Here is a 72,089-nt window from a genome sequence, read left to right as displayed (position 1 = left end):
CTCCACACATTGCAGGAAAGAGTTTTCCAAAACACGTAAATCTAATTAGGCCTTCCCATTTGTCCCCCTTCTCAGCGCAGGTGGACCATGGGGCAGCAGGGCACCTACCCCTTCCCTAAGCTTTGCTTCTTCTCACTCCTCAGAATGCTGCTTTGCTGGGGGATGCGGGAGCAGGTCCGTTCGTTGCTGGTTTCTAAGCCTCTCCATCTCTTTCAAACCATAAGCCTTGGCCTTTGCCGTTTCCTCTGTACTGGAATGTCTTTCTTGTCCTTGTTCAATAGATAAATCTCTACCCTTTCTTTCAGGCTCTGATGTAAGGTTTCCCATGGCAGAGTATGGGCCTTGTTTATCTGGTTCACCATAGGAGTGCTGAGGGCAGGACTGGTACCTCTTCTAGAGCAAAGACTAGAGGAAGATGAGTTGGATGAATGGAGAGGCACCTCTGCTGGAAGCCCCGCCTGCCACATGAGACCTCTTTGCTTCTGCTGCACTTTGTACAAACGCCGTTAGCACTTACCACCCACTACTGCCGTGGTCTGTTCACGGCTCTGCTCCCCATAGACTGAGAGTTATTAAAAGGAAGGAGTAGGGCTTCCCTGGTGGCGCAGTGGTTGAGAGTCCGCCTGCCGATGCAGGGGACACGGATTCGTGTCCCGGTCCGGGAAGATCCCACATGCCGCGGAGCGGCTGGGCCCGTGAGCCATGGCCGCTGAGCCTGCGCGTCCGGAGCCTGTGCTCCGCAACGGGAGCGGCCACAATAGTGAGAGGCCCGCGTACCGCAAATAAAACAAAAAAAAGTAAGGAAGGACCAGTAATATGTATCTATTTCCAGTGCCTGGCATCGACTTTGGCCCAGGATTGACTTCCAGTGATGAATGAATGCATGAAAAAATGAACTAACGCTTTTACCAAAGATGATTAGTAGATAAAACAGTGAGGACGGTTATAATTGATCTTTTTCAGCTTCCTTTGAGTAACTAGCTCCTTTGCCAATCATTTTTCCAAAAACTTGCTGTCTCCCCAACAGGGTTTCCTCTGCACTCTGGACTTCTCCTGATTCCTCTAGTTCACCTTTGTCAAAACTAAAATGATCTCAGATCTAGTCCTACTGCCTTATTTTACAGATGGGAAAACCAATACCAAGCAGAGGAAAGTGATCGACTCAGTTACACAGGGTAAATAAGAGGACCCATAGCAGACCCTAACTCCCCCACCCATAGCCTGGGCCCTTCTTCATCACCTTGCTTGTAGTCTTTGCTTTCCAGTAACTGAGGTCCTGCAGGGGTCAGACTCCCCAGATTGGTAAAATACCCAGAGGTACCTTTAGTTGAATATGCTCCATCTCCAAGGTAGCATCTTCATTTTAATAGGGACCTTCCATTTTTTTAACACACAGTTGCCTACCTGGTTTCCTGGTGTGTAGCAGATGGTCAATAAATGTTCTTTGAACATGAATAATGGCGGGCTAGAAGGTTGAGATTTGAAAAAGCCTGTGGGGGAAGATTTTGGTGAAGAAGCAACCACACTTGTCATTAAAGCAAAGACGAGATACACAAAATGTACAAGAGCAATTATATTTTGTAGTTTTGTGCATGAACTTTCCCAGGATCCCAGCCAAGTACGATGATCGGGAAGGAAGAATTCTGAGGCTTACAAATCACACACACACACGCGCACACGCACGCACACACACATTCACGACACGTAACAGCTAAGATAGTCCCTTAAAGTTGGGCTGTCCCTTCCTCTAAGTCTGAACTTGACAGGCCCCTCGTGCTTCAGGAGCAACTTCATCTTCCTAGTGGTTGGGAAATGACATCACACCTGCTAGGCTCACAAGCGAGTGAGAGAGACATCACGTCCATTTGCTGAGATAGTGAAGAACCAAAATTCAAACGTTCATTTTTGTCACTTTTAAGTTCATTAACTAAGATTCCACGAGCTTTTGGGTGGGCAGGACGAAAACCATCCTCTCTTGGGGAGAAGATTATGATTTTAAGGAAGTTGTGGAGACCTCCACCCTGAGCTCCAGACTCATGCACACACCTGTGCGCTGTTCATCTCGGCTGGAATGAGCCACGGGAATAGCGCGCTCCACGTGCACAGAATTAACCTCAGCATCTTTCTGGTCAAAGCTTCTTCAGGTTCTGTACTAATGATTCTGGAGACTGGTGCTACCATCTACCCAGCTGCTCTCTGCACTCTCCTTCCTTCTGAATGGTTCTGAGATTTTGGCAGTAATTCCTTTTCCTGCTGCCTCTGCACCATCCCTATTCCTCCTGCCCCGATTCAGGCAAACTTCTCATCAGTCGCCACCCTGCCAACTCTGCCCCTTGACATCTCTCCCATCCGTACCTTTCCCCTGTCCCCACTGGATCACTGAGGAAACTCACTCCTGGTCCACAGCTTGAGCTTGACTCCCTCTAATCCTGGCTCCCACTGAGGCCATAGTGAGCTCCCTGGTCTCTGTCAGAGCTCTTCAGGGACATCTCATTGCCCTCAGGGTCAAGTGCAGACTTGTTAATACAGCCCAGGCGGCCCTCAGGGATGGGGCTGCAGACTCCTGGTGGCATCAGCCTCTTTGCTCTGTCTTCAAGGTCTGGTCACTGAGATGACCCTCTTTGCCTTTTTCTGATCCCCTCTGGCCTGCACTAATTTTCACTTAACACCTACCTAATTATCTTCTAAAGACGTGGCTCAAACGAAACATCTCTTCCTCTCTGAACCTTTTGCTGACATCACCCCTTCATGTCCTGACTCTGCCAGGTCAGAATGAGATCATGCACAGAGAACAATACGCCACATTGATTTTTCACATCTTCCTCCTCCAGGGCACGAATCTTGTTTACATCCTCGTATCACTGCCTCACACAGGGTCTCCAGGGCACGAATCTTGTTTACATCCTCGTATCACTGCCTCACACAGGGCCTGGCGCAGAGTAGGTGCTCGACAATCTCTTACCGAATGAGTACAGCACAAGGAACTAGGGTATGAGGGGTGGCTGTAACGTTGGTAAGATAATCCCAGGGTAGAGTGCAGTTGGCAATCTAAGACCCACCTTTCAGAGAGGGCAGCCTGCATCCTGTTACTCTGTGGCTGGTTCTGAGGCACTGGAAGTGAGAGTAAGATCACAGAGACTGTGCCACCATCTCCCTTCCCAGAAGGAAAAGGCTGGAACTTGGGTGCAGAAAGCTATAAAATAGGGTCTCATTTGGAAACCTGGGCTGTGTTTGGCCCACATATCTGAGATGTTTGGAAGATGCTGTGACGGGTCACTGGGGAGGTAGGCTGTGGAGGTGGAAGGAAGAATCTGAGTCCCTTCACCTGGAGCATGAACTTTCAAGTTTAACACATGCCCTCCCTCTTCTACTTATGGAGCTGCCCATCTCCCCAGGTCATATGCGTTTTTGACTGATGACTACTTTTAATACATGTAGTGCTTTAGTGTCAAACAGCTTAGATAAATTGCAAAAGGGAATTCCTTTTCTGGGGTAACCACAGTGCTGCTGCAGGGCATGTGGCTGGAGGGGCAGAACGATGTCCGGGCCCCACTGTCCCCACTGCTTAAGCATGCATGGCATCCCAGCTTTGATGTTCAGTGTGGCAGGCAGACTCTAAGATGGCCCTTAATGATCTCCGCCTCCTGGTATTCACACGTTGTGAAATTCCCTCTCCTTGACTTGCTTCTAACTAGTAGAGTATGGCAAAGGTGATGGGGTGACACTTCTGTGACTAGGTTCGAGAAGGTGATAGCTTCCATCATGCTTGTAGACTCTCTCCCTTCTGGCTTGGAGGAAGCAACCTGCCATGTTGGTGAGGCCCACCTGGTGAGGAAATGAGGGTGGCACTCTGGCCAGCAGCCAGTAAGAAATTAAGGCCCTCAGTCCAAAAACCCTCAAGGAACTGAATCCTACCAACAGTCATGTGAGCAAGCTTGGCAGTAGATTCTTCCCCGGTCGAGCCTTCAGATAAGACCCCAGCCAGGGCCAACACTGTGATTGCAACCCCATGAGAAATTGTAAAGCAGAGGAGCCAGCTAAGTTATGCCCAATTTATGACCCACGGCAACTGTGAAATAATAAATGTGTGTTGTTTTAAGCTGGTAAGTCTGAGGTAGTTTGTTATGCAGCAATATATAACTAGTATATTCATTTTACATTTTCCGACCTTTTCTCTGTAGATCACCCAAGGGCCTTCTTGCCCTTGGTCCAGCCAGCACTTGACTTATTTCCAGTAGGAACATGAACGAGCACATGTGTTGTTTCTGGTTTCTAATATTATTCCTGGGGGACAAAGAAGGAAGGTGTTACAATCTGGCCCACCTTACGGACGGGGAGGTGAGAACAGGGCTGAGAACAGAACCGTAAACACTGTGCACGCGATGTACTGTCTGCTTTGCTGGGAAGAAAATAACCTCAGAATCCAAGACTGTGGGCTTGGCCATATCTGAAAACGTGAGGCATCTGTTAAGACAGCAAGGAAGAGCCAGTAAATCATCAGAAGGGCCTAGCAGCAAACCATCACACAGTGGTCCATTTGCTAGGCAAGCTCGCTGTGCCACGTTACGGTAGTTACAGTGAGAAAAGTCACTCTTTGGAGTTGATAAATACTATCCTTGCTGTGTGTAGTTTTTTTCTTTTTTTTTACTGAAAGCAATCGAGGCATGATATTTAGCCATGCTACAAAACAGACTGTCAACGGGATATAACTTAGATGCGATATGCTTTATCTTGGTACTGACGAGTGGCTCTCTGATATTTTTTAAAGGGGAAAAAAATCAAGAAAACAATGAAAATTTCCTGTCCAGCTGCAGTACAGTTATTTAAATGCCTTTAAAAATTAACTGAATGTTTTTGCCTTATAAGTTTTGAATCCTAGAGGGTATTTTCCCTATACTTTGCTTTCACAGAATGTTAGTGATGTAATAGGACTTAGAGATCCTCTGATGAAACTTCTCATTTTATAGATAAAGAACCAAGGTCAGAGAGGGGAGCCTGGCTTTTCTTCATATCATAAACGAGGTTAATTCAGGCTTGAAGTCAAGCATTTTGATTTCATCCTTATGACAACCTAAGGGGTACTATCATGATCCCCATTTTACTGATGAAAAGAGGCAAATCTCAGAGAGGTTAAGTAGCTGATGCCATGTCACATAGCTCATAAGAGAGGAACAGAGCCTAGATTCACATGCAACTCTTCCTGACCCCAGAGCCTCAGCCTTTAAACAATTCTAAAAGCCATACTACCTTCCTGCACAGAGCTCCTAACTTTTGTTAAATACGCCTTTCAAAAGACCCAGTTGATAGAAAGACAATAAATTTTTTTCCCACCAGAAACCTTTGTTAATAAGCTGGCTGTCTAGAAATATAGGAAGGAAGGAAATTAAATTCATCTTCTGCACCTGCTTTGTCACCTTTATTTCCACCCCCAGGGCCAGTCCTCTCATTCACTGGAAACTTCGGCTCTCATCTCTCTTTCCAGTCTGCATGTATCAGTTAGCTTTTGCTGCATAAAGAAATACCCCACAACTTCATGGCTTAAAACAAAGATCATTGACTAAGGAGTGTGTAAAGGGAAAGAATCCCAGAAGGCGGAGAGTGAAACTTCCCTGACCTTCCATCTCCAGTGTAACCCACAGACTTTTTATAATCCATCTCTTCAACTCAACATGCCCAAAGTGAACACATGATGAGCTCTTTAAAATATGCACCTTCTGAATCCTTTATCTCAGGGAAGTGTACCATCACCTATCCATTCTCCAAAATCAGAAATCCCAGAGGCATCTGGTCTCCTGTCTCAGCTTCATCTCTCTGTCCTTTCAGAAACAGGCTATGATGTAAAACCTAAAATTCAGACTCACTGTTATGTGGTGCCTTGAGTTCTGGTAAAATCAGGAGGACCTCGAATGGCTTAACCACAAGTTTCCCTCGCTATCCTGTTCTTGCAGAAAAGGTCCCCCAGTAAACAATGCTTCTTATCAAGGGACCGGCCACAGTTCCTGCTTATCCCTGAGTAGCAGGTTTTATCTCCTTGTTAGCCGGCACAATTAGTCAAACAAGCCAATCACGTTCTTTTTCAGGAATAGGGGGCAACTCACCCTATGGGTACTATAAAATCTGTCTCCCACAGCTCCTGCTGATGCGATCTGTTCCCAGTGGTAACCTCCTTAGTGTGTGGTTCCCTCCTCCCCTGGGTTGTGAACATATGTGACATAAAGTGCTGTCCAGCTCACTTGTCCAGTGTCTGGTGTTATGTGTTGGCTTATCCCTTATGACTCTAGGGCAGAAATCCGTCCTTCACTGATGGGGCGAGTAGGAGGTGATAAAACACAGGTCTTTGGAGGCTGTTTTTCCTAAATCCCTCTCATATGCCTGCCCTCTTCTCTGGCTTTCATCACTTTTCATTGAATCATTATAGTAGTTTTCCTAACTGGTCCCCTTTCCTCTGCCTGATGCTTTCACTCCACCATCTATACTGCTGCCAGGGTATCTTTCTAAAATACAAAAATGAACACATTATTTCTTTAAGTCCATTAGTGGCTTCCTACAGCTCTCAGGGTAGAAATAAAATCCCTTAGTTGAGCTTCCGTAGCTTTTCCTGGTCTGGTCTTGGCTTTCTCTCTGGCCTCATCTCTTAGCACTCCACAACCTTCATGCGTTACTTGTGTTTTCTTTCCTAATCTTTGGGCCTCTTGGATTTCAGGTCAAGGTTCTTTCCTTCTGTACCAGACTCTTATGAGTCCTTGATGACTCACCTCTTGACATGCTCCTCCAGGAAGCCTTCCTTGATCATCTCTCAGTGATTAACAGCATTCTGAACTCTAACCATACCCCATGCTTACCCCAACCACAGCACATACCTATATTCTACTTATCTCTTTGCTTGTCCTTCTTTCCCATTGATAAACTCAAAAGCTGATGGTAGCCTCTGGAATGTAGAAGGCATTCAATACATATCTGTAAATCAATGATAAATGAAAGTTTAAGAACTGCCAGTGCCAATGAGTAGTTTGTTTTCTTTCTCGTGACTGAGGTGCAGCCTCTTACAAATGGATTTTGTAAAAGGTTTAATCTCTTTTTTTCGTTTTTTTTGCCCCATCCATTCATGTTCATGTTAACCTGATTTCAGAAGAGACTGTTTAGCACAATTCTATTTTAAGAACATAAATTCATAGGGGCAGGAAATGAGAAATTGCTCATTGAAATGCTCTTGGGAAATTTTAGTCTATGCCTTGTGTTGTTTAAAATAAAACAGCTCCAAACCAGGATATAGAAGAGGAGGCGAAACGAAACCTTGGCCTAGGACTTCCCTGGTAGCACAGTGGTTAAGAACCCCCCTGCCAATGCAGGGCACATGGGTTCGAGCCCTGGTCCAGGAAGATCCCACATGCCACGGAACAACTAAGACAGTGTGCCACAACTACTGAGCCTGTGCTCTAGAGCCCACGAGCCACAACTACTGAGCCCACGTGCCTCAACTACTGAAGCCCGCGTGCCTAGAGCCTGTGCTGTGCAACAAGAGAAGCCACCACAATGAGAAGCCCACACACCGCAATGAAGAGTAGCCCCCGCTCGCCGCAACTAGAGAAAGCCCGTGCACAGCAATGAAGACCCAACGCAGCCCCAAAAATAAATAAATAAATAAAAATAAAATTTTTAAAAAAGAAAAAGAAAATCTTGGTCTATAACATTATCTCAGATAAAAATCCCCTTGTAACAAAGGAACACCATAGGAAATTGACTAAGGGATTTCTTTTTTTTAAAATAAATACAGGGTGAGAAATTTCATAAGTTACCTAGAGAAACATGGGCTGGCAGAGGATGGAGTCCCAGTTTCTGGGTCTAAAGATCTAAACTAGAAAAGCAAGAAGAGGGTTGCCATGCACATGTGTGCCCATCCTTTCTCTACCTTTCTGAGCCACTGGGTCATTTGACATGGGGATGACTTGACGGGGTGTTTTCTTTCTGTCTTTGTTCTGTTTTGTAGATGTGGATGTGGAATGCAGATTTCCCTGATGGGAGGTGTTAGTCCCTTTGAGGTCAGGTAATGATGGATTAAGAGTAAGCGTTATCCTTCCTATGATTAATTCTATTTACTAGTACAGTTTAAGTAAAGAAGAGATTTGAGTTAATTCTTGTTAAAATGGTTTGATAAGTAGCACTTATGGACAGGCCCCTTTCTAAAGACTTGAAATAACTGAGTCATTTAATTCACATGCCAACCCTATGTACTGGGTCCTATCATTTTCCCTATTTTGCAGATGGGTAAGTTGAGACTCAGAAAAGTTAAGTAACTTGTCTAAGACCACACAGCTAAGAAGCTGCCTAGCCAGGATTTGAGCCAGATTGTCTGGCTATGGAATTGGCATCTTTAAACACTACAACTAGGGAAGGAAACTTGATTGAATTCTTACTCGGTGCTAGCTATTGGGATTTAAATCATTTTCTTTAATCTTGACAACAAATAATGGATACTTTACTCTTATTTTATAAGAGAAATCAGGGGTCACAGATCATAAGAGAGAGCTGTCAGAGGCAGACCTGGGCTATGATTCCTGGGTAACACACTAACTTAAGACGCTTTTCATCCTGCTGCATGCTGTGTGGGTAAATTAGGAAGGAGTATTGGAATTCTTACCTTCTGATTGTTTACTATCCCCAATACAATTTTGAAGGCTCTTATAATTTTGAAATCCTGCCTTCTCAAATGGCAACAAACAGCCCCATTGAAGACAAATCCAATTAAATTGGCTTGAGAGCCGTAAATTAAAAAGTAGGGGGTAAAATCAGATGTTAAATCCTTGGGCAAAGATCCTAGCCACTATAAATCAGGTCTTGGATTCATTTTGACATCCCAATCATCCACTCCAAATGTCAGCCTCAAATCTTCCCAACTACAAAGCTCAAAATCAAATTAAATCTCGGTGCTGTTGTTCTGCTGTTTGGGCCAATTTCTCTGTCTCTCTGTCTCTCTCTGTCTCTCTCTGTCTCTCTCTCTCTCCCTCTCGTCTCTCAACCACCCCTTCGCTCTCCTGGGCTCAGAGTCAGAAAACCCAGGCTGAGACCTGCCGAGGGGTCTTTGTTCTGAGATGGCAAAACAGGGTTAGATGGAAGGAAACACACTATTCTTTGTGTTCTGGATTCAGAGGCAAGAAGGAAGCTAAGTGGATGCAAACTCCTCACTTTATGAAAGAGTTTGAAGCTCAGAGAAGATAAAGAGCAGCATGGTAGGACCAAAGCACAGGGGAGCTAGATTTGAATTATGGCTCATCTGTACCCAGTGGAGTAACTGAGCAATGGGTCCTCTTAGTACCTCGTTTTCACATTTATAAGGTAGAAATGAAAACAGATTTAAAGGAGATAGCATACCTCATTTTATATATATATAAAACTTTTTTTTTTTACTGTTCTAGGTCAGATAGTGAGATTGTGGCGGTCTTGGAACAGGGATTCTGAGCTACTCTCAGTCCTGTTCATTCTTTGCTACTTTTTGCCTTTGCCCACAGCCTATTTAAACAAGCCATTTTCTCTCGGAGAACAGATAAGCACCTATCATTTTTCCATTCTTTTTATGAACCTCAGGTGAAACCCAAGCTCTCACATGCAAATGCGCTAGAACTCTTCCCCTACGCTGACTGCCTGTGGCCACTGTAGTCTCCAGAGCAGCCAGGCCTAAGAAAAGCTCCCAGCATTGTTCTCAGGCAAACGTACCTGTTTTTAATTAGCAGGAACAAAAACACTCCTGCCAGCAACAGGCAAAGCCAGAGAGCCTTGATTTTGGAATAAGTTAACCCTTCTGTGTCTCGCTCCAAAAGGCTGGGAAGAAGCCAGTTCAGTGGGGCATCTCAACCACCTTCCTTCCCAGCACCTCCTCCCCTTACTCTGTGGGTAATCTCACCACCAGCCGCCCTCTGGAAAAGTGGAAACTTCCTTTATTCCCTCCAACTTAATCCCCTCCCTGGAACGTCATCACCACCATACGCCGGCCTGGTACATCATTTACAAGCATCCTTGGCAGCATTCTCTCATCTCTTCTCACCACTGCATGTAGGAAGACAGAACTATCCTGTTTCTTACAGCCAAGGAAACCCAGCTCACAAAGGTCATGGGATTCGGGTGGTGCAGAGAGCCAGGAAATGGCAGAGCCAGGATTTGAGCTGAGGAATGAATTCGAATTCCAAGTCCAGTCCCGGTCCACAGTCCTGCGCTCTGAGCCTCTGGTGCCACCTCCATCATTTTACAGCAGGGGTCAACGGTTGATATGCATAAAAATAAGTCGGTTTTGTTCCAGTGCTTTTTGAGGAACGCTCCTCCAGGCTCAGTGGTTCTCAGTTCTAGCTGTGCTTTAGAATCTTGGGGAACTTATAAAAATAGACGGGTCAGACCCCATCCGAGACCAATTATGTAGGAGTCTCTGGGAGTGGGCTCTGCCTCTCATACTTTCTAAAATTCCCTAGGTGGTCCTAATACATAGCCAGGGCTCAGATGAACTCTGATGACCCCTCCAACTCTGCAAAGCTCTGATTTTTGGGGGGAGGGACAGGGGTCCGGGGCTAATTTCGTCTTCAGAGCAGTTGGCAGCCTGGTTGTATAAATACTGTTCCCTTTTGGACTCTGCGTTGGCATATTGCCCTGGTCCCTGAGCTCGTGTTCATCTAATCAATCAGCGTGGAAATTAAGCAGGGTTTATGTTAATTGTCACATACTCTTCTTCTTTCTAGTAAGACTCATGACATTTTATATCAAGAAGGAACAGCAGGGCAAAGCTTATCTGGGGTGTCTGCCTCTTTTTAAGGTTGTGAAACCTTTGCGAATACAATGAAAGTTGAGCAAACGCTCTCTAGGAAAAGGACATACAAGTGTGTACACACACACAAACACACAATAGAGTTTGCACGTAGCTTAGGGTGAACTCAGGAGCTCTGAGGACAGTGGTTCTCCAGCTTCAGCAAGCGGGTATCAGACTCACCTGGAGGGTCAGAAAAACACAGATTGCCAGGCCCCGCCCCCAGACTTTCTGCCTCAGTAGGTGTAAGTGGAGCCTGAAGTTTTGCATTCCTAACAAGCTTGCAGGTGCCGCTGGTGCCGCTGGCTTGGGGAGGACACTTTGAGAACCGATGCCCTCAGACAAAAGCCTCTTTCTTAGACTTACTCCCCTGTATCGTAGGAATGTGCGTTTCTGTACTCAGAGGAGCCACCCAGCAAGCCCAGGGCAGAGCAGGTGATGTCAAGTTCCATCCATTTCAAGGCAACCCAATTCCATTCACCTCACATAAGCCAGGGGATTAAGACAAGCTCCCTGCCACTGACTTAAAGATCAGTGAATAATAATCAAGAAAGCCAGAATGTGATCATTGTCAAAAGAAATTATGAGGATCAAGGAAACATCTTCATAATTTGGGATCAGGTGGAAGCAGGCACTCAGGGAGGGCTGGGGGGAATGACTACATTTGAGTTATGTCTGGAAGGAAGCTGGGAAGGTGGGAAAAGAACAACTGGCCATCGAAGGTCAGTATGTCCGCACAGGGCTCACTGCTTCATGTGTTTTTTGCTGTTTATCCCTATCGACATCTCACAACAGCGGGATGATGTTATACCAAATTTACACAAGACGAAATGAGATACTGTGTTCTTTCTGGTATTGTACTGTGTATGGGGAAAATCCTTTATTACTTTGTTCTGGCTTTGTGTTTTTGTGAAAATGTGCCTCATTCATAGAGCCTGTGAAGGACTTTAGTAGGTGCGTTACCAGGGCTCTGATCTTCCAGACAGAAGGCACCGTTCATTAGGTACGCTGTGGGATGGGATGAACAAATCACGAGGGGACAGCGGGGGACGGACACTGCAACGGGCCGGTCCACCCGGAGACCCCTCCCTCTTGCTAGATGCCAGGAGAGGGAATAAATCCTCTCTACCCCACAGTAGCCAGGGCGCTAGAGGGCCAGAGACCGTAGAAAAGAGACAGAGGAAGCAAATGCCTTTGGCACACTGCTGAGATTTGAATCTCACCAAACAGGAAGTCGAGGCAGGCGTGGAAGCCCACCTCTCAGGAGGTGGAACAAGAAGCCTCTACCTGCGGGATTCCGGTCGACATCACTGGCAGTAGGTTTGGGGGAGGGAGAGGACAGAAAGCAGAATGGAAAAGGGGAACGAGGCCAAGCTCATGACATCTTCCTCTTATCATCAGGACTGAATAATGGGCTTCGTCATCTTGGCTTTGGCAGAAGGAAATGATTCTGTGCCTTTGCTTGGGTTTTTTCTCCTTGTGTCGAGGTCTGAGCCTGGCATCTCAACATAGGAAAAGTCGAGGAATAATAGAGAAAGCGCCTGAGCCCTGAGAGCCTGGACACCAGGCTGCTTGCTCTGTTCTGCCCCAGATTCGCCTAGTGACTTAGGCCCTGTCCCCTCCGGGGCTTCAGTCCCTTTGAGCTTATATCTGAGCTCCTAGTAACTCCCAAATGCCACGATTCTCTAGGGCAGAGCAAGGTGGCTGGTGTAGGAGTGACAGAGAGTAAAAGTGGGTCTCTAGGCACAGCGTGTGCTTTTGAACTCAGGCTAACCTTGCGGGGTGACTTCCAGTAGCTGAGTCAGTGGATTCACTCGATCAGAAAGAGAACAGACCCTGGTGTCAGTGAGATGTGAGTGTGAATCCTGGCTCTGCAAGTGATTTGATCTCACTTACCTTTTTTTTCTCAGCTGTAAGAGGAAAAGCTCGTAAAACTGAGAAAATCAGCACCTACTGTTTAGAGGTGCTTTTAGGATTAGGTGAACTCAGGAGACACCCGTTGTGCACAGAGCCTGACCGCGTGCCAGGGGCTCAATGAAGGTGGGTGACGGCGACCACTCTGCTTCAAATGAGGACGCTATTTCTGCTGCTCTTAAAACTCCTGCTTCTACGACTACTGGAGTGTCCAGTATGTTCTAGAAATCAACTTAGGGAGCACGAATAAAAGGATGAGTTACGGGCTTCCCTGGTGGCACAGTGGTTAAGCATCCGCCTGCCAATGCAGGGGACACGGGTTCGAGCCCTGGTCCAGGAAGATCCCATGTGCCGCGGAGCAACTAAGCCCGTGTGCCACAACTGCTGAGCCTGCGCTCTAGATCCTGTGAACCACAACTGCTGAGCCTGCGCGCCACAACTACTGAAGCCCACACGCCTAGAGCCCGTGCTCCGCAGCAAGAGAAGACACCGCAACGAGAAGCTGCGCACCGAAACGAAGAGTAGCCGCCGCTCGCCACAACTAGAGAAAGCCCGTGCACAGCAATGAAGACCCAACGCAGCCAAAAATAAATAAGTAAAAAAATAAATTTATTAAAAAAAAAAGGATGAGTTAGATATCCCCTGCCTGCAGGAAGCTCGCAATCTGCCATCACTGCGCACACACGCATACCTATCAGTGTATACGGGCAGCTGTGACAAAGGCTATAAATAGACCAAAAGGTGCCCTGGGAGTTTAGAGACAGAAGGTGCTTCTTACTGGAGCATCAGACAAGCTTCCTTGGGGACCTTGCCTTTGGGCCTATTGGATTTGGACTTGAGTGACAAAAGCATTCCCGGGAGGGGACTGAATTTCTCCTCATCCATCACCATCTATTCACACCCTCCTGAACACACCTGAGTTATGTGTAGTCTGCATTGCTTTCATTAGGGTGAATCTCATCGGAATCTTCCCGGATTTCAAACACTTCGGCCAGGTCACTTTTCCCACAGGGCATTCAATTCACGACACATAAAGGAAGCAGATAAATATGTGAGTGGCATCTATGGATCCTGTTTACTTCTTTTCTGTCTAGGCAATTTGGTGAGTTAATTATTCCCTGAGGAGGAGCCCGCAGAGAGCAAGGCAGGGTCACCCGGAGTTGGGTCTTTGGTCCAGCTCTCCTGAAGCCCCTCGGTGAGCCAGGTGCGTGCTGGGCAGCCTGGGAGCAACGTGTGTCTTCCTGGTTACAGATTTTCTACTCTGGTTGCTTTCGTTTCATAGTTACAGCTCTGCAGCCTTTGCCGATGTATTTTGGAGTCTTTGCTTAGTTCATCTGTCCATTGTCCATTCAACAATCATTTATTGAGAACTCACTAGAGTCATACCATTTAATGGGATGCAGCCCTTGACCTCACAAAGCTCACAGTCTAGAGGAAAAGGAGAAAAACACAAATAATTATAAAACAAGGTGAAAGCAGAGATTGAGCAGTGCCTACATTTCTCTGAGTGTCCAGAATGGGGTGCCTAACCTAGCCTAATGAGGCAGTGGATGCTGGGAGGTCCAGAGGAGGCTCCTGGCAGGTGATAACTTCACCTGGATCGCCTCTTGCCACTTTCCCTCTCACTGCTTTACTGGGCACCCCTGCTCCAGGCTCCTGAGTTAGGCTATACTATGTCTAGCATGCCCCCAGATGTGACTGTGTCATCGTGAGGCAGTCATACCTCTTCTCTGAACCTTGATTTTCTCAGCTGTAAAAAGTCAACAGTGAGCTCCACTGTTGACCACCCTCACCCTGATTTCTTTGAAACTATTTTGATCATTATTTTGATCTTATGAAAATAGCTGCATGATTTCTGTACAAATGTGGCATTTTTTTCCCCCTCAAAATGTCTCTTTTCCATCCCAGTGAGATACTGACCCAGGGGATGTTGATATCGACAGTGCAGTTATAGGATTCCTGCTCCCCCTATATTTTTTTCTCTTCTGGATTTCCACTAAATACCAATAATGTGTCCTCCTTCAAAGTAGTAAGAGTCACACCGGAGCAGCTTTTGCTAAAGTGGGAAAGGTTCATTTTCTTACCTGGGGCTTGTCTTCTGAACGCACTTGGCTCTTATCAACATTTTGGGAGAGTACTTTGTATGTATTTTTCATTTGTCTTTTCTTTACCGATTTCTGTCTTTTATTCCCAATATATTTTTATAAGACTCATTTCAGAAGTCAGAAAGGAGTCTGGCTGTAGGATTTTGAGATTCTGTGACATATTCTGAACATGCCTGTCATCTGCAGGTAGAATTGCTTGTACCGTCATCAAAAGGCTTGACCATCACTAGAAAAGGGCTCACAGAGTATTGTGATGGGCGCTTATCTTCTAGAACACCAAGGATGCCAAGGCACTTGGTTTATTCTCTTACTCATTTATTCATATGTTTACTCATTTATCGAGAGCCTTCTTGACACACACGGTTTCACTGGGATTGATCTTTGCCATTGGTTCAAACTGTGGCTTCCCTGCCTTTCTTCTTTTTGCACAGTTTTTTTTGCGGTACACGAGCCTCTCACTGTTGTGGCCTCTCCCGCCGTGGAGCACAGGCTCCAGACGCGCAGGCTTAGTGGCCATGGCTATTGGGCCCAGCCGTTCCGTGGCATGTGGGATCCTCCCGGACCGGGGCGTGAACCCGTGTCCCCTGCATCGGCAGACGGACTCTCAACCACTGCGCCACCAGGGAAGCCCTTGCCCAGCTTTTATCACAGTGTCTTGACCATGTGACTGCCTATTCCTTTGGTTCTCTGACATAACATCCCTACCTTACTTATTTCCTCCAGAAGAGCTAATTTGCTCCAATAAGAATTCTGTTTGTTGGTTTTGTTGGGCCTCCTTCCCCTCAGATTTGCTGCTTTGACATCATGCTTGTTTGATTAATTACCTACCAATTCCAACCTGGATTACCCTCCTTATAACCTTCTGGTTCCCTTTCTCCTATATTCCGCCCCTCTCCCCAATTTTCCAGAAGCCTCAGTTTTCTTGTGTTGGTGGTCGTCATTGTAGTTAGTGAGTCAGGGCTCACTGATGGGTGAGATAAAATTCTCAGGTTGACAGGCCAGTAAACAGTGCTTCAGGACATTTTCAAGGTTTGCATAGATATTATCCCACTAATGGGTCTACAGGTACATGGTTTCTCTCTCCCTCTCTCTCCTTCTCCTGCTACTCCCTCTTACAGAAGATACCACATAGAAAATGTGAGAGATGTGAGGGCTTGAAAAAAAAAAAAAGAAATTATTGCTGCGTCAATCAAGCACTCCCCATCTACAGCAGGAAGAAAAAAACCCTGAGATTCAGAAAGATTGGGGAAACAGCCTCACGGTTGAGAGTTTGAGTGAATCAAGAGCTTAGCAGTGCTCTTACTCCGGGGAGGGAGTCGTCATGAGAACACAGTCATCTCCCCACTCTGGTATTTCCCCCACATGCCCCTGCAGTTCCCAGCATCCCCTTTCCTTGGCAGTGTCCCAAGGGCCACAACCACATGTGGACCATCTTGCAGCACATTTAGTCTTCTAAGGGTCGATGTCTTCAGAAGACGTACTGAAGAAGGAGAGAACTCTGATCTGATTCTTGGTGGAAACACACCTTGTGAGGGCTCTGAGCTGTCTATTTTAAAATGATGAATTAACTTTAATGAGTATTTCCTCACTAGATTTCTATCCCTATTAAGTATTTTGCAAGATTTTTATTACTTGTTCAGGATCTAAGTTATTTCCTCTCATTTTTCTTGCAAAGGATGAGTTCAGTATTTCAGCTGTTCTCATTTATTGTTAATTCTCTTTTCCTACTCATTTATTAGAAGACCCATTCTTCTCTGTGGTTTATCTATTTCTTCCCTAAATTGTTTATAAAACCCTCTCTAGCTCTTCTACCACTTAAAATATTACCCATCCTTTTTTTTACTACCTGAATCTTTCTGGTTTGGCCTTTAGCTGAGGAATAATCAGAGTCTCCCTTTTATTCTGATACTTTTTCATTACTAAACTTCTTTAAACTCATAATTTTCCAGCTCTCTCTGCTAAAGCTGTAATGAGAGTTTCCGTTTTCACTCAGGCTGATTGGGATGGAGCTGCAATTCCATTTAATTCAATGGCGCAAACGTTTATTGAGTGCCTACTAACTAACGCATGCAAAGTGCCTGGCACAGTGTCAGGCACACAGAGAACTCTCAATATATGCCTGTATGGTTATTTTTATTTCCAGGCACTGTGCCTGTTGACCCTAGGTTACAAAGATGGACAAGAAATAATCAGTGTTTCTGCTTAAAACCTGTCAATGACTTTCTGTCACCTCCACGAGAAGTTCAAGTCCTTCAGATGGAACCCAAGGCTGTCACTACTTTGATCCCTATCTTTCTCTTGACCTTTAGCATCAGTTACAACCTCCATTGCCAAATGTAATGGCAAACTTGGCATGGAGATTCAGATCTTTAAGACTTTGCCAATGGTTAGTATGGAGTATGGAATGCCTTCTTTCCATATCCTCAGTCTTACACTACTTCCTCTCAAAGTGTTCTTCTGATATTTGCTTTTTCTCCAAAGTTCTTCTTTTCTTTTTCTGTGCTGCTTTCTAAACCTTATGTATACTTTTGTTATTATTATACTATATTGTGACTGTTTAAAACTTTCCCTATCTACTAGATTTCGTGCTCCTCGAGAATAGCACTTTACCTTATTCAGATCCATATCCCCCAGTTCCTAATTTACCATTCAGAAAATTTTGTCAGATTAATGATAATACTCGGCATAATTCGAGTTATTATTTTAGAAGTAATGATGAACCTAGAAGAGGAGGGATTATTTATAGATGCAGAGATTCGGGAAGATTTCCTGAAAGACATGGGATTTATAACCAAACTATGAAGTACAGATATAATTTCAGGGGTGAAACCTCATGGGATACAGCATACCAGATAGAGGGACCACCTGTACGAAAAAAGGCAAAAGTGGTAATTTTTTTGTGGGGAGGGGGGAAGGACCATAGTAAGCCTTTTGGTGTGACCAAATCAGACATGTTTAGTGGGAAAGGGATGGTATCATTCCCACCTTTATTCCTTCCACAAATATTTGTTGGGTCTCCTATGTATCTTGAAACAGAAGGGTGGAAAGGTAGGATGGATCATGCAGGGCCTCTTGAGTATTAGGCTGAAAAGTCCCAAGGACTGGGGAAGGAAGAAACTGAGAAAATGAGTGGGAGGTTGTCTTTTCTGAAGAATTGGCTGTGGGTCACTTTATAGAGTCAACATTTCCTTATTAACTCGAGCTTGAGGCAGGCTCAGCTTTTGGGGAAGAGGGGGAGGATATAACTGAAATATTGCCTCCAGACCCTCATTTCCATGCTCCGTCTCTACATTTTAGGGTGCCCTTTTATTCTGGTGTTATGTCTCCCTCCCCTTTTATAACCTGATCTCCTGGAACATGTAGCAGTAGTCACCGATATCTTGGTGAGGATTCTACCCACTCTCTCCTTTTAAACCAGATCCTTACTTTATAGGAGCAAACACTTTGCTCCCAGGAAGCAGTCAGCAGGTGAGAGAGACACAGATTTGTGGGGGTATCCCTTTTTCCAGGCTGCTCTAGGTGGCCTCTTTCCCAGAGCAACATTTACCTGATAGCTGGGGCTGCAAAAAACAAAACAAAACAAAACAAAAAACTGATGTGATCCTGCTTCTTAAAGGGTCTGGAAGAACGAGCAGAAGAATTTTGAAAACAGCAATCACACATACAATTCCAAGTTAAATTGGTTATGATCACATAAATGCATATTCACTTTTAAAATACTGGGTGGTAAAATCAGCAATATTTCCATTGGAAGCTCCTTAATGGACCATCAACTCAGTTGCTCATTAAAGGGGCGTGGAAAAGAGTCTACCTGAAGAGACTATGGGCGCTGAGCCTGACAACATTCTAAATAGCAGCGGCTGCAGGTATGCCAGCCACAAATGTAACTCTTCTGGATTTTATTTAATCAAGATCTGAGCCGTTAATCTGGACTAAGGAATTATGTATTTATTCAGTCAGTTGACATTTAATGAATCTGTTGTGTATGCATGACCCTGAGCTACTGTTAATCGGGGCCATCAGCCATCTAGACTTTGCAGAGGACCCAAGGCCGCTCTGGATAAATCTCTGGTTCCCACCTCTTGGATGTACGCTGTTGCCTGGGACTGGTTTACCACAGAATGTGGAGGAAATAACGTTCTCAGCCTTTGAGTCCAGGCATTAAGAAGGCCTGAAGAGCTCCTGTTTCCTCCCTCTTGGAATATATACTTTTTGGAAGCACTGAGCTGCCAGGTGAGAAGTCCACCTACCCTGCTGGAGAGACCACATGGGCAGGAGAGGCACCAAGACCACCTGAACAGGGAGAGAGGCCCACTTGTCCCAGTTTCCCAGGTAACTCCCATTAGCCACCATGTGGCTGAAGGCACGTGACACCCATAGGACTTCCAAGATGAGTTCAAACTACAGAACCATGAGATAAACAATACAGTCGATGCTCTCAATTGCTAACTTTTACAGTGGTTTATTATGCAGTCATAGAAAAGCAGAACAGCCCTTCTAGTCTGGACCCCTTTTTCTCTGCTTCTGCTACTTAATGGTTTTACTGGCATAATTTTTTAAAAGGATCTATTTCGTAATGACCATCCATGGGAGATTGATTTCTTAACACCTCCTGAGTTTTACTGGGAAAAACTACCCAGTGTCTCTCTAGAAACAGTAACACTGTTTTTCTGTTTGTTTTTTCTTTTACCTTTTCTTTTTTTTTTTTTTACATTTCTCGAGGATCTGTAGGCATATGTTGGCATTTAACATGAATTATCTGTTTGAATTCTCACGGCATCAATAAAAGTGTAGTCCTTATTTATCAGTAGTGTACAGATGGGAGAACCGAGGAGAAGTTAATTAAATGATCACTGACTCCGTAGGCAATGGAGTGGCCTTTTAGACTAGGTAATTCTGATTCTAAATCCAGAACATATTTCATCAGATCAAAACTGATATGGGACCTTTGCACAGACACCTGGGACCTTCCCTCAGCACTGCTCCCCATCTGGATCTGGTGCGAGCAGGGAAGTGTCCAGCATGGAGCGTTGGGATGTGCTGTGAAAGGCATATAACCCCCAGTCTTGTCCAGGAGCTGAACTTTCACCGGAACAATGGAGCCTCAAGGGATTCCTCCTCACTCTCAAAGCTCAAAATCTGATTTTTATTATCTCTCAATCTATTTTGATTTATTTTATTGTAGTTGATTTACAATATTATATTAGTTTCAAGTGTACAACATAGTGATTCAATATTTTTATAGATTACATACCATACAGAGTTAATAAAAATATTATCGACTATATTCCCTGTGCTGTGACTTGTTTTGTAACTGACAGTTTGTACCTCCTAATCCACTTTACCTGGTTCACCCATGCTCCCCCCCTCCTCCCCTCTGGCAGCCACTAGTTTGTTCACTGTATCTGTGAGGAATTTTTCTGTTTGGTTATATTTGTTTTTTTGTTTTTTTAGATGCCACACATGCATGAAAACATACAGTATTTGTCTTTGACTAATTTCACTTTACATAATACCCTCTAGGTCCATCCATGTTGTCACTAATGGCAAGACTTCATTCCTTTATGTGGCTGAGTAATATTCTATTGTATTTATATGGCTCATCTTTATTCACTCATCTGTTGATGGACACTTAGGTTGCCTCCATACCTTGGCTATTGCAAATAATGTTGCAGTGAACACTGGGGTGAATATATCCATTTGAATTAGTGTTTTTGTTTTCTTAAGATAAATACCCAGATGTGGAATTGCTGGATCGTAGGGTACTTATATTTTTAATATCTTGAGGGACCTCCATAATATTTTCTATAATGCCTGCACCTATCTATATTCCCACCAACAGTGCAGTCGTGTTCCCTTTTCTCTCTATGTGGGTTCATCTTCTTGGTGACGTCCTGTGTTGTCTGGGCCTGGAAGCTGTCTCATTCTCCAGATTGTGGATGTTTTCAGTCATGATTTCATCAAATATGTTTTCTGCCCTTTTCTCTTTCTCTTCACCTTCTGACCCCTTATCGTGTGAATGTGGTATGCTTGATATTGTCTCAGAGGTGCCTTAAACTATCCTCATTTTTAAAAATTCTTTTTTTCTTTTTCCTGATTGGGTGATTTCCACCATTTTTTTCTGATTGGGTGATTTCCACCATTCTGTCTTCCATGTCACTTACGCCTTTTTCTGTGTCACCTAATCCGCTGTTGATTCCCTCTACTGTATTCTTCATTTCAGTTATTGTTTTCTTCAGCTCTGATTGGTTCTTTTTAACATTTTCTAATTCCTTGTTGAAGGCTCACTGTGTTCCTCTATTCTTCTCCTGAGTTCAGTGAGCAGTTTTATGACTGTTGCTTCTAACTCTTTATCAGGTAAAATACCGATCTCTGTTTCATCAGGGTTTTTTCCCTTGGGCTTTATCTTGTTCTTTCATTTGGAACATATTCCTCTGTCTCCTCATTTTGTTTGATTTTCTTTGTTTGTCTCTGAATTAGGTGAAACCATTACCTCTCCTGGTCTTGAAGGAGTGTCCTTGTGTAGGAGCATTCCTGTACATACTGCATGAGTCTCGTGGCTTTGGTGGGAGGGCTAGAGCTAAAGCAGGTGTGGACCAGAGCTTTTCCTGGGGTGTTCAGGGGGCAAACTCTGCTTTTCAGCCATCACTATCTTATTGATTCTATCATCTCTTGGAGATTGAAAGATCCCTTCTGAATCCAGTAATTCAAAGTTCTTGCTGTTAATGAGATGTGATGTCACAGTAGGAGACAGTCTAAATAGTTAATGTGCTGGTACACAGTCCCTGGTCAATGTAATATTCTGTCTTTTATAAAAAAGCAGAAACAGATTTCTGAATTAGTGCTTCCTCAACAAAAATTATTCTGGAGTCGTAGGGTCATTAGAATAGGAATCAGGTGGAGATGGGAGTGAGGGCAATCAGTATTTCATTATAATATCTCCAGAGGTTTCCAAAGCAATGCATATGGGAGAAGGGAAGCTTTTAAGAAGAAAAATGATGCATATAAATGACTCAGTAAAAGAATTGTTTTCACATTTTACTTAGAGAAAAACATGGTGTACATTTTAGCAGAGAAAAGTGGATATTTAAATAATTTATCAAACTTCTTTCCTTAGGGAAAATGCAGAGTAGTAGCATCTCCATAACTCTCTAGAAAGGGATACATTTTTAGTTTCTATATGTAGAAAAGCACCTAAAATAAGAAAGGCAGCAAAAGACAGTGGCAAAACATTAAACCGGGAATCCACAGACCTGAATTTGGTTCAAGCTTTGCCACCTGCTAGTTGTGTGATGTTGGGTGACTTTTTTTCCTTCCTGGGGGCCATCATTTTCATGTGTGAAATGATGAATAAAAAAGGAAGTGTGCAGGCTTTGAAGGGCTCTGTAGGCACATAGCCCCCCCACTGCCTGCTGCCGCTGACTGCCGTGGTTGCTCCTGACTTATTTCCCCTCAACTCTAGGGTCCTCAGACTAAGGCCTGTAAAACTCTGAACTAGGGGTCTTTCCTTGCTTTCACATTATGCGATCAAACTTTACGTAAATTTTTATGAAAAATAAGGATATTTCTATTAAGCTTATAAATTATCAACAGACTCGTCCTGGTGAATAAACTATAGTTGTTTATTGTGATCTATACCCCTGGTATTATCAACTTCATCTTCTTAATGGTCTGTAGATTTCCATTGTAATGGTCTGCAGGCTTGAGCTTCCTGTCTCTTGTATGCTTAAGAAGGTCCGGTGTAGTCTGAAAAGAAGCTTCAACAGCTGCAGTGCTGATACACAGTCAGTGTTCCTGTTTTGCTGAGCTGTTATTAAGACACAGAATTTAAGTCAAAATAAATGGCAAGGGAACGCTGCAGTGTTTTTCTTAGCAGCTAATTGTTTTGTTGTGCTAAGGATGGGCTTCCAGATATGTGCTATAAAACCATCTCCCCCCATAACACTGAAGGAAGATTTGTTAAGTGTGAGAGTGTAGGATGGAGAATGACTAAGGGAAAAATTAAACTGCTATGAAAAAACAGTAAAACTGCTCTTAAGTTTCCAGCAGTAAATGATCAAATTTGAAACATTTAATAATACATATATGAGTTTGGTATTTAGGTATAATGAATGTTGATATTATGAATATAAAACAGTGTGTCTTCGCCAAACTGAAGCCAGGTCTCTGATATTTTTGAGGAGCAGAGTTGGGCTACACTCCTTCCCCACATTTCCTAAAGAGCCTCCCAGGAAATCCTGAATCAATGGACGGCTGAGGTTTAGACATAGGAGACGATTAATGTAATTCATACTGTGGTGTTAATGGCTTCACTTTTCCCCAGATACTTTTTTTCCTCGTTGCCTGTGTGAGGGATACCTGAGTTTTTAGATTCCTTATTTTTCTGTTTTAATCTTTTAATTTATCAGTATAACGTAGCTTACATGGTTTAAAAAGTCATGTCATAGCTATATTAATGTAGTTACATAGTTTAAAAAGTCAGATGAATAAAAAGGCTTATTAACAGCAACCACACCACACAATTATTTTGCCCCTTTCATCTACACTCCTGAGTCCTGCTTCTCAGAAGTAACCTCGCTCAACTTTATAAGCTACTCTTGGTATTTACCTCCAGATTCCTAAGTAATATGCTTATTGTGCCATTTTTTAATTTATCAATTTATGTATTGTGAGTTGACATTCTATTGTGGAGCTAAGGATTTAGTGCCCTTTTAATTTCTTGCTATGCTTATCCCTCCCATCTTCCCTCCCTCCCAGCATGGCGATATTCCAGCTTCTGGTTAAATCAGTATTCAGTCTTTATATTTTTATAGTCATATAAACATTGTTCACAGATGAGCCATGTAGTATTGTCTGATATTTCCTTTTTCAGACAATTTTTCACTTTTCCTTGAATGATGAGTTATTTCTTTCATGTGCTTAGTTATCTAGGTACTTATCACTAATTTTTTCTAAGCTCTGCAAATTACCTACAAATCTTCCCTCAGTGTAGTCAAACATATAAGACATCAGTTCCAAATTTCCATATTTTGTTATTAGAAACAACCTTTTGGTGGCCCCAATATTCCTGCTCCGTTCTGGATTGCATGGCTGGCATCTGAGGACTTCCATCCATATCACTGGGAAATCTCATAGTCTCCTGCCTGTTAGATCCTGTTTTCTGGGTCCCATAAATTCTTTCTTGGTTAACTTTCTTATCTTGATGGAGCATATTCTCTAGTAACTTATTAAGGAGACACGCATGAGACCTATACTTTTTTTGAGTCTCTACAGTTCTAACAGTAGTTAAAGAAAAGATGATAAGCTTAGAGTCTTAACTTTTGCAAATTAAGAAATACTTTCCTAAGTAATATCTGGATACTGGATAAAAGAAAAAAAGCAATTTTGAATTAATAAACTGTTTAGAGAACAATGAATATTTTGTACTAGTCAGAGTCCTAGCAGGAAACAGAACTCCATTCTGATGGTTCAACTGTAGAGATTTTTAGTGAAGTGATTATTTAAAAGCTTTCAGTAAAGTTAAGAGAATCAAGGAAGTTGGGGCACCCAAAAACGAGTGACAGTGGGAGGCTGTTCTCTGTTTTGAAGAGACAAAGTGAAGAAATAATGTTAGAGGACTACAGTGTGAACTGTAGCTATGGAGGAGATGCTGCCTGGGAGGAGTGTAGCCAGCACCACTGCAAAAGCTTCTAGGATGGAACAGGAGGGAGTAGGGCAGAACTCCTCTTTCCTCCATCCTGTTGATACCTCCCATGGGCCAAACCCAACTGAAATCTAACCAGCAAGAGAACCTGGGTGATACAACCCATTAGGGTAGAGTTACAGAAGCATAGGGTAGAGCAGAGAAAGGTGGAGAATGAAACTGCTGAGTAAAAATGGAGAACAACATACGCTTCCTGACAAAATTATCAGACAGAGTTAAGGCTGACCTCAAAGGCAAATTTATAGCCTCAAACACATTTGTTTTAAAGAATCAAGACCAAAGTACAGGAATTATTTCCCATCTTAAAACATTAGAAAATATAACAAAAGAAACTAGGAAGAAGGAAATATCAAAGATAAAAGTTAGAATAAATGATATAAAAAGCAAATCAAAAGCAGAAAGGATGTGTAAATCTAAAAGCCACTTTCTTGAAAAAGGCCACATAAATGGATAAAGGCCTTAGAAATCTAATGAAGGAAAAGAGAGAATAAAAATACTTAAAATTAGAAATGAAAGGGTAATAGCCACATGAATGGAAGAAAGAGGGACTATTACATTCAACTGTTTCCTTACACATGTAACTTTATTACCGTATAAAATTCAAATTATCAAAACCAATCCAAGAAGAAGTAGAAAACCTGAAAAATCCAACTACTGTTAACAAAAAAAGACGTTAGAAAGATCAGTGATCAAAAAATTTTAAAAAACTTCATAAGCAGCTACCATTTTTTTTGTAACCTAACCTTTAGAGGATGGAAGATCCTAATGTTAATTAAATGATCCCAGGCTTTAGAAAAAGATCTCTCCAATTCATTTAAAGAAGTGACCACAGTCTCAAGCACTTAATTCTGATAAGGAAGGACAAAAAACAAGAGCAAACGTTAGACAAGTGTTAGGAATAATGTTGCTAGAAGTCTAAGTAAAGTGATAAAAATAGAATCTAAGCAGACTATTTAAAGAATAGTATACTATGGTAAGCAGGGTTTACCCCCCAAACGCAAAGACAAGATGGTTTGATGCCAGCCAAAACACAATTTATTACATACACAAAATAAAAGAGAAAAAAAGATATTATCAAGTCCATTGTTGCTGAGAAGACATTTCTAAAGCTAAGCAGAACTTCCTAATTAAAACAAAGTGAACTAGGACTAAAGAAGTCTACATAAATACAATAATCATAAAGACAGTTTAGTCCAAATACTTCATTTGTATAGAAGAACAAATGAACGCCCAAGGAAGAGAAGAGATTTAAAATTAGGCAGTGACATAGGAGCAGGGCAGGGAGGAGAAATCAGGTGTTCTACATATTCTTGATCTGTTTCCCCTGGGCGATCTAATTTGCCACAATTGTAGGGCATCCTTTTGTGTATGCTTTAGCCTGAGATTGCAACATTTTCTTGGTGTGACCTTGAGGTGTTTTTATTTGTTTCTTTCTGTTCAGGGTCAGAGGAGATGGAAAGTCTGTGATTCCCTCTGGGTGAGTAAAGCGATTATTGCTGCCTCCTGTTCACTCTTCTGTCTTCCCTATTCCCTCTGTATCTTCATGTGACCATTCTATATGCTGAAGGCTTTATTATGGAAAAGAAGATTTACTTCCAACAAAGTCATTGACTCATGCGTGAGGAATGACTGCCAATTCTGAGTTCGTTTTCTTTAAAAATGCTTTAACTGAGCATCTCCTGGGTGCTGTGTGGCGTGTCAGGTAATTATAGCACTCAGTGATTAATAGGTTTGTCTCACAATGATACTAGGAGAAAGTGTCAGTCCCGTTTTACAGAAGAGGAAACTGAGGCTTGATGAAATGATGGGGAAACGATTTTGGCCAGTGAATAATCATCAGAGCTGCGACCTGAATCTACATTACTTGATGCCAAACGCACTGCTGTTCACATTACACCACAGCTGCCTCTTGCCTCCTTGAGAATTACAGAAAACTGTAGAACGTGGTGATGGCAGACTAGGTAAAGCCCCAGGTTCTCTTGGTTGAAGACGCGTGCTGTGAGGGCCCGACCCCTCTTCCTGAGCTGGATTCTGGGAAAGAATCAAGGCTGTCCTGAGTGAAGGGAAAGGCACAGCTTTGGGATCTTGGAGTTCTAGTTTCTGCTATTTACTAGGTAAGAATGTTTGGGTTACTCCCTGAGCTCAGTTGCCTTGCTTCTTAAATGGGGATGGCAGTATAAATTTCACAGGGAGTACTGAGGATTAAGATCCTATAGGTAAATTCTCTGGCAAAATGCCTGCAGTTAGTAAACGTCTTCAACAGTTGTGTGTTCCCTTTCTTCCAACTAGGATGAGCCACTCTTCCTACAAATATTTCTTAGGGGCTTTTCTATGTCAGATGTAGGTATCTGTACGTGGAGCGGAATTTTAGGTATTACGTATTTTAGGAAAGTGGTATTGTCGTTTTCCTTCTCTCGTCCAGTGGCCGTGAAGAATTAACCAAAAATTTAGATGTGGTATATTTACGCTAATACAGCAGTTTCAGAATCTTTCTTTCCTTTCAGCTTCAAATCTCTCAGGGAATAACTTGGCAAGAAAGAAGGTGGTAACTTTTACAGAAATTAGTCACTCTAATCCTTTTATTCTAAAAAAGGTTTGCTACCAATAATCTTTCATTTACAAAGGGGTGTTTTTGAAGCTGAAGTCTAAGGCATTTTATACTTTGATTTCAGTGCCTACTATTCTAAGAGAGCATGATTACCAAGTACCATTAATATGTTTAACTTTGTAACTTTCAGCAAAATAATTTTCAAGTTCTTATAGATAATACATAGGTAATACCCTTATCAGTAAAAAGTGCTTAAGAGTGCTAAACAAAAGTTAAAAATTGTGAAATAGGGCTTCCCTGGTGGCGCAGTGGTTGAGAGTCCGCCTGCCGATGCAGGGGACACGGGTTCGTGCCCCGGTCCGGGAAGATCCCACATGCCGCGGAGCGGCTGGGCCCGTGAGCCATGGCCGCTGAGCCTGCGCATCCAGAGCCTGTACTCCGCAACCGGAGAGGCCACAACAGTGAGAGGCCCGCGTAACGCAAAAAAAAAAATTGTGAAATATGCCGTATACTAAGCATTACGTTTTTTTCTAAGGCCATTTGCCATTATTAATATAGGGTTTTTTTGTATGTAGAAGATACGGAAATTTATATCTTACCTCATGGTACATTCTACTTCCTTGGCTAAAAGTCTTTCGTTATCTCTTTTGTAAAATGAATCTTTGGGCTCTAGAGAACAAAATCCTTAGGAATTAGGAACAAAGGATAAAGTTTTCTTTTCATGGTTTCCCCAGATGAGGGGGAGATGATTAAGGACAGATAGGTGTTAGCATTTGCAAGGAGCAGGTCTGTATTTTCTTTGGAAGACTACATTTTCAGGAACTTGTACATTATTACATTTTAAGTAACTTGCTTAGTTAATTACTTCAGAACACATATTCTGGAATGATTTTAGTTTATTTAGAGCGCATACTCACACATAAGTACATACACATATAATGTGAACATCTTACAATTTAAAAATATTCTTTCAATTAACTGTTGTATATGGTTTCCTTGTAGTGAAATGACTCATGAATTGTTTGACCATCTACTTTGTCCAGGTGATTTCAAGTACGTGTTTTGCTTACAACTTAGCCTGTAAGGTAATTTTCATGATCTCCATTTACAGACTTAGAACCTCAGAAGGGCTCTGTAACATAGTCAAATTCACACATCTAGCAATGGGAGGAATTGCATTTCTAATCTCACACCAGATTCCACTGCCCTTCCTCTGACAGGCTTGGAAATTAAATCGGGAAAGGCCTTTTCTCCCAGGCCAATGCATCTGTTCTTTAATGTTCCATGCCTGGTAGGACTGTACGGGGTCTGGATCTCTCTCTTGGATTTCTGGAAACCACAGGAATATGTTCTGTGCGTCAGTTCTGAGGACTCATTTTGGTGTCAAGGAATTCTTTTCACTCTCATGCTTCCACAAGAGGCCCACCCTGGATTTGGAGACTTTCAGCTTGGATTTTTATATTCAAAGAAGTGTGGAGTCAGTTGATGCAAACAAATGTTTCCATTCAGAGTACTCAGGGAAGACTTTAGCAAAACCTGCTCTTTTCTTGATGGCGCTATGTGACTGTAAGTGGTGGATGAAGGAAGCATTTGCTGAGCAGCAACAGTGTATAAAGTCGTAAGTAGGGGTTGTATGGATACAAAACTGGATGCCAGAGTTCTTACCCACTAGATAGTCAAGCTTAAATAAATCACGAACAAGTGGCCATGAGAAAGGCACAGAAAATTCCCTAGGAATCAAAGGGGAATGGATGCACCTCTGTTAAGGGGGTTAAGAAAGTACCTCCTTCAGTAGAGGTATTTGCTAAGCCTTAATGGTGTGGGTAAGGTTTCACAGCTGGTGGTGGGGGTCAACAAGGAAGTCTGGTCTGGGGACATTGCCCAAACACAGGCACATAGGGAGGAAAGTGTCAGAACATTCAGCAAAGAGCAAGCCCCCACCCCTCATGTGACTCTCGAACTCTGTTCAGAGCTACTCACTTTGACTAACCTCATACTCTACTTCCAGATCTTTCCTAGTTTTCCTGGCATCTGACTTTATAACTGGTTTTCTCACTCATAACTTCATCCTACTCTTTGGACCTCACACCCAGCTAACATTTGTCTGGCTTTTTGTTTTGTTTTGTTTTTAAAGAATGAAACATCCTTCTCAATCACTCACATTTCAGACCTTCTCTGGTACTCATACACTTATCATCCAGGGAAAACAGCTCATCTGGTCGAGCCCAGTCCCCAGAATCTTACCTCTCAGTACAAGTCTCCTTGATGCTCTTCTCACTGACCTCCCTCCAGTCCTGTTAGAGAGAACTCGGGGGGTATGTAAAGAGACAGCATTCTGAGACAGAAATGGCTAATTTAATACGTTTCCATTGTACAATTCTTTGAGAAAAGGAATAGTTAGCAATAAGGCAGGCCAGATTGTTGAAGGCTTTGCTAGAAGATGAGCAGCTTGGTTTTGATTTTGAAGGTAAGAGAAGGCAATGAAGAATTGTGAGCAGAGGTAAACATGATCGGTAAGGAGATGGTGTGATGAATTAGGGGCTATGCAGCAGGCTAGACAGGGATTGGCTGGAGTTTGGGTGTAGAGAGGATGTGATGGATTCTAGAGATGTGAATCTAAAACGGAGAAGATCTAGTGATCAGTCAGATCTTGGGGATGCAGCAGAGGGAAGATGGCAAGGTTCTCTGTCTCCCAGTGGACAATGTTGTACCATGAACAGGCAAAAGAGATGCTGCTTCCCAGCGGACCACCATGCATCTTAGCCCTCCCTGCTCAGTGCTTCTTATAAGCTTCTCACATACCATCTTCAGAAGCAGGGGATATTCTAGAACATCTGTCATTTAAAAAAAGATGTCAATCCAGACATCTTCAAGAGGGTTATGAAATTTCATGGGGTTTCTGAGTCTGGCTAGGACAAATCTGTTTTCCTGTCAGTCAGTTAAAGAATGTTACATTTCCTTGGGGATCATGTTTATCTACCTGGATTTCAATTCAAATAAAACAAGGACCCTGTCCTTAATTTCTTTATATTTTGCAGAACTCTGCAGTTTTACAAGAAATATTGACCTCCTGATGGTCGGAGCTTGTCTGAAACAGGCCCCCAGGCTCCAGAAGTTAAAAATAGTGAATACACATTTATGGCCTTGGGATTCTACAGAGCTTTCATCACTTTCTTTCTCCTTTGTTTAACGTACTTTTCCCATTTTATTCCTCTTGAGCGTTGTCTTTGAAGATGGTGGGGAGGAAAAGGAATGGTGTTTAAGTTTGGATAAGGCAGTGCAGATTCTGGCTTGAGGTGTGATAGGGGTGGTGTGGAACAAATTGCCTAAAATTATTTTTATCATATCAGTAGGTACAGTTATTCATGTCATATATACTTACAAGCTCTAGGCCTATGCTAGGTACAAGTTATAGAGGAGGGAAAAAGACACAGTCCGTGTCTTCAGGAAATGTGTAGTCAATGAACAGCCCATGAACAGATCATTATAAAGTCTCTGATGGAGAATTGCTCGAGGCAGATGAGGAGAGCAAGTTGCAGGTGTGCTGGAAGGCTTCACGTGTGAGGTAATCTGAACTGAACCTCAGTTATTGTGGAATTAGGAAGGGAAAAGGCATTTCTGGTGGAAGCAGCAGCATGTATGACAGCATAAAGGATTGAAAGAGAATGAATCGATAGGAGACTGGTGACTATCATGGTAGGAATATCCCATAGATTGTTGGGAGGGACAGAAAGACAGGCAGAAGGACAAGAAGAGGGGCAGAAATGAAGGTGGAATCATTCTTTGAGGCCTGGCTGTCAAGTTCTTTACTGCCAGCCCAGTGGGGTCTGGAGCTTATCTTGAGGAGAGTGAGAACCATGGGGTGTGACAAACCAGGGATGACATGCTCTGTATTTTAGAAATCTGATTTGGGTTGGGTTACTTGGTCTCACACCCACATCCTACTGTCCCATTCCTGGGTCTTCTATATGACAAACTTCTCAAAGAAGTTGCTGTTTCTCTTTATTTCTTTACTGTCCATTCCAATCTAGTTTCTGTTCCCATTTCAGTGAAATGTTTTGTTAGGATTACCAAGTGTCATTCTAATGGACTCTCCTTTGTTTTCGTTTTCTTAGACTTTATAGCAATATTCCACGTAGCTGTCACCTCCCTTCCTGATAATACTTCCTCGCCTACTCTGACGGCGCGTTCTTCCCCTCCTACCGTACAGGCTTCTGTTTCTCTAATTTCTTTGCCTGTTTTTCTTCTCCCTGACTTCTGAATGTAAGAGGACTCCAACGCTCAGTCTTGGACACCCTTCTGTCCTACTGAAAATATTTCTCTAGGAGATTTCATAGGCAACCTGGATTTTAACTTCCATTTGTATATTGATGAATCCCAAATTTATGTCTCCAGTCCTTACATGTACGTTGAATTCCAAACTTGTCCATCGCACTGCCTTTTGAACATCTTCCTGTGGATGTGTACAGACATAAAACAGGTTCTTGATTCTATTTCCTTCTCATTCATACTTCTCGTATTCTGGTATTCTTTATGTCAGAAAAGAACATTATTACCTACCTGATTATTCAATCCCCAAACCTAAGTGTTGGTATAATCCTTGATTTTCTTCTCTTCTCTCACTCTTTGTATCCTTTCCATTAGCAAATCTATTCATTCTACTTTTATTAAAAAGAATTTTCAAAGAACAGTTTTTGGTTCATAGAAAAATTAAGAGGAAGGTACAGAGATTTCCTATATACTCTCTGCTCACGGACATGCATAGCCTCTCCCGTTATTAACATCCACCTCTAGAGCGGATCATTTCAGTTGATGAATCTGCATTGATTTATCATGATCACCCAACGTTCGTAGTTTACATTAGGGTTCACACTCATGGTGTTGTACATTCTACGGGTTTGGACAAATAGCTAATGACATGTATCCATCACTATAGTATCATATGGAATATTTCCACTGCCCTAAAAGTCCTCTGTGTTCTGCCTGTTTATCCCTACCTGTCACTCCCCTTCCCCCACAAACCCTTGGCAACTATTCATCTTTTTCACTGTCTCCATAGTTTTGCTCTTTCCAGAGTCTCATATAATTGGAATCAAACTGTATGTAGCCTTTTCAGATTGGCTTCCTTCACTGAGTATAATACGCCTTTAAGGCTCCTCCGTATCTTTTCATGACTTGATAGCTCATTTCTTTTTAGCACCGAGTACTGTTCCATTGTCTGGATGTATCACAGTTTATTAGTTCATTCACCTGCTGAAGGACATCTTGGTCACTTCCAAATTTTGGCAATTATGAATAAAGCTGCTATAAACATCTGTGTGCAGGTTTTTGTGTGGATATGTTTTCAACTCCTTTGGATACATACCAAGGTGCGTGATTTCTGGATCATATGGTAAGAGTATATTCAGTTTTGTGAGAAACTACTGTCTTCTAAAGCGGCTGAACCATTCTGCATCCCCACCCGCAAAACATGAGAGTTCCTGTTGCTCCACATCCCCAGCAGCATTTGGTGTTGTCAGTATTCTGGATTTTGGCCATTCTAATAGGTGTGTAATTGTATTTCATTGTTGTTTTGATTTGCATTTCCCCCATGACATATAATGTAGAGCATCTTTTTATGTCATCTTTGGTGAGGTGTCTATTAAGGTCTTTGGCCCATTTTTTTAAAAACTCGGGTTGTTAGTTTCCTTATTGTTGAGTTTTAAGAATTCTTTTTATATTTTGGATAACAGTTTTTTATCAACTGTGTCTTTTGTAAATGTTTTCTGTTGAGTCTGCGGCTTGTCTTCTCTTTCTCTCGACATTGACATTGTCCTTCGCAGAAAAGAAGTTTTTCATTTTAATGAAGTCCAGTTTATCAATGATTTATTTCATGGATTGTGCCTTCGGTGTTTTATCTAAAAAGTCATTCCCATACCCAAGGTCATCTAGGTTTTCTCTGTGTTACAGGAGTTTTATAATTTTGTGTTTTACATTTAGGTCTGTGACCCATCTTGAGTTAATTTTCGTGAGGTCTGTGAGGTCTGTGTCTAGATTCATTCCTTTGCACATTGATGTCAGGTTGTTCCAGCATCATGTGTGAAAAGAGTATCTTTGGTCCATTGTATTGCCTTTGCTCCTTTGTCAAAGATTAGTTGACTGTATTTGTGTGGGACTATTTCTGTCATCTCTATTACATCCCATTGATCTATTCGTCTATCCTTTTGCTGATATCACATTGTCTTCATTATTGTATCTTCATAGTAGGTCTTAAAGTTGGGTAGTACTAGTCCAATTTTGTTCTTCTCCAGTATTTTGTTGGCTATCTTGGGTCTTTCATGCCTTCCATATAAATTTTAGAATTAGTTTGTTGATATACTCAAAATAACTTGCTGGGATTTTGACTGGGATTTGCACTGTGTCTATTAACCACGTTGGAAAGAACTGACATCTTGGCAATACTGTGCTTCTTATCCATGAACATGGAATAGCTTTTCACTTAGTTAGTTCTTCTTCGATTTTGTTCATTAGAGGTTTGTAGTTTTCCTCATACAGATCTTGTACATACTTCGTTAGATCTATACAAAAGTATTTCATTTTCTTGGGGGCTAATGCAAATGGTATTTAAATTTCAAATTCCACTTGTTCATTGCTGGTATAAAGAAAACTGATTGATTTCTGTATATTAACCTTGTATCTTATAATCACTTATTAGTTCCAGGAGGTATTTTTGGTTAAATTGTTCAGATTTTCTACATAGATGATCATGACATCTGTGAACAAAGACAGTTTCTTCCTTCCCAATCTGTATAACTTTCATTTCCTTTTCTTGTCTTACTGTGTTAGTTAGTACTTCCAGTAGATTACTGAAAAAGAGTGGTGAGAAAGGACATCTTTGCCTTGTTCCAGATCTTTGCAGGAAGGCTTCAAGTTTCTTATCATTCTGCTTTTAATATCTCAAATATTTCCATTTCTTTCCATCTCTACTACCAGCACTTTAGTCCAAGCTACTATTATCTATGGCCTAAACAACTGATTTTTCTGAGCTTTCAGGCTTGTTACCAGCCCAATTCCATTCTCCACACAGCAGTAAGACTAATATTTTCACACAGAAATCATATTATGTAATTTTCCTCTTTAAAAGTAGTCTATCACTTCTCACTGAACTTGGACTAGAACCCCCAATCCCAGACATGGCTTTCAAGGCCCTGTATAACTTAGACTTAGCCTTCTTTCTGACTTTATGTCTTCCCCCTCTCTCTTCTTCTCATACTCACCATCCACTGAGGCCTTTTTTCGTCCTCTCACCTCAGGGCCTTTGCACTTACTGTTACATCTGTCTGGAACTATCTTTACTCTTATTTCTACATGGCTGAATTCTATTACCATTCAGCTCAAATGACATTTCTTCTGAGACACCTTGCCCAATTACACTACTACAAGTGATCTTCCACCTACTTTCCATTTGTCACCCTCTTTATTTCCCTCATAGCACTTGTTAGTATTTACAGTTTTATTTATTTTTGTATTGCATGCCTTCTCCCACTGGAGTGTAAGCTCCTGAGAAAGAGCTCTGGGCTGTCTTTTTTTTTTTTTTTTTTGCAATACGCGGGCCTCTCACTGTTGTGGCCTCTCCCGTTGCGGAGCACAGGCTCCGGACGCGCAGGCTCAGCGGCCATGGCTCACGGGCCCAGCCGCTCCGCGGCATGTGGGATCTTCCCGGACCGGGGCACGAACCTGCGTCCCCTGCATTGGCAGGCGGACTCTCAACCACTGCGCCACCAGGGAAGCCCCAGCTCTGGGCTGTCTTGCTCACCACAATATCCTTAGTGCTAGATCAGGGCATGCACATAACAGGTGCTTGATACATTTTTGTTGACATAAGTACAAAATGATGTTACATCAATCAACTCTGTATGGCCCATTTTTAAGATAAACATCGACACAGGATGGTGTTTCTATTCTTTCCCCTATCCCTCGTCCTATCCTGTCCCTATCTTGTTCCTCGGGTGAGTGACCACAGTTCTGATGTGCTCAGATTCTGGGAGTGCTCATTTCTGGTGAGCGTGCTTGTGAAAGGTTGCGTACACAGGAGCGGCTTTTCTTTCTGCTGCAGACTGAGCCTCTCCATCTCCCTCCGTATCTGCTACATTGTTCCAGCCTCAGGGTCAGATACCGATGCTGGTGTGGCTTAGGTTCAGGGTGAGGGAGTGCTTCCCAGAGTCCTTTAGGGCCCCTTATATTCTGGCTTCGTTTGTAACACAGCTCTGCACTGAAGTTTGAGCACAAGCCAAATTCTTTATAAAAACTGGTACTTTGATTCATCTTTGAATAAAGCCTGCAATTATGGGGAGAATGCCTAGCAAGGTCAAGGCAGGTGTGGGCATCCTGGGCCATGAGGGTCTCTGTGTTCTCTGCCATCAAGAGTCATCCCATCTCTGGGTGGATAGCCAATGCTCCACTCTCTTGCTGTATGTAAATTCCTTCGTGTTCTAAAATCTAGCTTTTTAGAGGGAGGCTGGAGACCTCCTGAGAGGTTGATCTGTTCATCCACAGATACGTTTCCTGTAGTGGTAGAGCTGGTGTAGGAATTCTTGCTTCTTGGCTCTGAATCTTAGTGACATTTTGTCCCAACATTCTGCCCATGGACACTGCCTGTATGTCAGGAATCACTTCCTAGCCTTTTTCCATAGGGATTAGCACTGTTTTCATTTCTAAGTGCAGAGCAACTTTGACTTAAGTATCCATGTTGATGAATTTTCTTGTGTGTCTTACATGTTAAAAGGAGGCAAGAGAAATTGCAAACATAAAGCACTTAAACATTTGAAATATATTGTTCAGAGTAAGTGAACAAAATATAAACCGCAACACTAATACTAGCTTTGTGGGGCATATATTTAATATCATCCTACCCTTGCTCTATTCGTTAGAAATATAATGAAGAAGCTTTCTGGAGAAAACACGGACACATTTGCAGAGGAAAAGAAAATGCATATCAAGGATAGATGTGTATACACCTTGTAGCTTCTTTTCATTTCCTTTATCTGGACTAAGCATAAAATTTACCGTGTCTTTCAGCAGAATCTTTAATATGTAAACGTGAAGTCAGGCAGATGCTTAAGTTGACGTATTTCACACACATTTTACCGCTGTATACGTTGTCACTGCTGTGCTTATGCTTCCTGTCTCCCCTTGCGAAATCTGATTTTAGATCCTATGTAGGCAAATATTATTACTAGGAGAGGCAGAGTGGTTCACGTGAATGATAAAATAACAAAAGCGTGGATAGGCAGCTGAAGAAAAACATGATACGGACATGGCTCTCTCTGGACAGAGGATGAGAGCATACTGCTGTATTTTTTAACAGTATAATTCACAAAAATGTGTCAAACTCCTACTATAAGCATGTCATTTGTTAATGGCCTATTTTCAGTCTGGGAAAAGCATCACTCTCTCCCATAACCTTCTGAGGGGAAATTAAAGACAAAAAATAGTCCTCTGCTTGGTCTTTTCTCTTTGAGGATTACATCATCTTCTCTTTCTTTCCATGTGGTGGGCAGCATAGACACGTCCTATTGGAGAGGACCTTTCCAGTTTGCAGTGCTAAGTATGGAACCCTGGAAAAGGAGGCATGAAAAACTTAGGCAAGTTTTCTCTGTGCTTTGGAGAAAAATCCTGTCTTTTCCCAGGTTCATCTTTCCATGCCTTGTCTTATCATTATAAAGGTAAAAACTGCAAGGGTGAGGATCAGATATCTCTCCTTCCTCTAGTCTCTGCTATAAGGCAAAGCATACTTATAATTGTAGACGTACTAGAACCAAATAGAGGTGGTGAGGAATATTTTTCCGAAGGAAGGAAGATGGAGACTGGTTTAATCTGGCATCAGTGCCTTCCTGGTGCCAGACCCAGATGCCAGCCTTGCGTCTCAGGGGACACTTTCATGACATCTTCACAAGCACACCTCTGATGTGGCAAAGTTGCTGGCTTGGGCATTGTGCCCTCTGCCTGACCTTTCAGAGTTCGCTCCCCTCAGCATCTGTGAACCTTTTATGAACTGACATGAGGAATTTCCAGGATGAAAGGAAGCAAAGTGTAGAAAGTGTCCATAGTATGCTACCTTGTAGGGAAACATAAGAAACTACACGTGTATCTGCTCCTCAGTGCCTGTGAGCCGTAGTGGAGCGTAGGCAGAAGGCAAAATAGACACCCTTGGCTCTAATAGAAGCAAACTCATGAATAATGTCTTCAAAATCGATTTCTCTGCTTATGTTGTTTTCAGTTGAGAGAATTCCCATGTCTGATCATTTCTTTTGACCAACTGGTGATCTTAAACATTTTTTTAATAAATTTATTTTATTTATTTATTTTTTGGCTGCATTGGGTCTTCGTGGCTGCGTGCGGGCTTTCTCTAGTTGCGGCGAGCGGGAGCTACTCTTTGTTGCGGTGCGCGGGCTTCTCATTGTGGTGGCTTCTCTTGTTGCAGAGCACGGGATCTAGGGGCGCGGGCTTCAGTCGTTGTGGCACGCGGGCTCAGTAGTTGTGGCGCACGGGCTTAGTTGCTCTGGGGCATGTGGGATCTTCCCGGACCAGGGCTCGAACCTGTGTCCCCTGCATTGGCAGGTGGATTCTTAACCACTGCACCACCAGGAAAGCCCTTAAACATTTTTCAAAATAACTTAAGCTGAAGTAAAATTATAATAAAGTCTGAATATAAATAAAATATTTATTACAGTATTATTTTAAATTTAATTTCCTACTTTCGAATTTTTCAATATTTTTTCAACTGCCTTAATATTCTGGGGAAAAGTCAGCCATTAAACACCACAGGCATAAGTCACATTACTGCACTTTGCTTTCCTGCACGTTGCAGATACTGTGTTTATCACAAGTAGAAGGTTTGTGGCAACCCTGTGCTGAGCAACACTCTCAGCTCCATCTTCCCAACAGAATTAGCCCACTTTGTGTCTCTGTGTCACACGTGGGTAATGCTCGTGATATTTCAAACATTTTCATTATTATTATATTCGTTATGGTGATTCGTGATCAGTGATCTTTGATGTTACTGCTGCGACACACTGAAGGCTCAGACGAGGATTAGCATTTTTCAGTAATGAAGTATTTTGTAATATTAGAGTGTAAACATAACTTTTATGTGCACTGGGAAACCAGAAAATTTGTGTGGCTCACTTTATTGTGATATTCACTTTAACTGGAACTGAACTTGCAATATGTCCGAGGTATGCCTTACTTGAAAAACATGTACACATTTTTCGTTTGCCTCAGGTTCTAATATGGCTCAGCTCAGCAGTGACATTTATCTAAACATTTGAAAGAAAAAAAAGATGGAAAAGCACGAGACAAAGCTGTAGAGCTCAATTACACAAGACAGTTGAGGAGCAAAGCCCCTGGTACTTTGTTGGTTAGACTAAGCTCAAAGAGAGGGAGAGGACAGACCTGTGCAATCCCTGAAGAAACCACAGAGGGCTCCTGAGGCCTGGGTTGTAACTTGCCAAGAAAACACTGTCCGTGGCTACAGCCTCAGCAGCAGAAAAATGAGAAGAGTCTCAGGACAGCAACTTCAGTGAGAAAGGATTTTCAAGTACCACACACGAGTTATATGAATATACTTTTGTACTTTTCTATGGGCTTTTATTTTCAAGTCATTATTGGTAATTTACATGGGGATCTTCTCATAGTGAAACTTCAGTCATTTTCAACAAATCCTCTTACTGTCCTGTTAAAATCCAAAATTAAAATAGCTACTTCAAACATTAAAAAGATAAAATAAATACCTGATCAATGTGCCCTGAAGCAACAAATGCCATCATTCATCTGGATCCCTGACTGTATGGACAAGATGGGACGCATGGAGTGGTAGACAGATCAAAAGCTTTGGAACCAGATCCATGTAGAGTTCACTTCCAGCTTTGCTGTTTATAAGCAGTAACACTAGGCAAGTTGCTTAACCTCTCTGACCTCCCATTTTCTTAACTGTAAAATAAAGCTAATAATTGAGATACTCTATGTAAAACACAGTAACGCCTGGTGTGTAGCAGGCGCCCCATCAAAGGTACCTGTCCTCGAGGTCTAGAAATGAGCAACGTGGAGTGAGAAGTCTTCACTTTGAATCCCAGCTCCCCTGGTTGATCACAGACATGCTCTTTTCTCTTTGTGTGCCTCTGCATGGCTGTCATGATGATTAGAAAAGAGTACCATAATCCCAGGAACATGGTAAGCAGTCAAATTGGAAATTTCCTCTCTATGTTTGAAAAATCTGTGCAAACACATTTAAGGAAAATGTGTAAACCAAAAAGGTAGAAACAGGGTCCTTTCTTTATAATAGCAAAACAAAACTCTCAGAAGATAGAGAGGGACAGTAATCTGTTATTTTTAAAGCTCAGTCATATGCGTGATCTTGAAAGTGTGCTAATGAATGATGATGACTGTTCCTTCCTTCCACCCACTTTGCAGTTTACAAAGCGCTTTCACATGCATGCCTGTGCTTATAGGTGCTCGCTGAACCCTTAAATGGAAGTGCCCGGCAGGCATCTGAAAACATCACAATCAAAATACAGACCCTGCCAAATGAAGATGTTTGCCCTTGGCTAGGTCTCGAGGTAGAACATTTATGTATTTATTCTTCTAGGCTAGTTGCTCCGGTGTTCCCCAAGAGACACCTGACTCCATGCTTCCGTGGACTTTTCACGCTGGGTGCAAACATCATATAATTAGTCTATTAACCTGCACCCCCTCAACTCTCTCGAGCCATTGTGTGGAGACAAAGCTGTCAAGAAATGTTTGGGACTGCCCTCCTCCGTTCAGAAAGCTGCTGTGGCTCAGGGCAGATCCTTATTGATTCCTGGAGCGTGGCCAGGAAGGCTGGCTTCCTGACCCAGACACAGACAAGTCTGTAAACTCCACTTAATGATATATCAACTTGTTTCATTTACCTGATAGGTTTTATTTGCCACTCTTAAGCTCTTACAGTTTATTCTGTTTGCTTTTCCTTTCTCTGCATAGCTTAGAAACCATTCAGGGATCTTTTGGGCATAAAATTCTATAGTGTTTCTAGGACTAAAACGGTCAAGTATATATCATTATTATTGTTCATAGTGTCGCAGTTATATATTTGTGACTTGTTTTTTGCCTCTTAGCGTCGGAGTTCTCCAGGGCCATTTCTGAATCTTGTGGACGTCATTGAAATGCTAAACCAAGACCCATCTCAGATAATCTATTTTTTGTGGTTCAAATGAATATTGACTCTGGTTTTTGATCGTCATTAAATCTGCTTAGCAGGACTTTTCAGAAAGATCCTGTTATCTCAGGAGGAAATCCTGACACCCTCAGTGGTCAATTTTCAGCCACATAACCTCATTTGACCATTACGTTTTAATCAGTACATGACTAAGTGGAATGAGTGAGAAGAATATTTGACTAGGTACTTGGAAACACGGATCCCACTTACACTCTTGCCACTTCAGAGATAAGAGCTCTTTGGTAAGTCATTTAATACCTCTGGAATTTGTTCCTGCATTTAAAAATGAATAGGGGGCTTCCCTGGTGGCACAGTGGTTGGGAATCCGCCTGCCAATGCGGGGGACATGGGTTCAAGCCCTGGTCCAGGAGGATCCTACATGCCGCGGAGCAACTAAGCCCGTGCACCACAACTACTGAGCCTGCGAGCCACAACTACTGAAGCCCACGTGCCTAGAGCCCATGCTCCGCAACAAGAGAAGCCACTGTGATGAGAAGCCCGCGGATGGCAACAAGGAGTAGCCCCTACTTGCTGCAACTAGAGAAAGCCTGCGCACAGCAACCAAGACCCAACGCAGCCAAATATAAAAACAAATAAGTGAATAAATTTAAAAAAATAAATAGGGAAATTTGTAGATGAGTATACATAGGTATAATATTATTGCTATTCCTATTGTAGGCTTATTTGCGTTAATAATGTACAACAAACCGGTAAGCAAACATGTTCTGCCCCACTGCAGTAGGAATCCGTTGAGGAAACAGACAAAGGAGACTGACACCTGGAGATAAAATTGTTACTAGTATCACAAGGTTGAGGACATGGGGTGATCTATCGCCAGAGCCGGTGTTCCTATTATTGCCCGCTTGACTAAAGCATCCTACACAGCTTGCCACTCACTGCAGGGGCAGAGCCTGAACTGTTCAGCTGCCCCACAGATTCCTTCTGCCCTCCTGCTTCTTTCCCTCCAGACCCACCGCACGATCGCTTACATGAACACGTAAGTCACTAGGAACAGGCGAAAGCGCTATCCATCCAAAGATGTATAATGTTAGTGTCACAGAAAGTGAGGGGGAGGCAGCTAGAATTATTATTGCTCTCCACACTCCCCTCCCCTCCCCTCCCCTCCCGCCACTTTACAGATGGGGAAGCTGAAGCCCAGAGAGGACGGAGTGAATTATCTAAGCTCTAGTCTAGTTAGGAAGCAGCAAAACAGAGGGAGGTGGTTTCTGTTTACTTTGAACACAGAAATCTATGTTGGAGGAAGTCCATCTACAGAGGACAGGGAGTAACAAAGATAAAAGCAGAGCTGCTCTGATTGAAGAGGGATGCGTGACCAAGAGCCACATGTTATGTGCCTCCCTCCCAGGGCGGGTCCTTGAGGAGGTCTTCCGAGTAGAGGGGGCTCCTTAGAGCGGTAGCATAGGTGACTATCCCATTTCCAGTTGTACACTATATCTAATACTCTAATAATGTCTAATAAGAGCTAACACTTTTTGAGTCCTTACGACATGCTAGGCACTGTTCTAGGTGTTTTATCGGTATTAACTTATTTAGTCCTCCCAACAATCCTAGCCTATAGATGCTCTTTTTATCCCCATTGTTGAAATGCTTTGATTGAGTCAAGGAAATGTTGACTGTATTGCTGAGGGTCACACAGATAGAAAACAACAGCTCGCGCAGCCAGAACAGTACAGCTCCCCAGCTCTCGTTCTTCCCCACATGCTTGGAGTCTATACGCTGCTGGGGACTGTTGTCTGCTTTACAGTATGGAATTTCATTTGACTTCTCACCATAACCTCACAGTGAAGGTCTCTTTCCCCAGTGAGTAGAAAAGGGATCTGACTTGCAGAAAGGTTAAGGAACTGACCAAGACTCAAACTCTGTTAGAAATGGGAGAATGGGATTTGCAGGTAGGCTGTGTACCTACACAGCAGGTAGGCTGTGTACCTGTGTACCTGTGCTACTCTCTGAGTTTACCTCTTGAACCCTGTGGGACAGTATCAACAGTCTGGAGGGAGACCTGGGTTTAAGTCTTGGCTTTATCTTTCGGTCGCTAAATGATCTCAGCTAAGGCACACTGTTGGAGTGCCAGCCTCCTAATTTGTAAAATATTGGCCTTCATCCTCAAATGCCACTCCTCACGGGAAGGAGCAGAGCCTTGCGACTAAGGAGACCAAGGATGTACCTCAGATTCTCCACTCACTGCTTGCCATCAGGTGGCCTCCAGGAAGGTAGTCAACTTTGTAAATGTCAGTTTTCTTTGTCTACAAAAATAGGCATTAGAAGTGTTGGGAAACAATTCTTGAATCTTTCAGCTTTCTACACATCCAGGTACTAATGGCCAGATTATTTCAGACTGTCTTTTCTAGAATGTTTATATAAGCAAATGGCACTGGAAAGGTACGGTGACTCCTTCCACAGCAAATTTCATCACATTTGGGTGATAAAGATAGAAATGATTCCCTTTCCTCGCCAGAGCAGATTTGCTCACATTTCAGAGTAATGAGGATAATGGGTCCCCAGAGGGGAAGATGGGCAGCTTTGCCAGAATCCCTGTATAAGAACAGAGTCTCCTACCTCAGGGTTCCTGAAACACGCCACTGATGCATCACTTCTGTGTCAAAATGTGTAAGGAGTGGGTGTGCCTTCTTCAGAGTCTCCCTTCGCCCTCACAGACTGAAGGGGGGGTGCTGGTAACTTACGACAGGGGGCTCCACAAGATGAAGAAACCTGAGTCCCTGAATACATGGTAGAAGGCTGCTCACCCACAAATGCCCACACGGGACGGGGATGTAACTGAGCAAAGAATTTTTATTGCGTTATACCACTTAAAATTCAAGTTTCCCCACTCTAGCATCTAATATTACTTTTTTTTAAAAGAAACTGAAGAATAGTTGATTTACAGTGTTGTGTTAATTTCTGCTGTACAGCAAAGTGATTCAGTTACACATATATACACATTCTTGTTCATATTCTTTTCTATTATGGTTTACCACAGGATACTGGATAGAGTTCCCTGTGCTCTGCAGTAGGACCTTGTTGTTTATTAATATTACCTTAATTAATGCAAGTTGTAGTGTGGAAATAGCATTTATTAATTGCCTTTTGTATGCCCAGTGTTGTGACGGGAAATATCACACGCACTATCTCATTTAACTATGGCTACAACCTTGAGATTTAGTTATTTTTAATTTTTACAGGTGAAGAACCTGAAAATTAGATAAATTACATTTTTTTTTTTTTTTTTTTACAAGATCACACAACTACTAAGAGACCAAGGTGGGACTGAAACCTAGCCTCTCCGGCTTTAGAAATCATGCCGTCCCTCTGTCAAAAGTTAATTGTTTTATGATAGATTCTTTAAATAAATCTGGCTCACAATGCCAGGAGCAGCTGAGGACCAAAGCCAGTGATCTCCAATATTCGCTGGATTTCCTTCCTGAATTGTGTCTTGATCTGTGTCTCCTTGTTTTATGAATTCCACCATTCTTTGTTTATTGACCCTTCATTCCAGATTCTGGCCCTAATCCCCACCGGGGACATTGTTGCTTTCCTGATGGGTTAGATGTGTTCTTCTAAATCTGCTCTGTGGTCCTAGCCTTCTGGTTATAGGCACAGAGAGCAATGGGTGTGAGAAGCCCCATATTCTACTGTGGTTTTCTAGGACCTACACTTGTCGAGACAGCCCTGCTTCACCTCCCTTCCCACCAGGGAATGAGAGTGGTGCTGCTATTATGAAAGTGTTTCCAAGGTGTTTCACATGGCCTATTTTGCAGTGCTTTGCCAGGCTCTTAAAGAATGCAATATAAAATTTTAAGCCCAGTAGTCAAGTAAAAGTTACTACATAATAAAACACTTAAATTATTGAGGGGACAGCATAATCCTGAGATTTCTCAAAGGATTACTTGTTGAAGAGCTATGCCTGATTGGTGCAGGCATTGAAAGCAAGGATGCAATCTAAAGTCCGTACTTTTCAAGAACTAGAAAGGAAAATGTTTTGTTTTTCTAAACGGGCGTGTGCATTTTTGCCTCCTCTACCAGATTGGAAGCTCCTCAGACAGATCACCGAGGCTTCCTCTTCCTTGGTTTCATCCCACACCCAGGCGGCTGATGTGCCTGTACTAAGTGCTCATAAATTCTTGTTGCTCTTATTAGTCCTTGGAGAATATACTAACCTTTCCCATACCAATGTCAGTGAGATGAATAAAGGCCATAAAACAGAATACATACATAATACGTTGGGATTAAGTATTCAGAATGACTCCTAAATGAATAATGTAGTTATTTCAATTAGATTCATTGTGCATCTGTAATGTGGAATGTTCCAAGATGTGCATTGGAGACACAGTTCTGGCCTTCAAGAAGATTATATACTAGCAGGGGAAGTAATCCCTCACAGAAGCAAAATTTAGCTGTAATGAGGTGCAAAATTGTATAAGGCCTGTAGCTATTAATGATATAGGTCCATAAGTACAAACTTTCCCACCAAGAAAACTCCAGGATCATATGGTTTCTCCAGCAAATTCTACAAAACATTTAAGAAAGAAATCTTCCATAAAATCCTCCAGGGAAAAGAAAGAGCAACAATATTTCCTGTTAGTTCCATGAGTCTAGCATAACTTGAATAGCAAAATCTGAAAAGAATGTGACTAAAAAGAAACATGAAAGGTCAGTCTGACTCAAGAACTTGCATTTCTGAAATATCCAATTTGGGCATGATGTATTACCCTTCTGATATATTACAGAGTTCTGTTTATTCACATTTTGTTAAGGATTTTATGTAGGTATTCATGACAAAGATTTGCCATTTGAGACTGGGAACAAGAAAAATATGTACTCTCACCACTTTAACTTAACCCTGAGAGGTTTAGCCACTGCAGTAAGGCAAGAAGAGCAAATAAAAGTTATAATAATGGAAATAAGGAAATAAAACTGTCATTATTTGCTAATGATATGATTTTATTTTAGTAGATCTAAGAGGATATACAATGAAATTAGTAAAATTAAAAAGGGAGCTTAGTGAGGTTGTTAGGTTTAAGATAAATAAAAGGAAAGGCAGTTCATTTTTTACATATTGTAACACATGGAAAATAAAGTTTAAATAGTTGCTGCTTACAATTAGAAAAAAAAATTCTAGGAATAGATCTCAAAGATGGCAAGTCCTCTATACAGAAAATTTGGGAGACATTAATGAAAACCTAAGTAAATGGATAAGTATTCCATGTCCACAGATTGGAAGACTCAATATAATAAAGCTATCAATTCTTCCTAAATGTCTCTATAGATTTAGTGTGCTCCGCATTGAAATCCAATGGTTTATGTGGCTGTGTGAAGAATTTTTTGATTTATATGGGACAGAAAGGGCCCAAAATAGCCAATACATTATTGAAAAAGAGAACTTACTCTACTTAATGTAAAGATTTGTTTTAAAGCTACAGTAATTAAGATAGCAAGGTTGTAATTAAAGGATAGACAAATAGTCATTTGAACAGACTAGAGATCCCGTAAACCGACACACACACACACACACACACACACACACACACACACGAGCACTTGATTTCTGGTGCTGCGATAATTGGATAGCTATTTGGAAAAAAAGAAACTTGATACCAACCTCAATCCATATGCAAAATCAGTTCCAGATAAATTGAAGTTCTAAATGTGAAAACCAAAACAATCAAATTGCTTGAGGAAAATTGAAAACTTCTGTTCAACAGTAATCTCCCTTTATAGAATAAAAAAGAAATCCAGAGTCAGAACACATGTTTGCAATACATGTAACTAACAAAGGTCTTTAATCTAGAAAATATAAACATTTCCTATGAATCGATAACAGAAATACATACAACCAGTAGAAAAAAAACCAGGCAAGATATTGGAACAGACATTCCACAAAAGAGGATATTTAAATGATTAATAAATAGATGATGGAAATGAATACACAGGCACTCAACTTTATTAGTTATTGGCGAAATGTCACATGTGATACCCCTACATACTCGCCAGAATGGCTGAAATTAAAAAGGCAACCATTATCAAGTGTTGGTGAGGTTGTGTGATTTTATGTATTTACTGCTGATGGTTGTGTAAATTGGTACAGTTACGAGGAACATAGTTTGATGTCTTCTGCTAAAGTTGAGGATACTATGCAAGCTTTTGACCTATCAATTCCATTCCAAGTTATTCACGCAACAGAAATGTCTACCAGGTGATAAGGATAACTGTGATCATAACAGCTTTATTCATAATAGCAAAAACAACTCAAAGATACACCAGCAAAAAATAAAAGTGAAGACTGTATTCTAGTGAAAACAAGAGAACCACAGCAACACACAGCAAGTAAGACACTAGACGTAAAAAAAAAAAAAAAAAAAAGCATTCCATGTCGTTATAAAGGTCAAAATAGGTACAATTAAGCTGGAGTGGTTAAGAATGTATAATTAGGGCTTCCCTGGTGGCGCAGTGGTTGAGAGTCCGCCTGCCGATGCAGGGGACGCGGGTTCGTGCCCCGGTCCGGGAAGATCCCACATGCCGTGGAGCGGCTGGGCCCGTGAGCCGTGGCCGCTGAGCCTGCGCGTCCGGAGCCTGTGCTCCGCAACGGGAGAGGGCACAGCAGTGAGAGGCCCGCGTACCGCACACACACACACAAAAGAATGTATAATTAGGTATTAAAAATAGAAAATAAAACAGGGAAGTGATTACCATAAAATCAAGATAGTGGTTCTGTTAGGAGGGAGGGCCATGGTTGTGATTAGGAGAAGGTATTCACGTGGTTTCAGAAATGGAAGTGGTGTATTTCTTGACCTGGGTGGGAGTTGCATGGATGTTTAATTTATAATTTATTAAGCCGTACGTTTATTTTTATCTTCTTTTCTGGATGTGTGTTATATTTCACAGTAAAACAGTTAAAGAATCTATGTCTTTAGCTCATATCACTTTTCTGAGCTTCTGATTTTGTGGATTTAAATGCCTAATGGACATCTCCACTGACATGTTCCATTGGCACTTCAAACTCAAAACACCTCAAATTAAATTCATCCTACCTCCAAATCTGCTCTGCCTGTTGAATTTCCCAAGTAGGTGAAAACCTCCATAATTCACTCCATATTCCAAGCCAGGAATCAAGATATCATCATGGGTTCCTGCCTTCTCTTGAATCACCACATTCAATAAAGTTCTGTTGATTTTACCTCTAATACCTTTTAAACTTACCCTTCCTGTTCACTTAACTACTGCCGTTGTGCTCACCACCATGTTATCTGATCTGTGTCACTTTAACAGCCTCCTGACTCCCTCTTTTCTCCTAGCTGTCTCTGTTCTGTCTTGCATGCTGTTGTCAGAGAGTTCTCTTATAAAATACTAATCTGATCATGTCCACCCCCTCATGAAACTTGCACTGGTTTTTGCCACCTTACACAAATCATCCTTCACCTTTCTCTACAGGCTTATGAATTATGCTCTTACAGTCCATGCTTCTGAAGCAGCGTCTTATTTACTAAAGCTGTGGTGATTAAAGAACAAAGCTGTCCCTCTCTCCTACGCATCACCCTTCTCTTGTACCGTTTCAGTCATTTACTCAAGTAACCTCACCTTAGTCTTGCAGTGCATAGATGCTCTTATAGCACCTTGTATATACGTCTGTGTGGTTCGGAATTAATGTCCTCTGCTCTGAGCTCCAGGGAATATGACAGAGGAAGTACTCCATCCATGTGTTTTGACTGAACATTTTTGACTGAAAGAATTCAGAGGCAGTAAGTGTCACCTCTTGTGAGAAGCTTCGAGAGACCTCATTGTCTGTCTGCAGTAGGCTTTGAAAGTTGATAGAATATCCAAAATGGAGAGAATGCCAAAACACAGGAGCAGAGACGGAAATACGAGTGGTTCCACAGGAATGAGTGGTCGTTGAGTATTTATAAGTTTAGGCCTTGTGTTGGAGATTGATTTAAAGAAAATCTGCTGTGTCTGCAGTTAAGGTATCCGGTTTGGAGCTTGATGAGAGGCATTATTTTCCATTGATTATTTTTATTCTATACACAACAGAAAGACTACATTCCTGAACTGGCTGCAAAATCATAAATATTTAAATCCAAGTTATTTGCCATGCATAGAAATAATCAAGTGATGAGAGCTAACTTATATGTTTGGTGACTTGGTTATTGATTTTTACAGCTCTAATCTAAATTCTATAGCAATTCACTGAAATGGCTTAGAGGGGATTGTTTTAATACGGGAGCAGATGGTAATCTCATATACGCAAGTTCAAAGAACAAGAGATCAGAAGATTTCTGAGCCATCATGTATCTCAATCTTCTAAATATCAGACAATGAAACAGTCTCAGGGGTCAAATGATACATTCACAGTCCCATAGCTAATTAGGGTCAGGACTGGAATCCAGGTCTCCTGACTCCCAGACCAAAGCTCTTCTCCTTTTAAGAATGTAATACACACGCCAGCTATTCATATAGGGAAGGAAGGGACGGCGTCCTACTGTTCTTTGATTTATCTGGTACAGATACGCAGACTGTTTACCCAAGTGGGTAGTGATAACAATGACAGCAAGAGTTTCTACTTATCGACCACCTATGTCGCAGGCCTGCCACACAGCTGGTGTGATCTCTCTCCTCTCTGTCAGTAGTTTCAAAATAACCTCAGGCCACTTGGGCCCTCCAAATGAGATTCCGTTGTACATTGATATGAACAGGGCTGATTATCACCTCTTCAGTCTCAGTGGTTCTTGTTACTTAGTATGAAACTTCTGCTTCTTTATACTTTGATGGAGGACTAGAATCAAGAGTATTACAATGTGAGAATCATGTAGTTTTTTCATTTATCAATTAATGTAACAAATGTTTATGAAATGCCTACCGTCTTCAGGATTCTGAGCTAGATTTTGAAGTCCCTTGATGAGAGGCAGAATGGTAAAGAAAACACATGCCTCAGACAAGGCGAACTATTCACTGGTCCTGGGACCTTGGACAACCTACTGAATACCTGTATTTCAGTGTCGTCTTCTGTGCCGTGGGGATTGTAGCACTGTCATGAGGTTATTGTGTAGAATACTAGTTCCCTGCCCCCCACCCAGGGGTGATTTTGCTCCCCAGGGGACATCTGGCAATGTCTGGAGACATTTTTGGTTGTTACGAGTAGGGGCCAGGTGCTACCACAGTGCGTAGGATCGCTCCAAAGAACAATGAATTGCCTGTCAAAATGTCAATTGTGCTGAGGTCGAGAAACCCTGATGTAGAATCCATGCCCTAATGCATATGTTATAGGGGTGATGTGTTTACCACAGCCATGACTCATAGGGGACTTCCAACTGATCCCAGCCAGTGCCTCTATGGACGGGGTTATCCCCACAGAAGCTGCCCATCAGCCTTCCCTCTGGAAGCTTACCCTAGGGGCCAGATCATTAAAAGGGCATTGTCCATAGGTGATGGAGAGGTGGTGGGAGTGGGCAGAAGTGGTCCTTAGTTGGTAAAGCACAGCCCTGAGTCTGCTTGCTCTCAGCTCCCTGGTCCTCATAATGGAAGATTCTTCTTCTTCCCACTGTTGAACCAAAGGTTCTCATACTCTCCTGTCCAAGTTTATTTTTTTTTTTTGCAGTACGCGGGCCTCTCACTGCTGTGGCCTCTCCCGCTGCGGAGCACAGGCTCCGGACGCGCAGGCCCAGCAGCCATGGCTCTCAGGCCCAGCCGCTCCGCGGCACGCGGGATCCTCCCGGACCGGGGCACGAACCCGTGTCTCCTGCATCGGCAGGCGGACTCTCAATCACTGCGCCACCCGGGAAGCCCTATCTTCCACTTCTTCCCACTCCTTGCCTAGCTGGTCTACCTGATCTCTGCAAGAAAAAGGTCAAATAAACAAAAAACACTCCTACTAACAAAGGGCACTGCATTATATAAACATACATAGCAATCTGTCTTTTCGCCATTTGGGCCAGTGGCTTCTTCTCTCTTTAAGTCCTAATGGGCGACTAATACACAGTAAGAGGTGCGGGTAGAGGAGATAAAAAACCCTCTGAGAACTAGAAAGAGTGAGCAGGGAGGAGGAAGAAATATACACAGTCACACAGTCATGACTGTGAGATACAGAAAGGACACATGAGTTAGAATACTTTGTTGTGGGTCTGACACGGACTACTTGCTCAGTCACTGTCACTTCCTGGTTTCCTTCCCTCTGAGAAGAAGATAAACTCTGAGAGGTGCTTAGTGGGGCGACCGTGATGGTTGGTTGGTTGGATGGAAGCCCACAGGGTAGAGGTCACCAGATCTGCCCGTGTGACTGAGTGCCCCGTGGCTAATGTCTCTGGAGTATGTACTGTGTACTGGGCGTGGTGTTGAGCAGGGACATGACTTATTTCATCTACTCCTCTTTTAAGCCCTATGATACAGGTGCTGTCACTACCTTTATGTTACCCATGAGGATACTGGAGTTACGAGAGGTTAAGTGACTGGACCAGAATTATACCACTGGCAGAACTGAGGCTTCATCCAAGGCAGCTTGACATAAGAGATGATACTTTTCACAATAGGCTATACCAGCTTCCTTAATTTTGGTCCCCATGCCAACATAAAAAGAAGGCACATATCTACATTCATATAAAGCAAGATTTAAAGTAAGCATTTGAGGCAAAGGAAAAATTGCACGACTATGTAATAGATGGTTTAAGGTTCCTCTATATTATCAGGTAGCATCAGGGATAGGATTTTTCTACAATAAATTTTGTGCTTTCCACAAAATTCAAAGATATAATCATTTTCTTTGACCTTATTTATAAAAGTGATTCATTTTTTATTTAGCCTTTTATGAATTCTGCTTTTTTATATCAGATTGTCTTTCTCACTAATGAGTAATAAATTATACTTTTGATCATTGTGTTTCTTAAAATATATGAAGTTTCTGTTCATTATTAATTTCCAAGTGGAGTACCATTTCAGGTAGGGTGGAGGTTCTGAAACAATGATTTTTACAATGCAGTTACCAGGGTTTGTATTTAGAACTAGGAACTCAGTATTTTTATAGACTCCTGCCAGTTTTATATAGCTTTACTTCGGTAGCTTCTCCCTGTGTGGAGCAAAGCGTGCTTACAGGCAGGTGTTGCATTTGGCTGTGCAGGTTGTGTTCTTTACGTGGGTGTGTCCACGGCCAAGGTGTGCTGATGCCGACACACCTCTTCTGAGCACTGATTATGAACATCACTTCCCAAATCCATGTTCAGTGACATTACATCAGTAGCTTAAACTTGGCCGTGGTGGGCATGTGTACACTATAGAAACTGGCAACCTCTACAAAGCAGAGAGCTGGTTGTTAAACATTGACCCGCACACTGCTGGGTGCAGTGAGGGGAGAGGAATCGGGGGATTAAAATTTAGCCCTTGTTCTGCTCTCTGATGTGGAGATGAGTAGGAAGGGGCTACTTTTTCTCACTCAAACAAAACTGCCTTCTGCTCAGAGCTGTACGCTCACCAGGTTACGTATCCTGAAGGAGGCATGTTTCCTGTGAGTTCACACAAAGGCCACAGGTGGGCTAGCAGCCACCCTGGGTTTAGAACAGTGGTTCCCAAACCTGGCTCATCATCATAATCATCTTACATTTTTTTTTAATATAAATTTTAGGGCTTTTCAAAGATTTTGGCTTTGTTTATGTAGCGTTCAGTAATTGTTGCTTACCCACTCTTCTTCCTAACAGGCAAACTCCAGTTTCATTTGGGTGTTTACTGAGGCAGGGATGGGTAACTGAATTTCTGTCTGCAGGTGTTAATCATGAGTGACATAAACCAGTCAGGATGAACCCGTCCCCCTTGCTTCTGATTTGTTTAAGGGTAGGCATGTGACCCAGCTGTGATTAATTACACAAAGCTAATTAGGTTAAGTACATGAGGCTAATTACATGAGACCCTGTCTGCTTCCAGGTTTCCAAGGAAGGTTCTAAATTTAAGAAAGACATGTAACTCCTTCTGCCTCTGCACATTGCTGAACATGGTATAACAGAAACCATTTGAATGCCTGGAAGGGGTGCAACCATGTTTGATTAACAAGGAGAATCAATTGGAAGGCAAAGCTGATAGGCTCAGCATGGCGTTGTGGAGGAATAAACTCAAAGCCACTGAATTAACCAGCGTTAAAAATGAGCAACCCCTAAACTTCCTATTAATTGTTTAAAAAAATTTGAGTGGGTATCTTCTGTCACTTGCAATCGAAAGCAATTGAACCAATATGTCTAGGATGAAGCCTGGGAATCTGTATCTTAAACATTTCCCAAATTTTTGGAAAGCTCGGGAACCACCCATTTAAATCTCCAGTAAACAGTTTTCTTAAAGGTATGTCCAGATGTTTACCCACTTAGTTTTTGTGTGACCATGTAAGCCCCGAGGCAGATGGCGCCCCGAGGCAGATGGCCTCCCGAGAGAATAGTAGGAGGCCAGGAGCATCCCTGCCCATTGCCCCCACTGTCCTGTAAAAATATCAGTTTCTACCTGTGGCATGGTGTGAACAAGGTTGGGAAGTACCGAACTGCTGTGTTTAATACAGTGTTGTGGAGAGAAAATAGGACTCAATCACCAGATAGCTGTGTAATCTTAGAAATGCACTTTATCTGTTTGTTTCTTAGTTGTGCAATTTTTACTGTCATATCAAGTTGGCTATTTTAATGATCATGGATGCTAATAATGAGGATAGAACGCACAATTTGGATGTGACCTCCTGGCCACCCTGTTCTGTTTTCTTCCTCATGCTGTGAGTGGTAGATAGGGGAGTAGACTGGTACCAGCTGTGCATTTCAGGGGAGGCACCTCCCCATTCATTCAACAGGGCACAGAGATAATGATAATAATACTGACAGGAGTTACTGTTGTTCGATATGAACAGCTAGGTATTGCCAGCCCTTTAAAAGCCGTCATGCAGCACAAGTAGACCTGGGCAGCTGAGTTCGTAAGTCCAGTCTCCCTTCCTGGCTCCCTGTGCCCTTACTTCCTATAACATCATCCGTTGACCCAGGTCCCGATCCTTGATCCTTGGCATCTTCTTTTCTGGGCCTCTGCTACTGAGACTTCCAGCAGAGACTGCTGCCTTCCCCAGGTGACTTGGAGCCTCAACTCTGCACCAAAAAAAAAAAGATATTTACCACCAGACAATTACACAAAAGGTATTAGTCTTATATTTTCATTGAGAAATAATATACACACAGAAAAGAAACCTCGTTTCCACCGTCCAAAGATATTGAGTCTTAATGTTTTGTTATATTTCCATTCAGAATGATTTTTATATCCATGCTGTTATATTAAAAAAAAAAAAAAAACCTCACCAACCCCTCAATCCAAAAATCTACAAAGCATCTCTGATCTTGTCTTTCCCTCCTTCACCTTTTAACATCCAATCCATCAGCAAGTCCTGTGGACTGTACCTCTCACTATATCTCAAATTCATCCACTTCTTTCTGTTTCCACTGCCGCCCCCTTCCCCCAGCCACTGTCATTTCTTACTGGGTCTACTCCAATAGTCTCCCAACTCGTCTCCTTGTTTTCACTCTTGTTTCATAGAATTCATTTTACTTTTCACAGTTTGAATTGAATCTTGTCAGTCCCCTCTAAAGAACTCTCCAGAGGTTTCCTGCTGCACCTGGAATAAAATCCAGATTCCTTTCAAATACGTTAAAAGACCTGGTATGGTCTGATCTGCCTACTTCTCCTCTCCTCCCCCCCTCATGGATTCTTTTCCAGCCATTTCACCCCAGGGCCTTTGCATTTCCTTTTTTCCCTGCCTGGAACAGTAATCCTCTGGCTTCTGCAAAAGGCTGCTCCTTCCCAGGTCTCAAGGCTAATGTTGCTTCCACAGAATGGCCTGTCCTACTCACTGAACCAAAGGAGCCTCCCCAGCCACTTGCTACCAAATCACCCTGGTTTGTTTCCTTCTATGCACACATCACATTCTAAAATTACCTTTTAGAAACACTAAAACTGTTTTCTTTTTCCTAGAAAGTAAGATGGAGGAGAATCATGACCTTGCCTAACATGTATTGCTGTACCCAGTGTTTCAAATGATTCTGACAACATCTAGTCAGTATCCAGTGAATAGGTATTGAACGAGTCAATGAACAAATGAATGAATAACTGAGATCATGGTGAGAATTGCTTTTTGTGTTTTTGTTTTTTCACTCTCTAAAATGTTAAGCTGGTATTTCTTAAACCTGAAAAAATACCCACAGGACACCCCCCACCAAGGGTTGACTTATACATGAACAAATGTGAGGTGTATTTCTGTTCCTTGAGCTTATAATACTTGCAGGACTCTAGAGCCAAAACACATTCACAAACTGTATACTAACAAAGCTACAGAACAAATGCAATTCCAACTGACAATATTGACTTCATGCAATAGATCTTATTTTGATGAAACTAAATCACCAATCACAGATGAATAAGATACCGATTCCTATGACGCAGGTTCCTTTGAGTCCACAGGGCTGTCCTGTCATTTGCTCTGTGGCAGTCCCATTTTTTTCACAAGTTTCTCCCTTTGACTACCGCAAAACGAATTTCTACATCGTGCTGTGACTTATATTTATTTGGAATGAGTGTTATACACTGGAAACACACTTACTTCTGGTCTTTTCTCATTAACATTTTTCAGTTAAGTCCAGTCCTGCTTCTGGGTGTGATGTGATCTTTAACCTAAAGTTAATGAGGCTAGTGGAATCATGTTTCAGGCTTGTTTTTAAGGAGATGTTTATCCAGATATTCCAGCCTAAATTTGCAATGTGTTGGGTTGTCCTGTTCCCTAGAATTCCAGGGAGGCATCTCCTGGAGAAAGGTAGTCAGAAGCAGGGATGGGACCAAACTTCCCAAGGGTCTGCAAGTGACAGCAAAAGCCCCACTTTGGGACTGGGGGCTTTGGGGTGGGGTCAGATGGTGAGTAGATGGGCTCTGAGAGAAGGCTGGCCACATGGGGATGGAAACGCCTAAGAGGGGCAGGAGATGATCTCTTCCTCATGACTCAGCCAGCCTCTCCTGAAACACTAGAAAATCACGCACTGTTTGGGAAGATTGGACTCTCCTTAAAGAAGGTGGTGAGGAGCACGGCTCTGCGTGGAGATGTTACGAGAAGGGAATGGAAAGACTGATGTGAGAGTAGGGATTGCCTGGCATGGCTCTGGATTCTTCTGCATCTAGGAAATGAAATGTATTTAATTCTCCAGATGATATCCTGTTTTTATACAGTATCAAACACACATCTCTTTAAGCATAGCATCGTATATACCACACACCATTAAACACAACGTCTTGTGTGTATGGGTATGTTTGGTATTTACATATTTATATATTTACCATATTTAAAATTTATGTATTTATGAATTTTTATATTTATAATATAAATTTATATCTAGAAGTTGATGTTTAGAATAAATTTTAAAAGCACAACTAATTAAAAATTTAAAAAGTCTAACAAATATCTCCAACATTACAAAATCCAATATCTTATATTTGCATACTTATAAAACGTGTGACTGTATAAACACATTGCTAGGGCCCCCCCCCACTCCCCTTGGGCTTTGGAAGAGCTCAGTGGGAGTGAGGGGCCCTGAAGCTTATTCCTCATTAGCTTCACAGTGTATTGGTTATCTATTGCTGTGTAACAAATTACCTCTCCACCACTACATTTGGCTGCCTAAAACAACAAATACTTGTTATCTCACAGTTTTTGAGGGTCTGTTAGTGCCAAGTTGTAAAGCCTGTTTGAACCCTGGATCATTAGATTCCCAAATCCACATTCTTATCCCTATAACCTCTACAGCTCACAACGCTTCCGGCTTACTCCTACCTCCTGGCTTTGCGCAAACTGCTTTCTCTGCCTAGAACATCCCTGTCCTTTCTCATGTGTCTGCCTGGCAGACCTACCAACGCTCAGCCTAATTCCTGCCTCCTTCGTGGAGCCTTATTCAATTCTCTGAAATGACTGGACTTTTCCTTCCTCTAAACTCCTACTAAACTCTGCCTTTTTCCCATTTAGCAAAGTTCTCACAGACTTTCAATTGTTTGACTCCAGGGACCATTTTTTTCTATCCCCAAATTCACAGGAGCTGGCAAAGCCCTGACATGAGGTCGACCCCAGTAAATGTCTGCTGTGTGAACAAAAGGTTTTCGTGGACTGGGAGAGGCAGGACTCATTTCTAAGGCCATACACCCATTGCATTTCTGTGTGATTAGTATTTAGTTAATAATCAGAGCAAATCACTGGGACCACAGGGACGCTGGTGAAATTTACCTCATCTAGAGAAAGGCACTGGGACAGCTTAAACCTCAGCAAACCAGGGACCACGTGCTCCCTATTTATATCCATAGCAACCACATTCGGCAGAAGACTCCCGTCCTCAGAACCTCTTTATGCCAATGAAACCCATAAAATACACAAGCTTTATCAAGTGTGTTGCACCTGCGGACCACCAGAGCTCCGACACGTGGCTGCCCACAGCATCATGGAACCCACTGGAGTTGCTCATCGGGCAGATGGGTCTCAGGTGGCAGAAATAGCGCATATGTATTAGCAGAGCCCAGCTGTCTGTTATCCCCCAAGAGCACCCATCTTTCCGGATGCCAAATGTATACACTTTATTTTAATAATTTTCTTTCTTTCTGTAAATTGAAATACTGTATGTGGGACCATGTGAACCTGGGTGTAGTGAGACGCAAAAGGAAAATTCCAAGCATTTTTGCTCAGGTCCCCTTCACCTTGGGTAGAACGATTCGCTTGCTTCTCCTGAACCTACTTCACTTCCGGCACACCGACCTTTTCTCATACGTTTCTCTCGCTCCTGACTGCCTGGGGGAATTTGAAACATTTCCTCGTAGGAATTCTACACATAATCTCATAGAAGATTAACTCAAATTCTGGCACTTCCGTGTTGCCCTCTCTGATGACCGCTGCTTTCTCCCTTTTGGGAATTCCAGTGGTGTTTGCTGTTTGGTGTTCAGTCTAAACCACACTTCTCAAACTTTCATGTGCGTGCACTTCACCTGGGGGATTTGGTAGAAGGTGGGTTCTGATCCAGCAGTCCGGAGCCTGAGAGCCTGCATTTCTAACGAGCTTCCAGATGACTTCCTTGCTGCTGGTTCATGAACCACACTTTGAATAATAAGGGTTGAGACTACTTGGATTTGAGTATTTTCCTCTCTCTTGCCCTTCTTAACTCCCACCTCTTCATTTCATTTTCTGTAAATATTTCCTGGGCATCTTCTAGATTGTATACTTAGTGCATGAGATGTCATTTTAGAGGTAACAGCTCTTAATAGCTTTATTTATATTTTCGTTTGCATTTCTCATTTCATTTACTTATATATTTCTGCTTTTACTCGTATTTAGATTTAGAGTTTTTTTCTTTAAGCTTCAACCAACTGTAATGTCCTTGAAAGCAGATGATTGCCTACAATAGCAAGGTGGTATTTTTAGCGAAAAGAGCAGGCATGCCGAAATCAAGAAATCTAGGCTCGAAACCCAATTCTATCTCTCATTTACTACACCTGAGATTTGAGCCGGTTCCTTAGCCTCTGAACCTCAGTGTGATCACCTGAGAGGCAGGGCTAGTAGTCGCTGTGGGCGTGGAGTAAGACGCTGCTGCTTGCTTGCGAGGTGTCTGGCACAGGGTTTGGCCCCTCCGGCCCTGAGACGTGTTCATTTCTCCCCACGTGCTTGGGACCGATTGGCTCCGGACCTCCAGGGGCTCAAGATCTGGGTAAGTTGGGCAGAGTGTCAGAGAAGCAGTGTCTCCTGCAGGCTTAGTTTCCTTCTGCTCTGGTTCTCACTTTGAATCTTTAGTTGAAAGATTTGGTTCGCTGGCAAATATTTACAATGTTGTTGTTTTTAAATTTTATTTGAATCAGTGCTTTGAAATTCTCATTTGAAACTCTGAGGAAAGATGATTGATCCTGTAACTAAGGTTTAAGAAAAACCATGCACTTCATGTATCATAAAAAAAGTAAAAGCTAGTATATTTTTGTTGCTAGTTAATTTGCCACTCAAATGTGCTGCAATTTCAACTTCTTTTAAAAATTTTTTTACTGTTACTTGATTTTGCTTTTCATTTGAAAAGAATGAAATAATCACTGGGAAAAATTTCAAACCTCAGAGAGCTATAGTAGGACATGGGATTGGATCCTGGCCTGCTATAGAAAAGCAGAACTGTGTGTTAGTCCTGTTTTCTTTAACAACTTACTGTGAGATCTTTATAAAAATTACTTTTAATCTAAGCTCTGTTTCCTCATTATAAAATGAATGGGTCAGACTAAATGATCTGTAAGATCCTTTTTTGCTCTTAAAAAAAAAGGCAACTCTGATTCTTATTCATTTAGTTACAAGTATTGGGGAAATGAAAACTTCAGTCAAGTAAAACAACTTCTTTATAAGTTTTGCAAATGAATAGTGTAAATGAGATTATAGGAAGAAATGTTTTAAATGCTTGAGAGAACACTTTCAAGTAATTTGAAGCCCTTGAAGAATATGGATTGGCTAATTGCAAACCATTCGTAGCTACTCATTAATGCATGCCCCAGAACACACTTTGCTTCAATTGAGTCCCCGTAGAGTCTTGACAGGAATGAAAGTATACTTTGTTAAAAAAAAAAAAAAATCCTATCTACAGTTTATGTTTGTTTTTCTAATTCAGCTTGTGTCAGAGCAATGTCACACCATGTTTCCAAGCACAGGCTCTGGTCCCAGATTCTGGGGTCGGACCCTGGCTCTGTCACGTACAGCCTGTGTGACCTTGGCCAAGTCACTCACCCCCTGCAGGAGAAACCTCACGACTGTGCCCACTTCATAAGGTAATGCTGAGGATTAACGCAGTATCATATTTAGAAGGCTGCCTGGTATAGTCAAAGTTTGATGATTGGTATGTTGTTATGATCGCTTCATTTTAGTGAATTGCTTTAGGTGTGATCTATAATCTTATCAATCTACAATTTTATATTTATAACTGAGGTTTTATCCTTCAAATGTCCACTGCCTCTTCATGTTGCTCACACTGTTGGAGTTTTCATAGGGGAGTCACACCATGTGATGGGAAGAAAATGGATAGGGACAAGAAGGTGTCACTTGGCCATGTCACCTCATGAATTTGCCATCTTCATCCGTGAATAAGATGGTGGGTTGGATTAGATGATTAGGTTTGATTTGCTTAACTAGGGATTTGTCAGTCTTTGGAGGGCTGATGTGTATGCAAAATAACGTGTGCAGTTGCCGTTTTCCGGGATAAAATCTGTACCACTCGTCATGTTCTTTCATGGGTCCATGAATGGTTCAGTGCCTCCTGTTTCAAGGATCTTCAGCTTCCCTTTTGACTCTAAAGTCCCACAGCTACGGGAATTAGAATTTAGGTGAAATCACTTGGGAACAGGGTTTCTGGTGAAATTGAGAACCGAAGCCATTTCTTGGTGAAATAGAAAACTGGTATTTTTGACAGTTCCTTCCGGCAATAGTAAGAACAAGAAAAAAATAAGAGTACAAAATTTCAACTGACAGATGACCCAGTTTGTCCCTCTATTTCAATGGGACAAATACTACCTATTCAGTTCTTTTAGGAAAATTTGTATTATTGTGGGGGTTGTTATTCAAGATTTAGACATTTTTTATATATGTAATATATATATAATGTGTATATATATATAAAATGGTTGCATTAATATTTTGGGGTGTCATTCTTGACTTTGCTAATAAGACAGAAGAGTACATATTTTTTGTTTGAGTCCCACCACTAATCACTCTACATTAATCAGGTAAAGTTCTCCTCTTGATTGGCTGTACTGTGACCGAATCCCTTCCCTGTGGAAGGATCTGGAAAGAGGGATCTGGCAGAATTGGGGCTAGGTTCTGGACCGGGGAATATAGCAGGGAATTTGAGACTCAACAAATTTGGGGCTGGAAAAGTAGATAAGACTCTTCAAAGGAAGAAGGGAGAAGTGCTTCTGAGATGAGAAGGAGTGATAACACCAGATCCAGAGGAGGTGGGGTTGATGTTAGGCTCAAGATGTCAAGAGTGAAGTTAGATGACAGTATCCATCAAGGTCAAATGATATGCTCTGCAAAATGGTAATGACAGCTGCCTTTCATGCTGTGAAAATAATCGGTCCCCTTTCACGTTGCGTATGCTCTTTCTGGCCACCAAGCTACCACCTCTCCGTGGCAGCTCCAGTGGCCTGAAAGAGGGTCCAAATTTCCAAATCCCAGAGAAGCTGCTCCTGTAACTGACCTGGCCTGGCCACCTGTGCCCACAGGGCATTGCTGGAAGAGGTAGGATGCCCATGCCGCTGGGGGCTGACTCTGTCCAGGCTCCATCCTTTAAGAGTTTCTGCTTCTCCTTGCTACTTCCTCTGAGTAACAAGAAAACTACTGTTGTAGCCAACCCTTCCCTGCCGTTCTTCTTAAAAGTTTCTGAAGAGTTCTTTGAACTGAGATTTTGCAAAAGCAATAAGAAATAAGTAGCGAACTCATGCAACATGTATGTCATCTGTAATTATTAAATAATCTTATGCATACATATTTAAAGAATATTACTAATAATATATGGTTTTCATTGGAGTATGGTGAAACTGTTAACTATTAAGCCCTCCTGACTGGTGAACTGGCTAGAAAGACATTTGTCTATGACCTGGTTCTATCAGGATCTTCCACTTCTTTTTCTGGTTTAAATCTTCAAAATCCTCTCAATTACTTCTGTGTCTTGTGTTTTTTCACAATCCATAACAAACTATTTTGGATTAGCCAGTAATTTCAGATTCTTCTCCATCTATTTGTCCCAATCTCTTTCTCCACCGGGTATAGATACATACTTCACTGGCCAGCATTTTTTTTTTTTTAACTTTTGCTGTTGACATTGCTATTTTCTGTTTTACCAAAGAGCCAACTAGAAATCCTAGAAGTCTTGGAGGACATGTTGGTGTCTGTGCAAATATTTCAGCCATAAAGCTCATCCTTCTGGTCTGCTGGGGTTGGACATGTTCTATAAGCAGAATAGGATTTGCAAAGAGAGAAAACAACTCTGGTGTGGGATTTACCTAGAAAAATCTTTTATTCATTCCTTCTTTCATTCACTCACAGACATGCTCTGAGCAACGAATATGTCCCAGGCATTCAGGTAGAAGCTGGGGAAACAGAATTGAATATGAAGTCACGCCTGCTCTCAAGGAGCACAGGGTCCAGTGGGAAGAAAGGCCATTGATAATTACAATGCAGGGTGAGGAGTGTTATGACAGAGACACAAGAAGCTATGGGAGCTGTGATATTGTAATTAAGAATAAGAAAAATATATATATATATATATTTGGTCTTCATCTCTGTTTCTGGTACAGAACCCCTGAAATCCTTGGAATTTCCGATGAAAGTGATAAAGGTGTCTTAGAGTTTATGTTAATGAGGTGACTTCTGGAAAGCCCTTAGGTAACCTAAAGATGGGGCCTGGTTGCCAGGGGAACAAACCATGTGATTAGAGGGTTGGAGCTTTCAGTCCCAGCCCAGACCTCTGGGGGTGCGGGGGGGCTGGATATCGGGTTCTATCACCAATGGCCAATGATTTAATCAATCATGCCTATGGGATGAAGCCTTCCTAAAACCCCCAAAGGACAGGGTTCAGAGAGCTCCTGGGTTGGTGGACACATGGAGATTCTGGGAGAATGGCACATACAGAGAGCACGGAAACTCTGCGCCCCTTCCTACATGCCTTGCCCAATGCATCTCTTCCACCTGACCCTTCTTAAGTTATATCCTTTTATAATAAACTGGTAGGCATAAATAAATGTTTTCCTGAGTTTTGTGAGGCATTTTAGCAAATGAATCAAACCCTTGGAGGGGTCATGAGAATCTCCGATTCATCGCCGGTCAGAAGCAGGAGCCAACCTGGATTGACACTTGGCATCTGAAACGGCAGGGGAGGCGGGAGGAGGGAGTCTTTTAGGATCTGATGCTGTCTCCAGGTAGAGAGTGTCAGAACTGAGTTAATTCTTTGTGGGTATAGAAAAAAACCCACATTGAAGGAGCACAGAGGAATGGTACAGGGCCCAGCCTAGGCTGTTGGGGAAGAACTCTGTAGAGGAGTTGAACTTGACCTTAGCCTTGAAGAGTGAGTAGGAATTGTTTAGATAAAAATGAGTAGAATAGGAAAGGGCATTCCAGGCAGAAGATGTAGGTGTTCAAAAACCTAACAATAGAGAAACATTTAAAGTTCATAGAAATGTGAGTCTGTGCTTCAGTACTTTAGGGGCAGGGAGTTTTTTATTCTGTGGCTCCTTCCTGGGTGTCACCCCCATACATCCGCACCAGCTGGTCTTGCTGCTACGCGACTTACTTTTTCTCCACTGGCTGCTTTGTAGAGGTTTGGCAGTTGAGCCATCTTATGCGTTTCCTGTAGGGCTCACACGGACACTAGAAAGACTGTCACAGATAAATCAAACGTTGAAACGGCATTTACTGCTCATAGCATGTAAAGATTTTGGTTTCCGTTCTGTATAGATGATTTCTGTTGTGACAGACATGCTGAGAATAGTGGAAAGAACATGAAAACTGGGGTCAGATGACCTGAGAACATATCCTTACTCTTCCATAACCTAAGTCTGTGAGTCTGGGAAAACCACCTAAACACTTTGAGTCTCAGTTTCCTGCCAAATTATATTTAATAATATTAACTACATTATAGGATTGTTGAGAAAAGTAAATGGGGTGACGGGGGCAGATAGTTTTGACAGATGAGGATGTACTAATGGTGAGTGTCATTATTTTCTGTCTCACACGCACACATACATCTTCAAGGTGTAGAAAATAGTTCAGGATAAATCTGAGTTTTGGGGGGAAAAAATGCTTGGGGAACTTTTTTTTTTTTTTTTTTTTTTCGTTACGCGGGCCTCTCACTGTTGCGGCCTCTCGTTGCGGAGCACAGGCTCCGGATGCGCAGGCTCAGTGGCCATGGCTCACGGGCCCAGCCGCTCCGCGGCATGTGGGATCCTCCCGGACCGGGGCACGAACCCGTGTCCCCTGCATCGGCAGGCGGACTCTCAACCACTGCGCCACCAGGGAAGCCCGAGGAACTTTTTTGAAGGAGGTGAGAAGACAGCTCATTAGCGTGAAGTAGGAGGTGATTTTGAAAGAGCACCACGGACCCATGGTGCTGCTGGACAGGGCGAGTAGGTTTTGAGACTCACCCCATTAAACAGATGGAGCCGAGACAAGTGGGAGAGTGAGAGGTGGTGTGTGCAGGGAGCTGGTGACAGAGTGCCCAGGGCCAGGACAAGTGGGCTCTGTAGGTGGGAAATGCAGTGTCAGGAGAGAACTGTAGGATCAGGAGCTTATACATGTGTAGAGCAGGAAATAATCCTGATGAATACCAAACCTCACATACTCATCCCACTGGTGAGGAAATTAGATTCCGGAGAGATGGAGTGATTTGCCCCTGGTCACAGCCCTGGCCAGCTGCAGAACTGAAATTCCAACATGGAAATCCTAACATTTAGTTTTGTTGTCTTTAACATTCTCCTGAAAAAAAAAAAAAAAATAACTTCAGAGAATAAATTTAACATAAGAGCATATTTACAAATACAGGATCGCTTACATTAATTCCTGTTTGCGCCAACCCTCCAATATTCCCACACATCAGGACTCTTTCTCTCCCCCTCCTTCATCACATTATTTATTCACAAATTCATGTATTCATTCATTCAAACATACTTTTGCTAAGGCTTCCTGTATTCTAGGTACCAAATAAAGCAGTGGGGACCCAAAGATGAACAGGCCCCTGTGCTTCGCCTCAAAGAGCTCATTGTCTCGTGTAAAAGACAGACGGACAGACACTGCAATGCTGTGCAGTAAGCGTGGAAAAGGAAAGGAACAATCACTTTTGAAAGTTGAGGGAGGGTGTCTCAGAGTTAATGATCCATGAACTGGGTCTTGGAGGAAAACCAGGAGTTCACCAGTTAGAGGCGGGGGTGGGGGCTTGGAGATAGATGAAGATAATGAATATTCTAGGTAAGTGATGTGCAAAAGTCTTCATGGATACAAGGCAGAGAATTCTGACAACGTTTGATATCTATCAACGTTTGATAACACTGAGGTGAGTTTTGGGCAAACATTCTGAAGTCTCAACCAAGTAAAGGGTGACTTAATGGAAAAAATAAACGACAAACATGTTTAAATCCAGAAAAAGTCACCTCTCTTCCAGCCTCAGGAAGAGGCTAATGATGGTGTAGCATCACCTCCACTTTACGAAACCCTGCCAGATGGGATGCTACTTGTGACTTTCTCTGCTCCGGGCAGTGGAGGAGGAATTTCATAGGATGAGCTGTATTCCATTTGTTAAACTTTGGCAGCTATGACTGGCTCCACACCTGCAGAATTTGGTGTCATAACAATGACATTGTTTCTGTAAAATTGAACGGAGCCGTGGGGATGCAGAGATGAATATGACATGATCTGTGCCCCCCAGGGAATGTACAGCCAGGTGGGGAAGGCAGAACTGTGTTAAAACACACACGACTTACTGGTCTGTGTGCCGGAGGGCTCAGCAGACAGCAGGGGGTTGAGTGTGTCTTGTGTTCCTGAGGTTGAATCTTGAAGAATGAGTAAAAGTCAGTCCGATGAGGGGAGGAAACTCTTCCACACAGGAGAAATTAAAAACGAAACAACAAACTCTTGGAACTCTTGACTGTGAGATTTTCAGAGAATATGGATGGGAGAGTAAAGTAGAATGGGCAACCAAAGCAAGAAGAGGCTAATCCGAAGAAACCTTCTAGGCTTAAAGGAATTTAAGTTGTATCTTGCAAGGTTGGGAGATCCATTGAGAAACTTCAAGTTGAGAGTGACCAAAATAGGTTTTACTTGTGGAAGAATCATTCTGGCTGCACACAGGGGAAGAAATGGAGAGGGGCAAGATTAAAGACAGGGAGACCAGTTGTCTGGTTTTTGCAACCACCTTGGCAAGAGATAAGGATGGACTGAATTAAGACGTAAAAATTATGGGGTTTAATTACCAATTATATGTGGGGTAGGAGGATATGGGAGGAGTTTGGTCTGACTCACAGATTTCTAGTTTAGTTGTCTGGGTAGATAGTCAGGCTGTTGAATAAGATTGGTCATAGAGAAGGAGGACCTAGTTTGGGGTGCTGGTGTGTGTGTGTGTGTGTGTGTGTGTGTGTGTGAGATGAACTGAGTTCTAGATTTGCTGGATTTGAGGTTCCTGTGGGTCTTCCAGATTAATATGCCCCGTGGAAAGTTGGATTACAGAGAGGGTGGGTCTGGAGCTGAGAAGAGATATCTGGGCTTGAGATAAAGATCTAAGAGTTACCAGCATGTAAGAAGTAGTTGGAAGTAGAGAGGGAAGGTGATTTCACTTTCCAAGAACAAATGATCAGAGAGAGAGGACACTGAGGGTTGGATTAAGTGACTTTTCATTTTGAAATTATAAATCAGAAACTCCAGATCTTATTCATTGTTGACACAGCCTTCGGGGGTTTTCCCAATGGGCAGACTTTGGCTGACAACAAAGCGTAAGTGCCAGGAGCTAGATGTATTCTATAAAGAAATTCTTCCCGAAGCAAGACATTTTTGGCTCTCACCCTGGGACTGTGTGTGCTCAGCCTCCAACAACTCTTGGTAGTTAGCATCACATTTGGGCCAATGTTTTTACACTAATATTTTGAATGAAATAGTTTTGGATCATAGAAGTGAACGAATATTCTCTAAGCCCTGTAGTGGGAGGAGCTTTTGTTCAGCGTAGGGTGATTGGCAGCATCCCTGGCCTCTACCCACTAGAGGCTGGTAGCACCACCACAGTCATGACAACCAAAATTATCTGCAGCCATTGCCAAATATCCCCTGTGGTCAAAATCCCCTTCAGTTTAGATCCATGCTCTAAAACCCAATTCTTTTATTTCTCTGTTCAAAAATCCTTTGATGATTACCAATTATCTTTGCTGTGTTTCCCAGATAAGTCCCGCATCAAGATGGGCAGTGAAAGATAAGGGAGTTGGAAGGATGCTTTGGATGACCTCACCCTAGTTCTGATCTGAATCAGGAGCTCCATTTGGTCAATCTCTCTCCTTCTGGGCAGAGGATGTCAGAAATCTACAGAGCAGTGCTTCATGGAAAAATACAAGAGTTTTCCTTTTTTTTTTTTCATCAACATGAATCATATTCACGCTGACCTGCAGAAGATATAACCTATCTTTCCACTTTCTAAAATCATGAATAGATTATACTTAACAGGCCCTTGCTATGTGCCAGATACCACTGTGCTCAGAGCTTTAGAGGAATTATCATATTTAATCCTTGCAAAAGCCCTGGGAAACTGATGCTATCTTTAATCCTATTTTACCAGTGAGGAAATTTAAATTACATTACTTCCCCTAAGAGCACAACTAAACAGGCCAGAGTTCAAATTTGAACCCAGACCAGCTGCCTCTGGAGCCATAATCTTCACCATCTCCATGTTGTGGATATAGCAGTGAAGACCGGAAACATCTTAGCTCTATACTTACTAGTTCTGTGTTTTTTGTCTGAGTTAATTTACTTTTCTGAATTTAGTTTCTTTTTCAATAAAAGGTTGGGGAGGTTATTACCTATCCTGTCCTTATATGGTTGTTATAGAATTAAATAGAGTCTAATGTCTAGTACAAAGTAGATGCACAGCATGAATTCATTCTTTTTTTTATTGAAGTATAGTTGAATTACAATGTTGTGTTAATTAGTACTGTACAGCAAAGTGACTCAGTTATACATGTTTATACATTCTTTTTCATATCCTTTTCCATTATGGTTTATCATAGGGTATTGAATATCATTCCCTGTGCTACACAGTAGGACCTTGTTGTTTATGCATCCTACATAAAATAGTTTGCATCTGCTAATCCCAAACTCCCAATCCATCCCTCTCCCACACCCCTCCTCCTTGGCAACCACCAGTCTATTCTCTATGTCCATGTTTCTGTTTCATAGATTCATTTGTGTCATATTTTAGATTCCATATATAAGTGATAGCATATGATATTTGTCTTTCTCTTCTAACTTCACTTAGTATAATAGTCTCTAGTTGCATCCATGTTGTCCTGGACCGGGGCACGAACCCGTGTCCCCTGCATCGGCAGGTGGACTCTCAACCACTGCGCCAACAGGGAAGTCCGCGTGTATCTTTTTGAATTATAGTTTTGTCTGGCTATATGCCCAGGAGTGGGATTGCTGGATCATATGGTTATAATATATACATTAATATATTTGTATAATAACTATGATACTTGAATTAACCATGTCATCTATGAGTTAAGGATAGAACATGTGCATAGTAATAGGTGTTAAAAATGTAAAACAGTATATAAATATGTAACATTTGAGAAATGTAGGGATGTGTGTGTGTTGTCTATGGGTGTGTGTGTGAGAGAGAGGGAGCAGTGAACAAGAATACTAGCCCTTTGGAACATCTAGTTTGTATCCAGGGCTTCTAAGAATTATCTCACTTAATTATCTAAAGAGTAGTTATCACCTTAATTACATTTCTAAGAACACTGAGGCTCAGAAGTTGTAGCTTACCCAAAGTGATATAGCTTGTGAATAACAGAGCTGTCATTCAAGTTTGGGTCCATTTGGTTCTGAAGTCCAGACTCAGATGCGTTACTTTGCCTTCCTGTGACATTTTTAAGATTTAAGTTTCTTAGCTGTATTGTATGTTTCCAGATAGGTAAGTGTCAAACCCTAATCATGTAAAAGAAATCTATAGGTGTTCATGTTCTTTCTGAAATGAAGTCCCACAGGGATGATAAACGTAACAGCTTAGCAAACACGTGGCAGAGCTGCCCCTGAGGGCTACTGTATCAAAAAGAGAAGCAGATACAGGAGCTTAGGATATTCATGTTTCTCTTCTCCTCTCTCTCTGTCTCTCTCTTTCACACACACGCAGGCACGCACGCATGGGCATGTGTGCTTATGTACAATCTGAACAGTCTTTGAGATAATGTAAAGGGCTGTGGAAAATGACTCTGTGTTAGAAGAAGCTTGGAGAAGAGAGTTCGGACATTTATCGAAACAACTGTACAAGAAAACCCCCTGGGAAATTAGGCTCCATAATAAATAGAAATTACCTTAAGATAATTGCTAATTTTGTAACCGTTTTAAGTTCAATGAAAAACTCAGAAATACAAGAGAACGTGTCATGATGGAGATATTTAAATAATTATATTTGAACCCATGAGAGTAGTAGGCATGTCCAAAACCCCACAACTGTTTACATGCATAGGCCTTGGGAACACTCACTGGATTGGATCCAAGTAAAGAAAAGGATCATGTAAATCAGTTCTATTAGTGTGGGGGTTTTTGTTATTGCCATTTATAGAGAAACTATGAAGATATTGGTAGACTACAAGGAAAACAAAAGAAAATGTGATGCAGAATTTCACAAAATAAATGAACTCAGTAGAACATGTATCCCAAGGGAAGTCTGACAGCTAACTGAAAATGAAATGGAATAGATTTTATAGAGAAAAAGTGCTTTGATGATGTGATGGAATGATCAACACTGGCTGATCAGTGCTGGACAAAACAAATCGAGATGATTCTTGGTCATTTGGGAGGCGTTGCCTAGAGAAGTCCGTTTCTTCCTCCCGACCTTCTCTTATTCCCCTTAGGTTGTCAGCCTTTGTGTGCTTTAGTAATAAGAACAGGGACAAGTAGTACAAATAGTTCAGATTTTAAAAATGAGTAATAACATTTCATTGATTATTTTGGCTAAATGAATTTTTTTCTGTATAATTAGTTTCATTTGTAATGAAGAAAATGGAGAAAAAATAATACTAGGGCACATCCTAATGGGTGGGCAATTCAGAGTGATCTGTGTAGCTAAAGCATAGGTGGGCATGTGGTAGAAGGTATATGGAATAGCTCTTTTAAAGTAGAATGACTTAAAGTGATCAAAATGACGATTTATGCCTAACAGTCTTTGTTCCCAAGGATAGATATGTTGGAAATGAGGGAAGGCAAAAACATTCTTGCTCAACATTTCCACTCATGTCCACACACACACACACACACACACACACACACACACACACAGAGGCATGCACATAGGGGAAGGTCATGACACATGGAATGGTGGAGATAATAAACTTTATGACCTAGAAAGTCCAATCTGGAACTTTACAGCAGTGGTTCTCAAAGTGTAGTCCTGAGCCAGCATCAACATCACCTGGGGATTTATTAGAAATGTAGTTCTCAGGCCTCATCTCAGACCTATTGAATCAGAAATTCTGGAGAACATCCATCTGTGTTTGTATAAGCTCTCCAGGAGATTCTGATGAACTCTATATAAAGTTTGAGAGCCATGGATCTATGGCATGTAGTAAGACCTGTGTCATCCAGGTGGGGGATGGACAGGAGATAATCCTTGCCCTCAAGCAAATCTCAATCTAGTTGAGATCTTAAATAGATGAACAAGTATTTAGCAGTCTTGAAGGGTGTTGTAGTGGAGGTGAGCTATGAAAGTAGAGATTAAGGAGATACTGACTCTACCTGAGGGTATGGGCAAAGGGTTGAAAGTTGAGATGCACTCAAGGATGAGGGGGAGGGGCTTCCCTGGTGGCGCAGTGGTTAAGAGTCCGCCTGCCAATGCAGGGGCCACGGGTTCGAGCCCTGGTCCGGGAAGAACCCCCATGCCGTGGAGTAACTAAGCCCATGAGCCACAACTACCGAGCCCGTGTGCTGCAACTATGAAGCCTGCGCGCCTAGAGCCCATGCTCCGCAATGAGAGAAGCCACCGCAGTGAGAAGCCCACGCACCGCAACGAAGAGTAGCCCCCACTGGCTGCAACTAGAGAAAGCCTGCAAACCCAGTGCAGCCAAAAATAAAATAAATAAATTAAAAAAAAAAAAAAGGATAAGGGGGATCTTTCCAACCAGACAAAGGCAGAGAATAAAATTGTAGGCAAGGGAAAAATGGCATGTCAAAGCACAAAGGCATGAAAGAAATGATCTGTATGGGTTGTAGTAAGTGGTTAATGTGGCTTAAGCACTGGTGAATGAAGGGGAACTTGGGGAGCCCTAGTCCAGGCTACTCTTATCTACCCCTTTTGATTATTGCGGTGACCTCCATACTCATTTTTTTGCCTCCAGGATTGCTCCCCATTAAATCCATCTTCTACCCAGCAACTGGAAGGGCCATTCAAAAGGGCAGATCTGGCCATGTCACACTCCTGCTTAAAACTCTTTTGTGGCTCTGGTTTGCCTACTCAAACTCCTTAGCCTGACATATAAGATCTTAAACGATCTCATTTGCTTTCCTCTTTACCCTCACCTCTTTCATCTCTCTCTAGATCTCCTTAGGATCTTTGATATCTTCCAAGATGTTCCAAGGACCCCACACTCCACGCTGATGAGGGGGTGGGGGTCTTCCCTGGGCTTCTATGATATCCTGGGATTCTTCTATGCTAACACTTACCACACAGTACTGATATTGCTTGCCTGTTTTCTCCCATCTTCTTCTCATCCTGTGGAGGACAAAGATTCAGTCTTCTTAGTTCCTAACCTAAATCTAAGCACAGGTCTGGCACATCTTAAGTGTGGAGTGAATGTTTACGGAATGGGTGAACCATGAAGGAATTTGTAAAAGAGCCTGTGAGGAAAGCTTAAGAGAATTACTTTTCTCCCTCTAGTCAAGGACATCATTCTGTTTGGGGAGACAATGGTGTTGGCAGTAAATTCATAACTCTGAACGCCCTTCAAGCCTATCCTTCTTTCTAGATACTTAACCTTGGTGCAACTCTTTTGCCGTTTACACAACTACATCTACCTAGCTTTAATTATTCCTTCCCTTTACCAGACCAAACACAGCATGGGAAACATTTATTAGAGCATGGGTATTGATCTACTTTACATCAGAGCTAAAATATAGGCGATTCTCATTATTCATGGTAGTTACATTCTATAAAATCACCAGTAGCATATACTGAACCATTGCTTCTAGGGTTAACACTGGGTTAGTTTCCTTTGAAACTCTGATCATAATATTTTTGTCGACCAATTGATATATAGTCTTATTTTATGTGTGTTGCCGTGCAAAGATATTTAATAGATAGTTAATTCATAGCGCTGTTGGCCACAAGTTCAACATTAATAGCGCATCCTGAAAAAACTGTATAATGTGTTTTCTCTGTAAGGCACATCATAGCCTTCCTGTGCTTAGGAGCTCTAGACTGCACTTCAGTGGTGTGTTTGGGGGCCATTTTAAACAGCAAAATCATCAATAAAAAGCACAAAATTATGAAAATGCAGCACTAATTAGACCAGGAAAAGGACCTTTATTTACAGTATGAGAACTGAAGCTAGAAGGCAGAGTGTTACCTTGCTTGATCTCAGCTGGAAAATTATGATTAAATATTGCAGAAGAAAATAGTGGTGAAATTAAAATCAGGAACAATAAAAACAATTTAAAATGGGCAAAGAAAGAAAATGAACAGAGCTGTGGAACAGCTTCGAGCAATATATTCAATATGTGTAATTTGAGTTACTGAAGGACAGGAAAGAAGGTGAAAGGAAAAAATAATCAGGGGAAAAAAAAAACCTTCCTTCCCCTCAGAACAAATCCAGGAAGGGAAATTACAGTTTAAACCAGTTAAAACCAGCTCTAAAGAGAAAAAATTTAAAGACAGCAAGTCTGGGAGCAGGGGGAGGGGTGCATTTGTATACAGAGAAATAAAGATAAGGATGGCAGTAGATTTATCATGAGAAACAATGCATGCTAGAAGTAACTGGAAGAAAAAAAATGATCATCACAGAATTCTATACCCAGT

The sequence above is a fragment of the Neophocaena asiaeorientalis genome, unplaced genomic scaffold (genome assembly GCF_003031525.2).
Source record: "Neophocaena asiaeorientalis asiaeorientalis breed wild unplaced genomic scaffold, Neophocaena_asiaeorientalis_V1.1 scaffold398, whole genome shotgun sequence".
NCBI lineage: Eukaryota > Metazoa > Chordata > Mammalia > Artiodactyla > Phocoenidae > Neophocaena > Neophocaena asiaeorientalis.
This window is presented reverse-complemented; position numbering follows the sequence as displayed.